Below are 71,830 nucleotides of genomic sequence, written 5' to 3'. Positions count from 1 at the left end.
CACACACACACACACACACACACACACACACACACACGGAGCACATACGTACATACACAGTGCGCGCCGATCTCGCTTTCACACACACACACACACACACACACACAGAGGCACAGTCGCGCACATCCGAACTACAAATACGTACGTTTGCTTTCTTTTTGTTTTCAAACCCAAAAAAAGTGGATTTAAAGAAAAAAAAAAAAAAAAGACGAAGAAACCTTTTTTTTTTTTTAAATAAAATTTTTAAAAAAAGCGCAAACAACCGGGTTAATCCCGCGTGTTTCTCCCGGAGGAGGAAGAGGAAGAGCAATTCAAACAATTCTGGGATTTTTTTTTCTTTTTCTTTTCCTTTAAAAAAAAAAAAAAAAAAAAACCCGCGGCGAAAGAAATATTTTTGTTTTGTTTTGTTGTTTTTTTTTTCCCCCCCCAACCCCCCCCACCTTCCTCCCCTCTTCTCCCGTGGATGTATATATGTATGTATATATACATATATATTTATATTAAAAAAAAAAGTGCGGGCGTCGAGGCGGCGGCGGATGGATAGTTAGTCGGATAAAGGCGAGATGCGGCTGAAAGTAAAGACTCGGTACTTACGGGAGAGGCGGCGAGGAGATTAATGACACGACACGTCATGATTACGTTTCACTTGAATTAAATACATTACGAGTTGGGTAAAAAAAAAATGGAAATCAGGGTTGTATACAAGCATACGCCGTTTCCCCCTCCCTCCTCCCTCCGTTTGCTCTCTCTCTCTCTCTCTCTTCCCTCCCTCTCCTCCTCCATCTCCCTTTTCTTTTCACTCTCCCTTTCTCTCCTTGCATTCCCACCCCACCTCCACCTCCACCTCATCTCCACACACACACACACATTTGTTGTACAGGAGTGAGTGAATAGTTGGGAGCGGTGAGGAGAAAGTGGGAGGGGAAGGAGGTGGGAAATGTTAATTATGATCTCAGCACGGGGGCCATTTTACGCCGCTGTCATCCCCCCTTCACGTCCGGATCCTAAATATGGCATCCGGGGTGTCTGGCGGTGGGTTGGTGGGTCCTGGAGAAGAAGGAGAAGAAGGGTGGAGGAAGTATGGATGCATGCAAGTGTTGGAAAAGTGCACGTCAAAGCGTGGAGACCCCCAGTCCGTCTCCATAAAAGCGCCGTTTGAAGCTCTTTGTAATGACGATGTCATTATGTTTTATTTATCAAACATGTAGTCTTGATGAGGGGTTGCACGGCGTGCGTGCGCACGTGCACGCCGACGGGAGGACATTATGTTCGCTGAGGGGGTTCGGCGTTCCCCGGGTTTGGTTCGGTTTTTGCAGGATTCAGGGTCACGTGGGTTCGGTATTCCCCGCTTCGTTGTCTGCAGGGTTCCACGTTCCCTAAGTTTACTGTTCCGCGGGTTCGCTATTCCCCGATTCACGTCCCCAAGGTTCGTCCATCACCCGATCCAAGGTTACCGGGTTCATGGTCCCCAGGACTCGGCACTCAGTTTTAGGGGGTCCACAGGTTCAGTTTTTGCAGGATTCAGGGTCACGTGGGTTCGGTATTCCCCGCTTCGTTGTCTGCAGGGTTCCACGTTCCCTAAGTTTACTGTTCCGCGGGTTCGCTATTCCCCGATTCACGTCCCCAAGGTTCGTCCATCACCTGATCCAAGGTTACCAAGTTCATGGTCCCCAGGGTTCGGCGCTCAGTTTTAGGGGGTCCACAGGTTCAGTTTTTGCAGGATTCATGGTCACATGGGTTCGGTATTCCCCGCTTCGTTGTCTGCAGGGTTCCACGTTCCCTAAGTTTACTGTTCCGCGGGTTCGCTATTCCCCGATTCACGTCCCCAAGGTTCGGCGTTCACCCGATCCAAGGTTACCAAGTTCATGGTCCCCAGGGTTCGGCGCTCAGTTTTAGGGGGTCCACAGGTTCAGTTTTTGCAGGATTCAGGGTCACGTGGGTTCGGTATTCCCCGCTTCGTTGTCTGCAGGGTTCCACGTTCCCTAAGTTTACTGTTCCGCGGGTTCGCTATTCCCCGATTCACGTCCCCAAGGTTCGGCGTTCACCCGATCCAAGGTTACCAAGTTCATGGTCCCCAGGGTTCGGCGCTCAGTTTTAGGGGGTCCACAGGTTCAGTTTTTGCAGGATTCAGGGTCACGTGGGTTCGGTATTCCCCGCTTCTTTGTCTGCAGGGTTCCACGTTCCCTAAGTTTACTGTTCCGCGGGTTCGCTATTCCCCGATTCACGTCCCCAAGGTTCGTCCATCACCCGATCCAAGGTTACCGGGTTCATGGTCCCCAGGACTCGGCACTCAGTTTTAGGGGGTCCACAGGTTCAGTTTTTGCAGGATTCAGGGTCACGTGGGTTCGGTGTTCCCCGCTTCTTTGTCTGCAGGGTTCCACGTTCCCTAAGTTTACTGTTCCACGGGTTCGCTATTCCCCGATTCACGTCCCTAAGGTTCGTCCATCACCCAATCTAAGGTTTCCAGGTTCATCGTCCGCAGGGCTCCTCAGATTTAGGGGGTCCAGAGGTTCGGCGTCCCACCAGGTGTTTGGAGGGTTGGGTGTACCCCAGCTTTGGTGCTCCTCAGGTTCAGGGCTTCCAGGGTTCAGTTTTTGCAGGATTCACCGTTCCATGGGTTCAGTATTCCCCGCTTCACGTCCCCAAGGTTCGGCGTTTGCCGGATCCAAGGTTTCCGGGTTCATGATCCCCAGGGTTCGGCGCTTAGTTTTAGGGGGTCCACGGGTTCAGTTTTTGCAGGATTCATGGTTTCCCCGATTTGATATCTCGAGGGTTTGGTGTTCCCCAGATTCAGTTTCCCAAGGGTTCAGTATTCCCTGCTTGAATGTTCCCAGGATTCAGTGTGCCCTAAGGTCAGTGTCCCATGGGTTCAGTATCCCCCGATTCACGTCCCCAAGGTTCGGCCATCACCCGATCTAAGGTTTCCAGGTTCATCGTCCGCAGGGCTCCTCAGATTTAGGGGTTCCACGGGTTTGGCGTCCCACCATGTCGAGGCTTCGGTGTTTGGAGGATTGGGTGTACCCCAGCTTTGGTGCTCCTCAGGTTCAGGGCTTCCAGGGTTCAGTTTTTGCAGGATCCACCGTTCCGTGGGTTCGGTATTCCCCGCTTCGTGGTCTCCAGGGCTCGATGTTCCCTAAGTTTACTGTTCCGCGGTTTCAGTATTCCCCGCTTCACGTTCCCAAGGTTCAGCGTTCACCCTATCCAAGGTTTCCGGGTTCATGATCCCCAGGGTTCGGCGCTCTTTAGTTTTAGGGGGTCCACGGGTTCAGTTTTTGCAGGATTCATGGTTTCCCCGATTTGATACCTCAAGGATTTGGTGTTCCCCAGATTCAGTTTCCCAAGGGTTCAGTATTCCCTGCTTGAATATTCCCAGGATTCAGTGTTCCCTAAGTTCAGCGTGCCATGGGTTCAGTATGCCCCGCATCGTTTTCCTCAGGGTTCAGCGTTCCCCAGATTCACTTTTCCAGGGTTGGTATGTCTCCAGGTTTAGTGTACCCCGTATTCAGAGCTCCCCAGGTCGAGTTTCAGGTCTGGTGTTTCCCAGATCCAGGCTTTTCCAGGGTTCACCTTCAGCTCAGTGTTCCATGGGTTCAGTATTCCCTGCTTCACTTTCCTCAGGGTTTGGTGTCCCCGAGGTGAAGTGTTTGGAGAATCCAGTATTCACGGGTTCTTGTTTCTAGGGTCTGGCGCTCCCCAGGTTCAGCGTCTCCGACCCAGTCTTCCCCAGATTCAGGGTTTCCAGGTTTTAGCGTTCCAGGGGTTCAGGGTTTCCCCGTGTTGCTATTTCTATTAGCGTCTATTAGCGTCTATTAGCAGCCTTTAGCTCGAGCCAGAGATCAACCCGGCAGCTCTGACCTTGGGGGACTCTGGAACCTCACCACGGTCCGGGGGAAACATAACATCGGGTTCTAAAATGATGTGTGTGTCCATGTATGAACACACACACACACACACACATATATATATATAAATATGCACACAAAAACTCAGACGCAGAAAAGCAAGTAAACTCTTGCAGAAGTGTGTCAATACATCTATTTGTTCATGTGTGCACGTGGATGGTTGCATACCTGGATATCAGTGTGTGTGTGTGTGTGTGTGTGTGTGTGTGTGTGTGTGTGTGTCAGATACAGCTCTCACATGTAGCATTTATGAAAAGACAGCATTGGTTTTTATCCTCGAATCAATAAAACAGCAAACAAACGTGAAAATAAATAAGATACAAGTGCAAACACACACACGCAAACACGAATGAGGACACTCCTGCATACCTACACATACACTCACACACACACACACACACACACACACACACACGGAAGTAATGAAGTAATTGTTCGGTCGGAATTAATTTTTTCAGACGGGTGTTGAGTTCAATGTCGGCGTGTGAAAGAACGACTCGCGTTGTGAGTCAGAGGCTTTCATGCCGTAAAGTCTGCGATTATTGGTCACCGTCTTTGTGGACATTGCGGCAGCCTGGGTGTGTGTGTGTGTGTGTGTGTGTGTGTGTGTGTGTGAGGCGGTCGATGGCAGATGCACAATCCTTCTCCGTCAATTTCTTTTTTTAAATCGCATGAACGGATGAGTGAAATTTACCTTTCTTTCGGATGCACCGTTCTTCGATGCTGTTCGGCGCAAAGCGGCCCATTAGCACGCTAGCACTAGCATGCTAATCGCGCAAACCGTCGAAATGGTCTTTGCTGTTCTTGACAAAACATAATGGGAAAAGTTGAATCTGAACGTTTGTCTTCTTTTAGCTAGGCTAAAACAGCTAACATGAAGGGGGGCGGAAAACCTGGTGCACGTTTGCATGGTCGTTACGGTTGTTCCGCTAATGTTGCATCATATTGTGCATTTTTAAGGAATTTTCAGAAAATAAACAGGTAAATGTATCAAGCGATTAGCACAATAACATGCTTATTCGCGCAAAATGTTTAATTTCTTGTTCTTTCCCCGATGTGCCCTCAGTCCTGTTTGGTCGGCCATTTTTCTTTTGGTCGGCAGCGGCTTCGGTTTCGGCAGGCGTAACTTAGTATCACAGTTTCTTTTTGAATCGTGCAAATGCGCGAGTGAATGAGCGACATTTGTCTTTCTTTCGGATGCACCGTTCCTTCGCCGCCTGTCCGTCACTGAGCATGCTAGCATGCTAATTGACAAACCATCAAAATGGTCCAAACATAGTGGAAAAGTTAAATCTCAATGTTTCTAGCTGATGCTTTTAGCTAGGCTCATACAGCTAGCATGAAAGGGGACGGAAAACTTGGTGCACGTTTGCATGGTTGTTATGTAACATCAGTTGTTCCGCTAATGTAGCATCGTGTTGTACATTTCTAAGGAATTTTCAGAAAAAAAAGTTTGTAAAACTGTAAACATATCAAGTCATGATTAGCACAATGACATGCTAACTAGCGCTAGGTGTTTCCTTTGCTTGTCCTTTCCTGCAAAGCCTGTCCCGTTCCGTCGGCCATTTTTCTTTTGGTCATCGTCGGCTTCGGTTTCAGCAGGCGTACCTGTTAGCATCTTTCTTAATGTCAGCTCAAATTTTAGCCACCACTGTTTCCCCATAGTACCACACACACACACAAAGACACACACACACACACACACTTAGCTTGTGCATTTGACTGCGTTTTATTTTTATCACCGCTTTATTTATAGCTCTTCATGTTTTCATACATGCAAAATAGGACTCCTGACAAAGGAGGCATTTAGATGTAAGGGGAAACATAAGGACATGTTTTACTTTACTTTAGAGAATCTACTCTTTTAGTTATGAATGATATAACTAATTAAGTAGAAATATATATTTCAATGCATTTACTGCATATTGTGTTTAAGCTGTTTATGCAGATGATGTGATTGTTCCAAATCGTGCACCTTATTCCATCACAAAGTGACATTTGTTGGTTATTATCATGTTATTATGGTGTTATTACACAAATGTGTATCTTAGAGCGACATTAAACAGATTTAATCATGTTATTATAGTTTTATAACTACACATATATATGTTGATCCAGGCCGTCCGACGTGGGATTTTATGACACAACGCGATCAGCGCTACATTAGCTTACCTCGCTAACATTAGCGACGGTTCACAGCGCCTCACGCGAGCGCCGATCAGATGATATCGCCGTTATTGATTATTGAATTCCGCGTTCCCTATCACGTTCTCCGGGACGTCTTCTCTCCCCCGCTGTGATGTCACAGGGGGGGTTATGATGTCACAAAGTCCGAACAGCTACTTTTTTTTTTTTTTTTTTCCAACAGCCTCGCCAGCAGCCGAGTCTCCGCGTTCCGTCGTCACGGCGACAGTTGACCGGGCGCCTCTAAATCTACCCCTCTTTTTCTTCTCCGCCGCCGTTTCACCTTCTCTTCCGGATGTGGGCGGAGCCAAACGGATGATTGACAGACGTGGCCGCCGACGCCGATCCCAAACCACCAGATTTTATTTTCGATGCTGTAATCCACCTTCGCTTCTCGTTTTCAAAACCGTACGACACGAGACGAGCGCTAAAGCGGCGAGGTCGTCTTCATCAGAAGACGGTCCAAACAAACAAACAAAAAACGAAGGTGGCGAAAAACGAACGCCGCTTTTGTTTACCTCGCCGGCTCGCTTCGATTCCGCCCCCTTCCGACAAAAGCTCGCGGCCCGAGCCGTCGACGCTCCCTCGCTCTTTCCCCTTTTCCGTCCTTCCCGTTTTACCGAAAACGAGGCCGCGGGTTCTCGGCACAAGGGTTCGCCGTGCCCAACGTGCGGCTTGCAGGTAAAGCGTCTGGCTGGGGGGGAAATTCAAACGTCCCTGCTGACGCAGAGCATATCTCCTGGATCAGCCATTGTAAGCCCGCTATTGTGTATCTGAGAGTGACGGGCTAAGTCGGTGGCATATGCGCGGCGCATGCTTGTCTCGGGTGTGTGTACACAGTAAATCAGTGTGTGTGTGTGTGTGTGTGTGTGTGTGTGTGTGGGTTTCACATGTCAGCTCCTTATATACAAGTGTATGTATGTGGTCTGTCGGTTGATGCGTGAGTGTGAGTGCTTGGTTGAGCTTTTGTGTGCATGCATGTGTGTGTGTGTGTGTGTGTACATGTGTGTGTGTGTGTTCACCCTCACATACGTGTCTGCGGCTGCCACAATGGCATCATCACCCGCCCCTGATGCTTTGATTGTTTTCTCCGCCGCAGCAGAAATGCACCAATTAATATGCAGAGAGTGAGTGAGACACACACACACACACACACACACACACTCTGACACACACAAAACAACAAAAAAACAGCCATGAGGGAGGGGAGACGAGGAGGGAGGTGTGATGGAAAGAGGAGAGGGGCAGAAGAGATGGCACAGCGAGGGAAAGAATAGGTGGGATGAAATGAAAGATGAGGGGGGAAAAGTGTGTGTGTGGAGGAGAGGAAACCATGTGTGTGTGTGTGTGTGTGTGTGTGGAGGGGGGGGGTGAAGATGTAGTGAGATAAGGGGGCGGCGGCGGCGGCGGCGGCGGCGGTGGCGGGGTGGGGTAGACGGAGGGGATGAAATCTGATAGATGTTTGAGTGAAAACAAGAGGAGGGGGAGCGAGGGATGAGGAAGAGGAGGAGGAGGAGGAAGAGGGCGATCAATATGTACATATTCAGTGAGATATGGCGGGAAATCAATCGCAAAAGGAGGGGAGGGGGGGGGGGAGGGATTGATCGGCGGGAGGCGGCGGGGGGGCGCAGAGGTGGAGTGATATGTGGCTTCGGCTGCTGTCCTTTTTGTCGCAGTGTCAGGGTATTGATACTGTAATACACTCCAAACCTCACCCCCACCCCGGCTGACACACACACACACACACACATACACACACACACACACGTGCACGTGCATGCACACACCCCTCACAATGCTGCCGTGACAACGGCTGTTGCGGCGACGCCTACCGGCACAATGCAGCCACAATACTGAGGGCACTGAAGCATCACACACACTCAGAGACGAACAGAGAGAAGACGAGGCCGAGAGAGAGAGAGAGAGAGAGAGAGAGAGAGAGAAAGAAAGAAAGGAGGGAGAGAAAAGAGAGGTGGAGTTTAAGAGGGAGGATGAAGATGGAGATGAAGATTGATGGAGAGACAGGAAGGAAGGAAGGAAGGAAGGAAGGATGGAAGGATGGATGGAGGACAAGAGATATGGCGGGATAATGTTACATGTGTAAAACGCCAGAGGGTGTGTGTGTGTGTGTGTGTGTGTGTGCGCCCATAGAAACATGTTTAATGGCTTTTGTGATTGGAGGGAAGGTTGGGTGAGGTGTGTGTGTGTGTGTTTGACAGTGATGTATCCACTTGCATGTGAGCAAACAACAAGATCTTTATGATGTAATGCGAAGCCACGGACGGCAAACAAACAATTAATAATGAATAAAAAATTTTAATTTATAAATAAACATATTTTTATATTCATGTTTATATATAAATAATAATAAAGAAAACACTAAATTAAATATTAACATCCTGTGTGTTTTATTTGGACACAGAGTGCACGGTTGTCAATTTACATTTAAAAAATAAAATGAAATAAAAAGAAGTCAAATCTGGAAAAAAAAAGGGACTTTATTTGATGTTATATATTTTTCTTAATCGTATTTTTATGTTAAAAAAAACAAAAAACAATCGATCCGTTTTCTTCCTGCAAGAACCGAGGAAACGAGCGCGTGACCGTGCACGTCGGATCGACTCCCAATCAATCACCTGCCGTATCACAAGCGTGCACGTGCATCAGAAAAAACAATTAATTCCCCCTCTTTTTTTTTTCCCTTTTTCAAAAATTTTATCACAACTTGAATCCAAACCGAGGGGACACACACACACACACACACACACACACACACACACACACACTCTTGCCAAAATGTCTGCGTATTACTGTATCTCCCCCCAACACACACTCTTCATTTACAAAAGGGGACGCTTGGCTGGCTGCCTATAAGTCAGTTTATCCGCGTGAGATGACCAACACACACCCCAACCCTCCACCATACAGTGTGTGTGTGTGTGTGTGTGTATGATCTATAGTTCCCTCCCCTTTTTTTCCCCCCTCCCTCCCTCACCCTAACCCTTCTTAATATGATGTAAAAAGCTAATCGCATGCAAATGTCTGTTGTCCCGGTAACCAGGCCTGAAAAATCCTTTTGATGTTTCCCCCGACTCATTCTCTTCACGTTCTCTTTGTTTGCCACAGTCTTGCTGCTTTGTCAACATCCCTCCCTCTCCTCCACCACCACCATCCCCCTCCTCCTCCTCCTCCTCCTCCTCCTTCTTCTTCTTCTCTCCATCCATTCTGCACTCCCTCCATTAGAAGGAGGAGAAAAAAAAAAAAAAAAAAAGTTCAAACTCCACTTTGTGTCTCGGTCTTTCTCTAAGCCCCTCTCGCTCTATTCTTCTTCCTCCTCCTCCCGTTCTCCCCTTGACTGTGCCTCTCTGTCTGTCTGCCCCTTCGCCCTCGCTCATTTCCCATCATTCCCACCTACTGTCTCCTGTCCCCTCGCCGCCGCCGCCGCCGCCGCCGTCCTCCCCCCCCTCCTCCCAGTTCTGCCCCTTCCTGTCGCCCCCCCCCCTTTATCTCTCGTTCCTCCCCTCGCTCGCACAGATGGACTCCCTCCTTTTCCCCTTTCCTTTTCCCTCCCGGAGAATTTGATCCCGGGAACTATTTGATACGGCGTAGTAGTTATCTAATCGAGGCTGAGGTGGCGGCGGCGGCGCAGCTGGAAGCGCCTTCCTCCTCCTCCTCCTCCTCCTCCTCCTGCTTGTGACGGCCCCCGGGTTCTTTTATTTATTTTTTATTTTTATTTTTTTTTAGGAGGGGCCTCGACGTTTTTATTTTTATTTTTAAAATCTCCTTAAAAAGCCCCGAGGCATTGTTATTATCATCGTCGTTGTTGTCATAAAATTGATGATTATTATTGTAATTGGTATTTTGATCATCATTAGTTGTAGCACTACTACTAGTTGTAGTTGTATATTTTGGACTATAATTACTGTACTTATTATTATTATTATTATCATAATATTGATTCTTATCTTAACATCAGTAGTAGCAGCAGTATATTTATTATTATTGCTATTATTGCTATTATTACTACTGATTTCATTATCAGAATATCTATAATTATTATAAATTGATATATTTTATGCACATATATATATCTAATATGTATATAATATTTATGTAATAAATAAATATTTTTATGGAATACATATTATGATAATGACAAAAGTAATATAATAATAAAAATAATAATTTTGTCATCATAATATGTATTCTATAATAGTAATAATAATAAGTATTATTATTGAAAACATTATTATTATTATTATTATTATTATCACCTGTAGTAGTATTTGTATTAATTGTATATTTATTATATGAATATATTTATTGTATTAAAATATAAGTATTATATCTTAATTATTTTAATCATAATTGTTAATGTCTTCATTATGAATGTGTCGTTATTATTGTTTATTTAATTATGCATGTAATCTTTTACTTTTGTCATTGTTAGTATAACAGTTATTGTAAATATAATTATTATATCTTAATTATTTCAATCATTACCGTTAATGTCGTCATTATTGTTCATTTTAATTATGTATGTAATTTTTTACTTTTGTTATTGTTAGTATTATCGTATTTTCAACAACCACAAAAACAATATTAATAGTAATTATATGACTTCTACTGCTATAATAATAATATTAATAATTTTCCCATCGCTAACCTGATTAAAAAGAGTAAAGTTGCACCTACAGCCGCTTCATTACTAGTACTACTACTAGTACTACTACTAGTCAAACTACTGCCATTACTACTTGAGTTGCTTCGTGCACGTACGTCACATAAATACCGCCAAAAATCCAAGTGTCATTTTCGTTCCAGTTTTAATTACACACACAAAGAAGTACAAAACAGTAAAAAGTACACGCTGTACTGCATCATTGGCGTAACATGTATTTCCCACGTTTCCACACGTCTTGTATTCTATATATATATATATATATTTATATATTTACTTATATAAAATGTAAACATCAGGCAAAGTGTCGGCCATGATCCCTTCCCGCCGCCGGCCCGTGAATATGACAATTTATGCGGTTGGCGGGATGAAAGATGGCGTCCATTACTCCGCCGCCATCGGAGCGGCGTGCAGCAAACAGCTGACGGCGCCGGCTGCTCCCGCAAATTACATATTGATTCCGAGGGTGCGGCTCGATAACCATTTGCAATTTTTTTTTTTTTCAAAATCGGGGGGGGGGGGGGGATGCAGATTGGAGAAACGGCGGCGGCGGGCGGTAACCTCGGCAACCTGGCGTGGCGTCCAGACCCTTATTTCCTGGATCCTCGCCGTCATCCAATAGGATGTCAGGATATTCGGGTGTAAAAAAAACAAAAAAGTCTCGTCCCGTTTTTCGTGATTTTTCTCGACGATTTACCAATTTTCCCCCGGTTACCATGGAAACCAATCGGCGACCACCTCGTCTTCGTACGAAAACGCCAAATTTTAATTTCCCGCACCTTTCAGTGCATTTGAAAATAAATAAACCAAAAAACACAGATTATCGCCTCCTGACCTTTGACCTGGAATCGCTTCTTTTTTTTTTTTTTTTTTTTTTTTTTTTTTATTTCTTTATCTAGTGAATAAAAACCTTTGTCAACATTTTGAACATGAAAAGAAAAAAAAAAAATCACGCTTCTATAGAGAGCAGCTTCTCAGCTGTTGTTTCAGCACTTGAGACGTCTCGCGCTGTTTTCCACCCGCCGCCGCCGCCGCCAGCTTGGTGTGTGTGTGTGTGTGTGTGTGTGTGTGTGTGTGTGTGTGTGAGAAAGCTGGACCACATCGCGAGCAGTAAAGCCTCTCCGGTGATCCCCCCTGGCAAGGATTTGGCTCCGCCCCCCTGCCGACGTTTGGAATTTCCCACCAAACTGGGATTATAATCCGGGCGCCGGGGGCGGAGCCAGACGTTCAAGGATTATCAGTCCCGGGAGGGGAAGATGTTTTCCAACGTCCCGACACGTCCCGTCACGCCGCGCCGGGAGTCTCCCGTGTTTGTTTTCCCTCCCCGACCGCCGCACATCGGCGCCCGTTGTGATGTCACAACCTCCAGGCCCCGCCTCCTGGAACCCAAAATTTTAAATTTTTTAAATAAATCCCCAAAACATTCCTATTAAATTTGACGGATTAATTTTTTTTTTTTTTTTTTTTAATCTTATTTATTCGTCTCTTTCCGCCACCAAGAAAATAGTACCTTTGCGAATTTTTTTTTTTTTTCAAACACGCTAAATATATTATTTCACAACACACACATTTCTTTTGTTTTTTTTTGTTTTTTTTTCAATTTAAACATTTTTATCAGGGTTCAGAGGAGGCAAAGCTTCCTGCAGGAAGTCGCTGGAAACCCTGTCTGTCGATTTGAACCAGCCTCTCGAACAGTGTGTGTGTGTGTGTGTGTGTGTATGAGAGTGAACAGTGCTCCTCTGTCTCCTAACAATAAGAGTGACTGCATGTGTCGGAGGGGAGATGAGTGTGTGTGTGTGTGTGTGTGTGCTCACGCAACCTTCATTTGCATAGATGCAATCACACCTGGCCTATAGCACGCATTTTTACACAGGCGGCGGCGGCGGCGGCGGCGGCGGGGAAGGGGTGGGTGCAGGGGTGTAAAAAAAAAAAAAAAAAAACCCTTCGTTCCATTCAGCGTTGTAAAAAAAAGCACATTTGAAATCTGCAAAATCCGCCGCTGGATTCACTTCCCCGCGCATCACTTCCTGTTTGCCGGGGGAAGCATGTGACGCCGCGCGGTCAGCCGGCCAGGCAGTCAGTGGTTCAGACCGAGTGGTTTGGGCGAGTGGCGAGGGGGGGGGAAGGGGGGGAAGGGGGGTTCGGGGAGGGGGTTCGAGGGAGGGGGGGGGGGGCGGACAATGGTCGCACTGTGTGGCTCTCAAGTGCCTTTCGGTGTCAGCGACTGCCAGCAGCCGGGGCTGGCAGATCCAAAATGGCGGCGCGCGGGGAGCCCTCGCGCCCCCAGCTTCCCCCCCTCCGGTGCCTGTCATGGTGTTAAACAGGGCACTTTGGGTACTTTTTCGGGGGCAAGAGGGGGGTAGCTGCATGTGTGTGTGTGTTAGTGTGTGTGTGTGTGTGTGTGTGTGTGTGTGTGGGGGGAAGGGGTGGAAGTTCACAGCTGCCCCGGCTAATCTGCTAGTACTTTTTTTTGTTGTTGTTGTTGTTGTTTATAGGAAGGGGTGAATTGGAAAGAGGAAAGAGGGCAAGTGCGTAGCAGCTTTTGCTTCTTCTTCTTCTTCTTCTTCTTCTTCCTCTTTCCTCCCCCCTTCTTGTCCAGTTCGAACCCCCTCCTCCAGCCCAGCGAAGAGATGTTTCGCATCTCGGTCCAGTTTCTGATAAATAAAGACAAAAACAAATAGGAATATTGAAAGTTTTCCAAATCAAACCCCCAGGATGAAGCTGAACAGGCCCCGAAAAATTAGAATAAATTGTTCCCTCTTCTCGCGTTTTTTTTTTAAATCTCTCCTGATTTTTTTTTTTTTAGGGGCTTCGGGGTTTTATTTTAAAAAATAAACAAACAAAAAACAAAAAAAAAAAAACAGGAAGTGGACTTACTGGTCGGCGGTCAGACAGCGGTGGAGGGCGACTGGCTCTGCGGACGGAAGAACAGGCACTGGTTTCATTCGGCGTCAAAGTGCGCAGCGAGGCCGGGCATCCACTCGCTGCCGGGGAATATGTGCACGTGTGTGTGTGTGTGTGTGTGTGTGTGTGTTTGCCTGTCTGCTCGGGCCGCATGCGTCCGTCTGTCTGTCAATCTGTTTTCCAGCCGCGATCTGTTTGCCAATCTGTCATTTTATGTTTGCTCGATGAGGAGATTGGAGGAGTGTGTGTGTGTGTGTGTGTGTGTGTGTGTGTGTGTGTGTGTGCAGGACACATTCATTAAACCGCTAAGGTTTGCACAGATGCATCTGTTCTTCGGATGTATGGAAGTCAGAAGATGTTTGCAGGCTAATCTTTTCCAGAATTGAAACTTTATGAAAACTTTTCAGAAACTGTTTGTATTTTTTATCCTTTTAAGATTTTATTTCCTTTTTGACCGCCGACTTCTTAAAGCTGTTTCGATGTATCGTCTTTTTTAAGCGTCCACTAGAGGGCACAGTAGAGTCAAACGGAGCAACAAATAACACGACAACAATTATTGCATTTTTTATGAGCATTATTTTCATTACAAATTATTATTAGATGTTGTTGTTGTTGCTCATAATAGTATTATCATTTTATTACTATATGTGACATATATTATTATTGTTCTCACATGTGATATTGTTTTTGTGATTGTTAGACATTATTACTATTATTTTTATTGTAGTTGTTATATATTATCATCATTATTGTTAGACCTATTTTTATTATTAGTATATGTGAAATTTATCATTATTTTCTTATCACATTAAATATTTATTGTTGTTATTTTCATGCATTATTATTAGTATTCTTATCATTTGTATCATTATTATTATCATTATTGTTAGACACAATTTTTATTATTAGTATGGGAAATGTATTTATGATTGTTCTAATTACATGCAATATTTATTGTTGCTGTTATTCTTATGTATTAGATATTATTATTATTATTATTATGTGATTATAATTATTATTATTTTCATTATCATCATCATCACGCGTTGTTCATCCAGGGTTAAAGGGTTTCCTCCATTTAAAAATAAATACTTTAATTGTTTTCATCGCGATGGCTAATAACATTTATCACCAGCTAATTGGTTCATTTTTCTGGTTACCCGGGAAACGAAAATCTGGGACTAAAAAAAAAAAGAAAACAAAACGCTCTTTACAGTGAGTTTACTATTACTGTCAAAGTACTGTGTTATTACTACTTTATGAATGTTTGATATTTAATGCAAAGAGAAACGGGGCGGGGGGGAGGGTTAAAAATATCTTGCGTGAAGATTTAATCCAATCAGATCACAGTAAAATGCCTGCGGGGATGAATGTCTCTGAAAAGCCATAAAAATATGATAATAATAATCAAAAATAATTAAATAGAAGAAACTCCCTCGTGGGTTAATTGAAAAATAGACCAACAAGGCAGAATGGGTTCATTTTAACTTTTTAAATCCAAATCGACATGGGAGACAAGACGGGACATAAAAAGCAAATTAAAAGTAAAAAAAAGGATAAAACAAAAATTTGACAAATTATGAATTTAAGAACGTCATCATAAAAGGTATTGAAATATTTAATTTGTAATTATTTGTTTCTTTTTTTTTTTTTTTTTTTTTCCCTCAGATCCGCGCGCGCCTGTTCGCAAAGGTCAAAGGTCAGAGGTCAGAGGTCAGAGGTCACCGAACGCATCACGGCGTCGTCGGCGAAGCCCACCTGCGATGGACCCGTGGATCCGGAGCTCCTGCGGGGGTCGCGGCCCGGCGCCGGCGACCCGCCTTCCTTCTGGCTGCCCACGGACGACGAGTCGGAGCAGCTGCTGTGCACTGAGGGGCGAGACACGGAGAGCGCGTGAGTGTGTGTGAGCGCGTGCATGTGCACGTGCACGCGCGTGCAATATGAAGAATCCATCCAGTGGGTGTCAGGGTGAAGAAGAAAGGGGCGGGGGGGGTTTGGAATAATGAGAGCAGTCTATATTGGATGGTTGTAGGAATTTACACTGTGTGTGTGTGTGTGTGTGTGTGCGTCTTGGTTGAAAAAATGGGGATGGGGTGAAGGAGGGAGGGGTGAGAGACAAAGACGGAGAGAGTGAGAAGGCATCTTTTCATCCGGTGCAATGAATTTCTAACACGTTTTAGAGGATGGGGTGTCGCTCCGTGCGCCCCCTGGTGGTCAGAAGCGGTACTGCAGGTTCCACCGCCGGTTTTACCGCAAAATTAATAAAGTTTCCACCTTTCGATTTTTTTCTTTTAAGATTAAATTAACAACCAGGTTTTTAGTGTTAAAACCCGTCCACCCTGAGATAACAGGGTGACTCAAGTATGTGTGTGTGGGTGTGTGTGGGTGGGGTTCGAACCGCATCAAACATACAAATATACATATTTTGTACTTTTTTTTGTGCAAACTGTGTCCTACCTCTGTCGCTCAAGCTGCAGATGGAGTCCAGCTCGGACGCCGGCGTCCCCGTGGCGTCCAGCAGCAGTTTGCTGGAGACCCCCATGCAGAGCGACTCCTTCAGACACAACTCTGGGAAAAATTAACCCACAGGGTAAAAATGAGTGGAAAAAAACATGGCGACTCCTTCAGACACAACGCTGGGAAAAATTAACCCACAAGGTAAAAATGAGAGAGAAAAAAACATGGCAACTCCTTCAGACACAACTCTGGGAAAAATTAACCCACAAGGTAAAAATTTGTGAAAAAAAAACATGGCGACTCCTTCAGACACAACTCTGGGAAAAATTAACCCAAAAAGGTAAAAATGAGAGAAAAAACCATGTCAACTCCTTCAGACACAACTCCGGGAAAAATTAACCCACAAGGTAAAAATAAGAGAAAATGGTTTTTCGTAGCGGCGAGGGATTGTGGCGGCGTACCCGTGTTGTTGATGGCGTGCGTCCACAGCAGCTGTGCGACGTCGTGCGCCCACGCCTGCCTGTCCTCGCGGTCGCGCGCCTGCAGCGTGATGCAGTCCCGGCTCCGCGGCGCCTGGCGGACCCACACCTCGAACCTCAGGCCCTCCTCGCCAACGCTCTGGGTCAGGCCCATCTCCGTCGTCTAGCGAATTGAAATTGAAATCGGCGCCAAAAAAAGGGGGCGTGGCCTCTGAGTGTGTGTGTGTGTGTGTGTGTGTGGAACCTTGATGCTGTGCTTGTAGCTGTAGGCGACGCGTCCCGGGCCGCCGCTCTTCTGCTTGGTGAAGACGATGGCGTGCTGGTAGAGGAAGACGTTCCTGACGCCCGCACGCTTCCGCCGAGCGCCGCCGCACACCGTGAGCTCGCCGTGCCGCACCAGCTCGCCGCGCTCCGCCACGGGCATCTGCAAGGAGCGCACGCATCGTCAGCGGGCGCCGTCACGGACGCCATCTTGGATGTTGAATTGTTATTTTCAGTTATTCACTCCCAAAACAAAGATGGATTCATTTATTCAGGTGGAGAAGATGAGAAACCAGGAAGTGGCGAGCGCAGTCCACTTCCTGTTGTGCTGCGCTCTGATTGGCCGGCTCTGGATCGACAGCAGTGGCACAAGCGGCTGTATTTTTAAACCCCAGGAGGACGTGTGAGTGATGCTTCACAAACAGTTACGAAACGCCACTCGATCACACACACACACACACTCTCACACACACACGGGTGTTTTATCGACACACACACACTATTGCTCTGGTTGGTCATTTCACCTGAAGAGCTTTTGCAGTGTGATTTTGAAGTAGTTCGCAGGGAGTGTTTGTGCTGCTGCCATCTTTCCCTCTGCGCTCATGAGTGGGAAGAGAAGTGTGTGTGTGTGTGTGTGTGTGTGTGTGTGTGTGTGTGTGTGTGTGTGTGTGAGTAATCAACTCCAATGGTGGTCAACCTCAGAAGTACTCTTATACTCAGTGCTCATCTTTTATATGCATACATACACGCTGCATTTATAGATAGATGATGTCTGTGTGTATGTGTGTGTGTGTTTGTGTGTGTGTGTGTGTGTGTGTGTGTGTGTGTGCGTGTGTGTGTAGGTGGGTGGGTGTGTTTGTGTGACCGGAGTTTGACTATTTAAACATTTGAAAATTTAAAAAGAAATGAAAATGGAACATTTTAAAATATTAAGTTGTCAAAACTTACACTTTGAAAATTTCTCTATATTGAAAATTTAAAGGTTGTTGTTTTTTTTTTTTGTCATTTTAGAACGTTTTAGTGAGTGAAAATTCCTATATTCAAATTTTTTTAAATTCGAGATTTGAAATTTGAAATTGTGAGATAAAATTTGTAAAAATAAAAAAAAATGTTGAGTTTTCAAACATATATTATAAGTTTGAAATCTTAAATTTTTGAGCATGGAAAACTGTAAAAAAATGATTTTTTGAGACTGTTGAATTTAAAAATCATTAAAAATAAATGAAAATGTGACCTTAAAATTTTGTAAGATCAAAACCTTAAGTTTGAACATATTTCAAAAATAAAGAAAATAAAAGAATAATGAAGGGAAAATTGAATTTTGTAATCTTTGAAAGTTTTCAAAATTAAAAGGTTGATATGATAAATAATTGAAAACTTCTATATTTTAAAGTTGCAATCTTATAAAAATTGTATTGTTGGAAAATTCCAAATTGAAGATTTGAATTTTGAAAACCTGAGAAACGAAAATAAAATGGTGAAAAATTATATGGCAGAAAGAAAATGGGGAAAAGGTGAAAGTTTAATTTTGTAATTTTAGGGTTTGTGTGTTTGTGCGTGCGTGCGTGCATGTGTGTGTGTGTGTGTGTGTGTGTGTGTGTGTGTGCATAAGTAATCAACTCCAACGGTCAACCTCAGCTCACGTACATACACACTGCATATATATATTGATATTTAACATTTAATAAAATAATGTTACAATAATGTTTCAATAAAATGTGACACTTAAAACTACATATTTAATTTTGAGAAATATTCAAAATGAAAGTTTTGACTTTTTATTTTATTTCCAAACTTTGCTTGAAAATTTCACAAAATTGAAAATTTGAAGTTTGAAAATGTAAAAGTTCATAAATAAAAATAGAATAATGGATTTCAATATTTTTTAGTTTGTCGATTGCAATATAAACATTTTTAATTGAAGATTTGAAGGTTGAAAATGCGAGAAGTGAAAAATAAATAGTTAAAAATTATTGAAAGGATGACAATAAAAAAATCATTTTTTTAATTTTTTTCAAACATAAATTTAGTTTGAAGTCTTAAAAATGTGAACATTAAAAACTACAAAATACAAATTTTAGGAGTTTCAAATAAGTTTGAAAATGTATCAAAATTGAACATTTTTAAGTTGTTACAAAGTTAAAAATAAAGAAAGTTAAATATATGCTGTGCACACTGCATATATATATATATATATATATATATATATATATATATATATATAACATTAAATTAAAAAAAAGGAACAATTGAAATTTTGTAATTTTAGGAAGTTGTAAGAATTCTAAGAATTTGCTTTGTGTGCATGTGTGCATGTGTGTGTATCAAAAAGAATAAAAACCATTAAATTAAAAAAACAAAAAAAAAAAAAAAGGAAAAATTGAAATTTTGTCATTTTAAGGAGTGGTAAGAATTTTAAGAATTTGTTTTGTGTGCATGTGTGTGTACCAAAAAGAAGAAAAACCATTAACGTCTATGACGGGAAGAAAGGTCAGGTCAAGTGACTCAAATTGTGACCCCTGTGATTGACAGGTGAGGTTAAGCCCCGCCCCTTATCGTCCGAAAAGATCCAGAATCTGGAACGCCGGGGATTTTACCGGACATCCGACAATGAGGTCGCTGGCGCGGAGGTCCTCGCCGTGGCGCTGGGCGTGCCTGAGGATGGAGAGGGCGGAGTCGGAGGCGGGGTTTATCCCGCCCATCTCCTCCAGGGCCTCGCAGTATTGCTCCAGCCGCTGGGTCGGGGCCTGCAAGCAGGCCGGGAACGACAAGGGCGACAGCGGGGAGGCGGCCGGGAGCTTGGACTGCGGGAGGAAGAGGAGGCGGAGAAAGAAAGCAAACATTAGCGTCATCGCCGTCGTCATCTGCGTTGTTATTGGCGCCCCCTTGTGGTGGAGTCTGGAAGCGCATCTGCTTCCTGCTTCTTACTAGTTTATGTGGTTCAGAGTTGCGATTCAGATTTTATTTTATTTGTTTAAATGTTTTTAATTGTTAATGACTTTGATTTACTTTGTGATATTTTATTATTCTGAAGTGTCCTGGTTATTATTTATTCTATTTTTCAAATCGTCAGCCTCTTGAAATAATCGCCAAAGTCATTTTTTCTGATTTTTTTTCTGATTTTCTGATTTTTCTGATTCTGATTTTTTCTGATTTTTCAGGAAAAAACTGAAGAATTTTACACAATCTTGACGTAGGCAATTCTACTAAAGGGGTAGAATGGCACAATCTGTTTATCCGAGGATTTGGTCAGGAGATGATTTAGGAAAAAAAAAAAAATTGTAAAAAAAAGGAATTAGGCGATTATTTAAGAGGATGATGAAATGATATATCATATTACATATATATATGAACATATATTTGAATAGTATATATGTGTATATTTATACAAACTATATATATAAATGTTTATATATAAATATGTACACACACAAAGATTTCATTTTCAATTTTTTTTTAAAACATATATGAATTTTTCAGCTTTTAAAAATATTTTTAATCTAATGGGGAGTTTAATAAATTGTCATTTTGTAAATTAAAAAGGTTGTAGATTTAGCATTTTAAAATGTAGTTTGAAAATGCAACATTGTATTGTCAATGTTTGAGATTGATATTATGCATTTTGAAAATGTTCATGTGTTAACATTATTTGATTTGCTCTGAATATCTGAATTGCTCTGTTTTCAAAATGTAAATTACAAAATATTTCAATCTGCAGTCATTTAGAGGTAGAACTTTTTAATATTTTTAAAAAGTTAGAATTTTAGAATTTAAATTTTGAAAATTGAAGTGTTGAAAATAAATGTTTAGGAAATTCAAGATGGCTGTTACATTTTTCTTTGAAATGATAAAAGATTGAAAATTGGAATGAAAGTTTAAAGTTTGAATAAATATTTGAATAAATTTCAAGTTTATTGTTTGTAATGTAAATGTAGAACTTCAGAAATTTTGAAATGTAAGAATATTTTTTTTAAATACAAATTTTTTTTTTTCAAATTTTAAAGATTGGCATTTGAAAAAAATAAAAATATTGTGAAAATTTAGTTTGAACAGAAATGAGTTTAAAATCTTGTACAACTTTTGAAAAGTTATTTTCTTATTTAACTTATTATTTAACTTTAAATATCAAAATATGAATTTTTTTTGGAATTTTGAAAACTCAAAGTTTGAAAACATAGAGTTCAAAATTGACATTTTTTGATTTCTTTACTTTAATTTAAAAGAATCAAAATTGAAAACTTTTGAATTTAAAATGTTTAAAATTTTGAAAGTTAGGCAATTGAAAAACGTGAATATAAAGTTTAAAATCAGTTTTGAATAGTGTTGAAAGTTCCATATTTTGAACAATATAAATTTTACTGTTAACATTTTTGAAGGTTAACCTAAGTTAAATGTTGAATTTGAACATGAAAAATTTACGAAATCTAGGAATGATTATTTTTATTTTTAGTAAATCTTTAAGTGTGAAAAAACAATCTAAATTTAAAATAGTTTTTCACAATTTAAAAATTGTGTGTCAAACTGTGTTTGGATGTAAAAATACAAACATGTCAAAATAAACTTTAAGTTAGTTTAAGAGTTTGAGTTCTAAAAATGTTGAAAATTCTACATTTTCAAAATTCAAAGATTAAAAATGGAATTACTTCAATTTTTTTTTGTGAAAAATGATTTAAGCTAAATTTGGAACTTTAAACATTTGAAAATCAAACTGTATATTAAATTATACAATTTCTAAAATTACGAATTTCGTACAAAATCTAAGAATGACATCTTTTTTTAATCTTGAAGTTTGAAAAATGGAAAGGGAAAAAATGTAAACATACAAGAGTTTTTTGATATTCAAAAACTATGACAAAAATGTTTGGAATGTGGAAAGTTTAAACACTCAAAAAACTTGTAAATAAAAAGTTCAATATCTAAGAAATTTTTTAGAAATTTTGAATTTCCAATTTCAAAAGAAAACTCGAAAAGATACCGCAATACCAACTTGACAAACGTAAACGTCTTGTTCAAAAATCAACATTTTTAAAAAAGGTAAAAGTAAAAAAAAAAATTTGAATTTGAAAAAGATTTTTTTTTATTAAAAAAAGAACTATATACCTTCAAGTTTGATATATCTAAAATGGTTGAAGTTTTGAATCAAAATTATTTTAGCTGAAAGGTTGGATTAGAAAAATCCAACCCCTTTTAATCACAAAATGTGAAAATTTGTGTTTTTACACATTTTTGTGAGTTTCAAATATGTCATAATTTTTATGTTGAATTGAGAAAAAAAAAGTTTCAAATCTAAAATAAGCATCACATGTTTGAAAATGTAAAGAATTGAAAATTTTGAATTTCCAATTTCAAAAGAAAACAAGAAAACATACCGCGATACCAATATGACAAACGTAAACGTCTTGTTCAAAAAGCAATATTTTTTAAAAAGTTAAAAGTAAAAAAAAAAAATCATTTTGAATTTTACAAAGAATTTTTTTAATTAAAAAAAGAATTGTATACCTACAAGTTTGAAAGATCTGAAATGGTTGAAGTTTTGAATCAAAATTATTTTAGCTAAAAGTTTGGATTAGAAAAATCCAACCCCTTTTAATCACAAAAATTTGAAAATTTGTGTTTTTACATATTTTTGCGAGTTTCACATATGTAATAATTTTTATGTTGAATTGAGAAAAAAAAACATTACAAATCTAGAAAATGTCAACTATCCCAAATATGTCAAACATCACATTTCTGTAAAGAATTGAAAATTTTGAATTTCCAATTTCAAAAGAAAACTCAAAAAGATACTGTGATACCAACCTGACAAACGTAAATATCTCGTTCAAAATCAACATTTTTAAAAAAGTTAGAAGTAAAACAAAAAACATTTTGAATTTTAGAAAGAATTTTTTAATAAAAAAAAAAAAGAATTGTATACCAACAAGTTTGAAAGATCTAAAATGGTTGAAAATCGAAATTTCTGAAAATTCCAAATTTCAATCAAAATTGTTTAAGTTAAAAGATTGGAGAAGAAAAATCCAACCCCTTTTAATCACAAAAATGGGAGAATTTGTGTTTTTACACATTTTTGCAAGTTTCACATATGTCATAATTTTTATGTTGAATTGAGAAAAAAAAGTGTCAAATCCAAAAAATGTCAAATCTCCAAAATTTGTCAAACATCACATTATTGAAAATTCAAAGAATTGAAAATTTCGAATTTCAAAAGAAAACTCGAAAAGATACCGCGATACCAACATGAAAAACTTAAACATCTTGTTCAAAAATCAACATTTTTTAAAAAAGTTAGAAGTAAAAAAAAAACATTTTGAATTTTAGAAAGAATTTCTTAATAAAAAAAAAAAAGAATTGAATACCTACAAGTTTGAAAGATCTAAAATGGTTGAAAACCGAAATTTCTGAAAATTCCAAATTTCAATCAAAATTGTTTAAGTTAAAAGATTGGATAAGAAAAATCCAACCCCTTTTAATCACAAAAATGTGAAAATTTGAGTTTTTCACATTTTTGTGAGTTTCAAATATGTAATAATTTTTATGTTGAATTGAGAAAAAAAAAAGTTTCTAATCCAAAAAATGTCAAATCTCCAAAATTTGTCAAACATCACATTTTTGAAAAGACAAAAACTCAAAAAGATACTGCGATACCAACGTGACAAACGTAAACATCCCGTTCATTTCCGAGAACCCTTCCGTCACCACGGCGCCTCACGGAAGCCTCACCTTGAAGAAGTCGGCGGCCTGGGTGACCAGCGGTGAGTCCGGTTCCGGCCTGTTCCGGATGTAGTGCGAGTACTGGAGGAACTGTTCCCGCTGGGAGGGGAGGAAGTAAAAAAAAAAAAAAAAAAAAAAAAAAAAAGGGCGTGACGTCATTTCGGGCGTTCGGGGAATAAAACGTCCGACGACGACGGCTCACACTGACGTATTTCCCGAAGCAGTCCTGCTGCAGGAGGCTCTGCACCAGAGCGCCCTCCATGGCCGGGAGGAGGCACTGCGAGTGGAAGCCGCTCAGGTCGGCCCAGCCGGGGAACAGGAGGTCGGCCTTCCCCCGGACGGCGGGCGGGGCGTCCTGGAGCTCCAGCAGCGGCAGGTAGGTTTCCTCCACGCCCCTCAGGACGGCGGCGTACTGCCTCTCCGAGCTCAGCACGCGGCACCACAGCAGGTAGATCTTGCTGCTGCGGCGGCACGAGCGGGTTCGAGCCGGAGGCGGGAGGACGGCGACTTCCTCCCGCCTCCGGCCCGCGACGGTCACTCACCTCTGGGCGGTGGATCCGGCCCGGTCCGTCCCCGTTTCCCTTTCCGTCCTGCTCAGCAGCACGTGTTGCCGCGGAGATCCGGTGTGGTCCACCACCTCCTTGCTGCTGACCTCCACCCCTCTGATCAGCACGCCGCCGCCCGAGCCGCCCCAGCCCGGGGCGGCGGCGGCCATGCCGGTGGCCACCACGGGGTCGGCGGCGGCCCGGCGGCCCAGCCAGGACATCGGGGAGCTTCGGCTGCCGCCCGAAACCGCCGGGGGGTCGGCTGGTTTGGCGACGGCGGCGCCGCGGCGAGGAGCCAGGAGGGCCTGGAGGTCGAAGCTGGGGTGTCTTTTTCTGGGAGGCTTCGGGGGGAGCGGGGCTTCGGTGGGCTGAGGAGGACGACGTGATCAGAAAACTTTAAAAGTGTTTCACGGTGGTGAGGAATCACGATAGAGCTCTATATAAAAGTGAAAAATAGACATCATATTCATACTATATATCAGACCCGGACATTTTACGGCCCGCTTTATTAACTGGCCCGCCAAACAATTTCCTTGAATATTTCAAAAAGTATTTTCAATAAATATTGAATTGAGAAACTCCTTATTTTATATATTTATTTTTTTATCTTTATTTTTTTCTATTTTTTTCCTTTTGTTTAATTCAATTTAATTTTATTTTTTATCTATATTTTTATTTTTTTTTCTCTTTGTTAAATGCAATTTAATTTTATTTTTTATCATGATTTTTCCAATTTTTTTCATATTGTTAAGGTTCATTTATTTATTTTTAAGCTTTATTTCTTTCTATTTTTTTCCTTTTGTTTCATTAAATCTAATTTTATTTTTTTGTCTTTATTTTTATCTATTTTTCTCTTTGTTAAATCTAATTTAATTTTATTTTTTATCTTGATTTTTTCAATTTTTTTCATATTGTTTAGGTCAATTTATTTATTTTTAATCTTTATTCTTTTCTACTTTTTCCATTTGTTTAATTTAATTGAATTTTATCTTTTAATCTTTATTTTATCTATTTTTTTATATACTTTACGTTTATTTATTTATTTTTAATCTTTATTTTTTTCTATTTGTTTCCTTTTGTAAAGTTTGAAATCTAAAAATGTATAAATTAAAGTTTCGCATTAAATTTAAAATTGAATTCAGCTAAAATGCCCACGGTTCAAAAGTATTAAATTTTGAACATTTTAAATTTTGGAAAACTAGCTTTGAATAACATTGTTTTTCAAATATTCATATTTGAACATTTTAGGCAAAAAAAATCTCAAAGTAAAAAAAAAAGTTTAACTTTTTTAAAGTGTCCTAATTTAGATAGACATCATGGGGGGGAATAAAGAAAAATTCAGCTAAAAAAATAAAAATAAGAATTAGAGTCAAGCTATTAGTAAGTACGATAATTTAGTAAGTAAAAAAATGAAATTAAATTTGTAGTTTAACATAATAAAAGTGTCCCAACTTAGATAGAAATTGTGTGTGTGGGGGGGGGTTAAGAAAAATTCAGTTAAAAAAAAACAAAAATAAGAATTAAAGTCAAGCTATTATTAAGTATGATAATGTAATAGTGTGTATTACGGTGTAATAACAATGTAATAACTCTGTAATATCAATGTAATAGCATAACACGATATACTTTAAAAGTGTCCACTTTAAAACACCTTAAAAGTGTCCCAATTTAGACAAAAATCGTGGGTGGAAAAAAAAAGAAGTAAAGAAAACTTCAGTTAAAAAATAAAAATAGGAATTAGGGTCAAGCTATTATTACGTACGACGATGTCAATGTAATAGAGTGTATTACGATGTAATAACAATGTAATAACTCTGTAATATCACTGTAATAACATAAGAAGACACTAAACTCACGCTCTTCTTCCCCGGATTCAGGAGGTTCTGCAGGAACTTGCCTCCTCCGGCGCCGCCGCCCCCGACTCCCGCCGCCGCCGCCTCCCTCCTGCCCCCCCTGTCCTCGCCGATCTTCAGCGTGGAGCAGGTCTGGGGCCTGAACAGCGACGCCAGGGACCCCCAGGACTGCAGCCCGCCCTCCCCTCCGCCGCCGGCCGGCCCCCAATCGCCGCCGTCCACCTCGGGGGCCATCAGGTCCCACAGGCTTCCGGCGGCGGCGGCGGGCGTCCTGGCCTTCCCCTGTCCCGCCGCCCCGGCTCGCTCGGACTGCAGGAGCCGAGGCTTCACCTGGGCCACGGTGCGCTGGTAGCGCTCCACCGTCTGGGTCCAGAGCTCCAGCAGGGCGCCGCCGCCGAGCTCCATGGCCAGGGAGCGGGCGTCCTGGAAACGGGACGGGGGGATCGGGGGGAGGGAGGCCAGGGGGCAGGAGGTCGAGGAAGAGGAGGCGGAGCTTGAAGAGGAAGTGGAGGTCGACGACACGGCGTCGCACCACTGGGTCGCCTGGAGGAGGAACGGAAGGGAATCCATGTTTTTGTTGAAAATCAATTTCCAGGAGAAAAGTTGATTGAAATTTTTTTTTTTATGCTAAAAAAAAAAAAAAAAAAGGTTCAATCTCCTGAAAATGTTCTACCTAAAATGAAATTTTTCAGGAGATTGAATTTGATTTTTTTTTTTTTTTTACAACAAAAAATTTTGAATGGAATTTTCTAAAATGACATTAAAGTAACTCATAATAATAATCATGAAAAATAATAAAATAATAAAAAATAATAATTCAATTTAGTTGTAATTCAGATCAGATCAGAAATATGTAAATTGAATGTTTCCATGCAATTATTGAGATTACATAATAATAAGGACTTAATAACAATTATAATTTAAGTAATTACAATGTCACTTCTTTGAATATTAATTTAACTTCATCTTATAAATCTTAACAAATGTAAATTCATGAAAACATGCCAATGTTTATGTTTATTGAGTAACCCAAAATGCCAATTAGATAAGATCAAATAATACTTTATTGATCCCCATTGGGGAATTTTGTTGTCACAGCAGCGCAACAATAACCGTATCAATAAATATGAATATAAATATAAAATACAAGACACAAGAGACAACAACAACAGCAAGGATAAAAATAAATAACAGAATGAAAACAAAAACCCAAAGGGAAAAATTGGATAAGCAGGGTGAGAATGGAGTGAGAATGGCATTCTAGCTTGAAAATACAATGACAATTATATAATAATAATAATAATAATAATACATGTTATATTAAATTATAATGTAAAATGTCAAGAAAATGTTTTGAAATTTAAAAATGTGGCAGGAGCTGAGAAGACTCGTTTGTCTGCAGGAAGGCTCTTGAAAATTAAAAAAAAAAAAAAAAAAGGGACAGTTTGAGAATTGTGAATTTAAATTTTGAAATAAAAAATGTTTGAAATTGAAAGTTTTAAAAATATCAAAATTGTCCGTTGAAGGAACAGGAATACTCCCGGCAAACGTTTGACGGATAAGAAATTTGGAAATTCAAAGCTTTGAAATAGTTTTAAAAAGTTAGAATTTAAAATTTGAGAATCAAAGTGTTGAAAATGAGAGTTTCAGAAAATCAAGATGGCCGATATATTTATCTTTGAAATTATATAAGATTGAAAATTTGTTTGAAATTTTAAAGTTCGAATAATTATTTGAATACATTTCAAGTTTATGGCATGAACATGTAGAGTTTTAGAAACTTAGAATGTAAGATCATTTTTTTCAAATACAAATTTAAAGTTTCATAATGGAAATGATTGACATTTGAAAGAAATGTAAAATTATTTTGAAAATTAAAAGTTTGAAAATAAATAAGTTTAAAATTTGATACAACTTTTCAAAAGTTATTATCCAAACTTTGGCTATATAAGTTCGATTTTATATATATATATATGTATATGTATATATATATATATATATATATATAAATCTTAGAGTTTGAAAAGTTAAAAGTGAAAAAATGTCAATGTCAAAGAGTTTTTCACATTAAAAAACTGTGGAATGTAAAATGTTAAAAATTCAAATAGCGGCTCTGAAGTTTGAAATCAATAAAAAATTAAGGATTATAAATTTTGAAAATATAGAAGTTCAATGAGATAAACTTTATTGATCCCCAAAAGAGAAATTCCTGCCACAGCGACGCAACAGCTGAATCAGAAATAAAATAAAAAAATAATAAAATAAAAAGAATAAAAAGCAAAATAAAGATGAATATAAATAAAACACATGTAGAGCTTTAGAAACTTAGGAATGTAAGATCATTTTTTTCAAAAACAAATTTAAAGTTTCATAACGGAAATGATTGACATTCGAAAAAAATGTAAAATTATTTTGAAATTTTAAGTTTGAAAATAAATAAGTTTAATATTTATACTTTCCAAACTTTGGCTATCTAAGTTCGAATTTTTTTATCTTAGAGTTTGAAATATCAAAAGTGAAATAATGTCAATGTCCAAACATTTTTCACATTTAAAAATTGTGGAATGTAAAATGTTAAAAATTCAAATTGTTGCTCTAAAGTTTGAAATAAAAAAAATGAAGGGATTCTAAATTTCAAAAATTTCAATTTCAATTTCAATTTTCCAAGTTCTATAAGATAAACTTTATTGATCCCTAAACGATAAACTCCTGTCACAGCGACACAACAGTTGAATCAGAAATGAAAATAAAATAAAAACGAAAAAAATACATCAATAAAAAAAGTAAAATAAATAAATAAAAATAAAATAATATAAATAAATATGAATATAGATATAAAAAGAGAGACAAAAGACATTTTCTTTTCATTTGAATTTAAAAGTATGTACATTTTATAACGTTTGAACTGAAAATGTTTGAAATGTGTTAGCCAATCCCTGCGCGGTGTTACCTCGGTCAGCGTGGACAGGAGCCTCTGGGTGTTGTCCAAGGTGGTCCAGCAGTCCGACAGGCAGTGGCTCATGTCCCTGAGACGCTCGCGGACCGGCGGCAACCTCACCTGGACCCGGCCGAGTCCGGCCCAGTCCAGCTCGCTCCAGCCCTCCAGGTCGCCCAGCACCGCCAGCGTCTCGCCGTGCAGCTCCTACAGAGGGTCGCCATGAAAAAACAAAACAAAAGGGTTTGGTTTACAGGTTCCGGGAAGAAAACCAGCTTGATTTAGGAGGGTTGGATAAAATATCATCCAACCCTCAAATTCAGTGGACCCTCGCTGCTTTGTGGATTTATATTTTGTCATCCAGTTCTCCGAATTTATTGTTCTTTGGGGTTTTTCTTGCGGTATTTTTTTTTTCTTGATGACATAGCCAGCCAAAGACGAAAAAAACGATAAAAAATAGAGTCAAATTTAATTTTTTTATTTAATAAATAAAATACAAGATCTCCTTTGCAAAGATACCCAGCATTGCAAACTCTCGCTCTTGTTATTGGCCGATTGAGCATGTTGTTCCGTTCCTTAATGTTGATTGGTTCACGGAGGGAAGGTCGCGCCGAGCATACATGTCCTGGTCCACTTAGTTTGTTGTCATACCCCACGCCCTACGACGCCCAGCATCTACCCAAAAGTCTGGTTTAGACCCCAAGCGTAGCAGGAAGATGCTAACTATTGCTAAAAGATGTTAAAAGATAAAACTTCTTGATATGTCAAAGGAAGGCAGAAGTTTTGTTGAAGTTGGCCGTCGTTATGGCATTAACGAACTTACAGTTCGTCACATTAAGAAAGACCATGCTGAAATTTGGAAGACAGTGAGCTTGAGCTTCAGTAAAACGGCAAAACGGGTGATGACAAAACCAAATAAATGAATATTAAAAATGGAAAATGCTTTAGCTCTCAGGGATTGCAGGAAGAGACATGTGTCGTTAGACTCCGACATCAGAAGGAAGACATTGAGGAATTTCTACGATACTATTGCAGTAAAGCCAACCACGACCGGGAACATCGAGCAGCAAAAGACTACATCCCGAAGAAACTCAATTGAATTTATTCATTTACTGTACGCTTTGGTTTGTATTTCGATGTTTATTCTATGTTACAATTACCCAAAAGTGTTTAGTGTACTGTATAAGAGTGTGGGACGTGATAAAAATACTGTTCTTATTATTGTTATTATTGCTCTTCACTTGATGTTGACATAGCTTGCTAGCTTCGTGGCTAACAGGGGCAGTTAGCGCATCCAATCCAAATGCTAATGTTACAAATGTTACTTGCATTTTTATACTACTTTAGACATGACAGAGGACAAGTCAGGGTTTGAAATAAATAGATAAATAAATATATCAAGAATAAATGTACAATATGCAGTACGCAAGTATTGAAATACAAGAAATTAATTCATTATGATTATGATTATTACTATGATTATTTTATAGCCTCAACAACACCCAGTTTCTCTACAGCAGGCTCCTTGAAATCACTTATTTATGACTCATCACACACACACACACACACACACACACAGGCAAATTTCACTTTTCCCTGTAGTACCTCTTTTCACCACTAGATGGCGCCAAAGAGAACATGATAAAGTTTCTGTTGGAGATCTGTTGCATGTATCGGAGCCCAACCAACACACACACACACACACACACACACACACACACACTCACGTTGGCCGTTTCCCTGAAGGTCTTGAACTTCTGCTGTTTGAGCGAGAGCCGGCTGAGGGACAGAGGGGGGTCCTTGTAGTCCTCCAGCTGGGCCTGGACCTCTTCAATCTCCTTATCGCACTGGGGAGTGGAAGCATGGAAGGAGGACCGAGATGAGGTAAATGAGCCAAACAGGAAATGAGGAGGAGGAGGAGGAGGTTTTTGTTTTTGTCCTTAACTTGGACAAAAATCAGGCCCCGTAAACATTTAACATGGGAGAGAATCCATCACTTCCATTGCACGTGACTATTAATCTAGATTTGGGCTCTTTTTTGATATATATAAATGCAAAAATGTTTTTTTCCCATGAATTTAAGTCACTCAATCTTTACATATATAATGTACATATAATATATAGATATAGAAACATCATCTAATGTTATATTATTATTATCTAGAATTCCATTCTTTAGGTACATTTTAAAGCGAGAATAACAATAACAGCAACAACAATAATAACAATAACATTATATACAATCATAATAATAAATAGAATAACACTAAAATATAATAATAATAATAACAATATATATGATAGTGATAATAATACTAACAAAAACTATAATGTCATAATAATGATAATAACAACAATTAGTCATAGAATAATACAAAATAAATAATGAAAATTATATTAATAATATATAATAATGATAATAATGATAATAACAAAATTACAATGTTCATAGCAACAATATTAATAACAATGATAATGAATAGAATAATTCCAAAAAATAAAGTAATAAATATAATAAAAACAAAAATAAATAATATTATAGGGAATCTCAAAATCTTTGTACTTAAGACCTTAAGACACTTTATAGCCTTTACTTGTTACTAAGACACTTCATAGTTTTATTTGTATTTCTTTTTCTCCCTCCTTTTTTTATACTGTTTATACAATTGTATACATTTGTATATACAATGTTTTACTTGAAACTCTGGCACAACAATTTCCCCCGGGATAAATAAAGTTGTTCTTATTCTTATTCTTATTCTTATTCTTAATGATAACAAAATTATACTAGTCATAACAACAATAATAATAACAATAATAATAAATAGAATGATACTAAAAAAAATTTAAAATTAGTATTAATAATATATGATATTATATAATTATCATTATAATTGCAATAATATATGATGATAATGATAATGATGATAATAATAATAAAATTCACAGTGGTTGCGTTGTCATGTGACTCCTGGCTGCAGTTTGCAAACAACCAAAGTATCTGTGTGTCTCCTGCCTTCTGCTTTACATCTGCAAGCAATAAAGTAATGTTTCAAGAGCGTTGGCTAACCTTCTCTAGCCGGCCCACCAGCCCCGCCAGCCGGCCCAGGGCCTCCAGGTCTCGCCCTCTCTGATTGGACACTCGGACCAGGCGGTGGAGGGCGTCGTCCACGCCGTCGTACAGCTTGGAGGTCGCAGCCAGAGCCGCCCTAAAATAAAAAATACAATATCAGCTGTTATTTCAATATAACAGATTTCAAAGTAAAAGCTGATTTTGGAAAAAAAAAAGTCTGAAACATCTGGATCTTTTTTAAATGCATATGAAAATATATTCTAAATATATATTTTTTGTCCTACTATGAAAAAAGGCTTGTAATAAATTCTTTTAGTCTTACAAAATATTACATTACATTATGTCATGTCATTTTTACATTTTTATATAATATAACAAAATATAATGTTATGTTATGTTATGTTATGTTATGTTATGTTATGTTATGTTATGTTATGTTATGTTATGTTATGTTGAGCAACTAAATTATTCTTATTTTAAATAGAATTTCCTTTATTGAATACATGACATATAAAAATAAAGATTGAAACAAATAAATGTTTGTTGTGTTATGATAAACACGGAAATTAGCATTATTTTGAATTGCATTCCTTTTTTCAAATAAATCATATATAAAAACATATACAAATTGTAATATGTTATATTTGGTTATGTTATGAGGAACATGGAAATAAGCATTATTTTAAATAGAATGTCCTTTATTTTAAATAAATGATATTTTTAAATATAAATATATAAAAAATGTTATGTTATGTTATGTTATGTTATGTTATGTTATGTTATGTTATGTTATGTTATGTTACGTTATGTTATGTTATGTTATGTTATGTTATGATGAACATGGAAATTAGGATTACTTTAAATAACATTTCGTTTCGATTTTAAATGAATGATATTTAAACAATGAATATATATAAAAATGTTATGTTATGTTATGTTGAACATGGAAATTAGCATTGTTTTGAATAGCATTTCCTTTTTTCAATATATGGTATATAAAAAAAATGATATTGATAAAATAAATGTTATGTTATGTTATGTTATGTTATGTTATGTTATGTTATGTTATGTTATGTTATGTTATGTTATGTTGAACATGGAAATTACCATTATTTTGAATACCATTTCTTTTTTATTTTGAGACATAAAGATCAATAAAAATTCAATGATATGTTATATTATGATGAACATGGAAATTACCTTTTTTTTAAATAGCATTTCCCTTTTTTTTTGAAAAAAACACATGGTATTTAAAGAAGTCCCAGCTCGCACCTGCAGTCCGGCGACTTCTGTGCCAGTCCCGAGGCGCTATTGGTCAGCCCGGCCAGCCAGGCTCCGCCCCTCTGCTGCAGCTCGGTGAGGCGCTGGTCGGCCAGCACGCTCGCCATCAGCTGCCGGTGCTTGTCGATGCTAAGGGGAACGGCCTGGGGAGGAGATGCACGTGACTTTTGCATTTTCCTGCTCGATTTGTTTACTTTTTTTACCAATTCAGAGACGTTAGCATCATTGACCTAGCCTTAGCTTTAGCGACCATCCAGGCAGCGAATACATCAATCATGCTAGACTTTATTTATCAAAATTAGCTTGAAAAAAGCCTAGCGCCCAGATGCTAGCACGTCACTCCGGCCACCGAGTGTCCTGGAAACTCCATGTCGGCGTCCTCGCACCTGGATGTTATCGGGCATCGGCTCGGCGTCCATCGACCGCAGCGCCTCGTCCAGCAGGCAGAGGGCGCTCTCGCATCGTTCCGTCAGACTCTCCAAACTCTGAGGGTTAACGGGACAAAAGACGAGGAAATTATTGATCTGGAATTACAAATTTGACCCTGCTGAATGTTTTTGGGCTGTCGGAGGAACCGGTGACGAAAATCCATGCAGAACGTGGACATTCCAGCCTGTATGTGATTTTCATGTCTGTTCAGTATTCAAAAATGCCAATATTCATGTCTATCAAAATTTCTATTGATATTTACATGTTTAAAAATGTTGAGGAGGAGGAGGGTGAAGAAGTGGAGGACACGGAAATTAAAGGTAACCAGTAATTCAACCACATACTGTTCCAAAATCCAATTCAAGAAGAAAAGTTCAGTTAAAAATTCATTGATGAAATTCATTGAAAAAAATCTGATTCAATGTTCAATGAAAATGTCAATTTTCTTCCTAAATAGAAATGAAAATAAATTTAAAGTAATTGAAATTCAGATGTGGAAATATCTATTTGAGATGCAATTGTGATTCTATAATTCAATATTAGAGATTTAATAATGATAATGATGATAAGAAATCCTCTTATTCAGTCATATCTTTAAATTTTAATTGAACAACTTCTAAATCTCTATAAATGAAATTTAAATTCATGAAAACATGGCAATTTGTCTGTTAAATATGCAAAAATGCCAATTAGATAAGATCGTACGTTATTGATCCCAAAAACCATATCAATAAATATGAATATAAATATAAAATAGAAGAGACATATCAATAGAAGAAACAAGTGCAAGGATGAAAACAGATAACAGAATGAAAAAAAAAAAAAGGATTAAAAACAAAAAAAGATAAGAGAATATTCATGTCTATTCCAATGTCTATTGAATATTAGATGGTTTATTTAATTAGATAGAATATTAAAAAAGCTTGATAAAATTGATTTCCTTATATGTCAGTTTAAACATTTATTTAGTTATAATTCTAACATTGAAAATACAATGAAAAAATTCTTATTATATTGAAAAAAATGTGTGTCTCAGGCCAGAAAATCAATATTTACATAATCAAATAAGAATATGAATTAACTCCCAAGAAAATAGATAAAATATCAACTAAATGTCAGGAAAAAAAAAAATTGAATTATTTTAAATGATGAAAATATCTACTTAGGGGGGAAACAAAGACGATTTGTTTACCCATAAATTTAAAAATGGCTAAAAACCCTTTGGCTAAAAACGGGGTCATGGGTTCAATGAGTTCGAGTCGGAGAAACTCCGGAAGCATCTTGATGTGTTTGGATAAAGGAATATAAACTAGCCAGGAAAAAGCCATTAAGGGTGCTTAAGAGCCATCTATGATTTCCCCTCCCCATCACGCCTCGCATTCTTTCACATCTCCACGCTTCCTCTCTCGTTAGCATCCAGGAAACTCCCGCAGGCTAACGTTAGCATCGCTTCCAGCGCTGCGTTGTTTTAGCTCTTCTCACGCTCGCTGGTTAAAATCCTGCAGAAACGGAGGGAGTCGTCGTTTTTTGTGACTTATTTCCCCGCGCGGGACGCGGTGCTAGCATCGCTAACAGAGCCGCCTAGCCTCGCTAGCTAACGTCGCTAGCTGGAATTAGCCGTGGTTGAATCGGCGGTTGGTTTAATGTGAAGCGAATGGGAGTTTTGAGGTTTTTTCTGGCCGGCGGTGACCTCACCAGCCTGAAGGCCAGCCAGTCGGCGTGGCAGTGGGCGAACTCGCCGTCCATCTCCGTGGGAAGCTGCTGCTTGTCCACGTACTGCTGCAGGACCGTCGTCCCGCGCACCACGTGCAGCTGGAAAAACAACAACGACGGAAATTTAAAACAGACTGCATGGAGGAGGACGTTCCCTGACGACCGTCTTCAATGTCATCTGGTGGCTTCAGAGTAATAATAACATTTTTCAAAATACAAATAATAATATTTATTATGGAAAAATATATGAAATATATAAACATAGCAAAAATATTAATAGTATTAGTATTAGAATGATTATGAAAATGTATTCAACATATATGAATGTAACCATATTATTATTATTATAATGATTATTGCTATAACTACTAGTAGTATTATTATGATTAGACTTATTGTGAAAATATATATAAACATATACAGTTGTGTTATTATTATTACTATTGATATAATTATAATTAATCTGAAAATATATACAAAATACACAAATATTACTCTATTCTTCTTCTTCTTCCTCCTCTTCTCATTATTATTATCATTATTATTATTATCATTATTATTATTATTATTATTATTATTATTATTATTATTATTATTAATATAACTACAAATAGTATTATTATGATTAGGCTTATTATGAAAAATATTTGCAAAAATATATCAATATAACCATATTATTACTGGTTGTATTATTATTGTTATTATAATTATTACTATTGATAAAATTATAATTAACATGAAAATATATACAAAATACACAAATATAACCATTATTATCATTATTATTGTGGTTGTTGTTGTTGTTAGCATTATGAAAACATATGTACATCTAACAATAAAAATTGTAATATTATTATTATTATTCAAAGTGTTTATTGTTATGTGCACAGTGTGGAAAGTTGTTTCACTATACAATGAAATTCTTACTTTGCCGTCCGCAATGTATTTAGATAATAGTTGCATTATTGTTGTTGTCATTCAAAGATTTGTCCTCACAGAAGAAGAAACACCTGGTTCGGCTGGTTCTTCCACGGTGCCTTGAATGCAAATTGCGAAGAGTGTGTGTGTGTGTGTGTGTGTGTGTGTGTGTGTGTGTGTAAAATTCTGAAAAGTGCCAAAACCGTCACTCATTAGCATGTAAACAGCAAAACTGGACTAGAAGCTGCATCTGTAGTGCAGGTTTACACCTGAGGAACCCCTGAAAGCTCTTCTTCCTCCCGACGAGAAACGTCCATCGGATTCGACGTCGGAGGAAAACAAGCCTTTTTTATTTTTTCCATTTTTCCATGTTCCCTGTTAAATCTGTCGGAATTTCCTTTTACACGTCCGCCTCCGACGCTGCCAGGTTGGAAACTGGATCCACATGGCGGCGCGGCGGGAAACCGCCGATCAACAGTTGGAGCTGCGACCGACCGGGTGTTACGTAACTGGATTTCCTGTTTGCGTCGTTTTTCTTTTGTTTTGTTATTTTTTTGGGGGAAAAAAAAAAAAAAAACGGGGTCACCTCTGCTCCCTCCAGTTCGTGCGGCGGCGGTTCCTGCTGCTCCTCCACCAGGACCAGCACCGACCCCAGGCCGCCTGGGACCAGCAGCTGCAGCCGAGGGGAACATGCATGAGTGTGTGTGTGTGTGTGTGTGTGTGTGTGTGTGTGAAACAACTGGCTGCACGTTTGAACCTCACCTGGAATAGCTTAAGCGCGGAGAAGCAGGGGGCGGACGGCGGGCGGCGTCTGCAGTCCAGCAGCGCCGTGAGACCCTTCTCTTTGGCGGCGGGCCTTGGCGAGGAAGGAGCGAGCGTAATAAAAATACAAAAAAATCAAAAATAAAAAATTTTGAATTATTTCTCCATTTTCTGTCATTTCCGGGTGTCACCTCGGAATGGTACGACCCGTATCTGACTCCGCCCCCCTGCCAGGAGAAGTAAGTGGGTCATGCTTGATGTATTTTAGGAGCGCGGGTCTAATTTCATCAGGAACATATGGAAATGTGTGTGTGTGTGTGTGTGTGTGTGTGTGGGGTCGGATTTAACGGTGGGGGATTTTCCCTGACTCAGCAGCGGTACGGGTCCCCGTAACCACGGCGACAGACGTCTCACCGGGTGATCTTGTGGTAGCACGCCAGGACGCGGGCCATCTCCTCCTCGCCGCCCTCGTCGCCGCCGCCGTCGTTGCCGGGGGCCGCCGTCTCCATGACGACCAGCGCCCGTGACAACCGGTCCACGGTGCCTGCGGGGGGCGTACGATGTTTCCCAACCTCACGATACATCCCATAATACTCGGTATGTTTCTCCGTCTGGACTCACCCGTCAACTTCAACCTCCCCGTCTGGAGGAAGTCGGCGTCCAGCTCCCTGAGCAGGGGCGGCTCCTTGGACGCCACGCCGTTGAGCTTCTCCGCTTCCTCTGGCTCCGCCCCCGCGTAGGAGCGGCTAAACAAGGCGGCGCCGTTACAAAGGGGCGGAGCTTCGGGTTCGGCCTCACCTGGCGGGGGGAGAACGGCGTTTAAAAAGGGATTCGAAAGCGGCGTGGGAGCGTCGGTTCCCGTCCTTACCGCCGTCGTCCGACGTGCCGGCGGCTTCGGCGTGCTCCGCCGGGTTCTCCTTCGGGACGGGCGGCTGCGCGGCGGGACTCGCATGGGCGGCTCTGCTCGCAGCTTTTGTACCTCGCTGCTGCGGGCGAGCGGCGGACCGGGCCCTCCCCTTGGCCCCGCGCCCCCTCCGCTTCCTCCTTGGGACCCAAAAAACGCGAGAATTCGAGGAAAAAAAAAAAAAAAAAAACGGAGAAACGTTCGCGACGGGAAGCGAGTCTCACCTCGGCGCCCGGAACCCCGTCGTCTTGGCGTCCTTCCCTCGGGGATTCTCTTTGCTCTCGCCGCCGCCCGTTCCCGACTCGGATCCGTTCGCCTCCGGCGCCTCGGACGTCGGCGCGGTGGCGTCGCTGTCTCCGCTCGCCGTTTTGTCCTCGAAGACCGAGTCGGAGTGCGAGCCGTGATCCGACTGTCCTTCCGCCACGTGTCCGGCTTGCGGGGTCAAATCCGAAATCCCGACCGGGTCTTTCTGCTCGCCGCTCTCCCCCTCGCCGCCCACGCCGGGCCTCCTCTCCTTGTCCGAGAAGACCCGGCGGTTCTCGGCGCCTTCCGATCCCCGGCTGGTTCTGCCGCCGTCGTCCGAGTCGTGGACGGAGGAGGAGTAAGTCCGCCCGCCGCCGCCGCCGCCGCCGCCCTGGACGACCTCCGCCGGGCCCCTCGGCGCCGCCTCCCCCCGCCTGACGCCCCGGAAGCTCCCGAATCCGTCGGCCCTCCCGTAACCCCACCCTTTCCCGCGCCGGATCCTGACGGCTTTCCCCCTCTTGCACAGCGGCAGGGTTTTGGTCTTGCAGATCCCGTGCATCTCCAGGTACCTCTGCCTGGGATCCACGCCGCCGTCCGGCCCCCCGCGAGGTTCCAGCAGCTCCACGTAGTCGCCGTCCAGCTGGGGCCGGCGGGCGGTGCGTCCCAGCCCGTCCTCGCTGCGCCGGCGCCGTCCCAAACCGCCCGGCGACGGCGCCGCCTCCTCGTCCTCCTCGTCCCAGGACCAGGAGTCCAGCTCCCCGGAGGAGGAGCCTCCCCAGCCGCCGGCGCTGTCCCCGCCTTCGCTGGGGAGCCGGCCGGACACGTAGCCGTCGCCGTCCGGCATCAGGTCCTCCGACGGGTCATGGATGAACTTCGGGTAGACCACCTCCTTCCACGGGAGTCGCGCCACTCCGTCGCAGGTGCTCACCAGGCAGGTATCCAGACCTCCTCCCACTGGAACGACACAGGAGGCGCTCAAAACCGGACGTCGGCGAGACGACGGACCCGTCCCGAGTCGTCCTCACCCTCCCGCTTGTGGCCGCGCTCCTTGTTGACGCTGTGCAGCCACTCGCTGGTGAACACCAGCGGGTGCTGGGACTCCGGGACCAGGACCTCCTGGACGGTGCGCCCGCCGGGGGCCAGGCACTTGAGGGCCAGCCGTGGGCAGCGGGTGGAGAAGGGCACCACCTGCAGGTAGAAGTCGTTGGCGCGCAGGAGGCGCCAGTCCAGCGTGGAAAGCTGCACCACCACCTTCTCGCCGAGACACAGCGGCCAGCCGGAGTGCAAGAAGAGGCAGCCGAGGTACTGGGACTGGAGGGCGAGAAGCGGGGAGTAACGCTTTAAAAGCCTTTAAATCGATATAAAAAACATTCGTATCGATAGAATCGCGACGATTTAGCATCACGTGCTAAAAGCGCTAACGCTAAAAGCCTGAAGCCCACGCAGCGGGGCACGCTACGCCCACGTGGAACCTTCCGCCGCGTTCCCGGCTAATCCCGCTCGCTGTTCTGGAGCGCCGGTCGCGGCGGGTTTTCACAAAACTGCCATGTGACCCGCAAAGTGCTTAGTGGACAGGGAGCGTCCCCCCCCCCCTCACACACACACACACACACACACACATAGGCATAAATGATGACCAGCGCCTGGCAACAAAGCGGCCTCTGACAAAACATCCTGCAGAGTCATGGCCGGAAAAAAAAAAAAAAAAAAAAACACGGCGAACCACAGGCGCCGAATTCCAGGAGATATTTTTTAAAAACATATTCGTTCATTCATCGTCGAGTCACGCGCGCGTCCGAAGAGACGTCACGTGACTTCCTGGACGCCGAAAAGGAAGGCGGCGAAGCTGCGTTTCCTGGATGTTTTCCCTGACGCAGGAGGAAGGAGGGGATGCGGGACAAAATATAAAATATCGCACAGAATTCCAAGAATTATTAAAAAATAATTTAACAAGCTGAGATCGCAGGGGGTTTGATATTTTTAAAAATGACAAATAAAATAAACACAAGGGAGCGCAACGATAGCAAGCACGGTTTCATTTAAATGAACGCGCCGGTAAGTTCTTATAATTCTTATGCACATGCATGCTCTAGCTCACACACACACACACACACTCCTGCATTGGACGGGTGTGTGTGACTTCTCCTCTGCCGGACCTTGTTTGTTTTGCAACATTCTGTCTCCACCTCCTTCCCCCTTCGGCTGCTTCCCCCTCAATGCGCCCCAGTGTTTGCTCCTTCGCCGCCTCCACCTTTTTTTTTTTCTTTTTTTTCTTTTTTTTTTTTAACCGCTTCTCAATAAACCCACTATGGCGAGAAGCTCCCAGCGCCGGACGCACTGAATGAAATCCATGTTCATTCTCTTCTCGCAGCGGCGACTCACATATGGAAGGAATTAATGTCATGACTCATGGTCTGACTCCCGTCCCGAGCAGCTCCGCCAAGCGACAATGAAAACATAGTTTGCTCACAATGCCGGTGCATGTCAGTGTGTGTGTGTGTGTGTGTGTGTGTGTGTGTGTGTGGGTGGGTCCGCGGGAAACTGAACAGGGGTAATATGAGACAAATCTTCGCTTCTGAGCTTTGTGTGTCGTTGAACTCAACGTGTGTGTGTGTGTGTCGGAAAGTGAATTAAAAAGGAATGCGGCTCGGTGTGTAAACCGCTGGGCTTTGATTTACGTTCTGCTCGTTTGTTTGGCTGTGTGTGTGTGAGGTAAAAGTGTGTGTGTGTGTGTGTGTGTGTGTGTGTCCTCGAGACAATCCCATGCGTGTCATTTCGTGCACAAGGGTTGTGTTGAAAATCGCAACCGGCGCATGTAGTACCAAGTACACAGTTGTACACAAAGTACACTGATGTTGTCACGTTAGTACTAGTTAATACTAGTTAGTACTAGTTAGTACTAGCTAGTACTAGAACCCCGAGTCTGGAAAAAGGTACTTCACTCGTCATCTGACCAGCAACGTGCAGAACTAGCCATCTGTGATTATTTAGAGTGCTGGGACTGAAAGGGCTAAATATTAGCTAGCCACATGCTAAGAGAGGCTCCTCCTCTGGAAACATCAGCTCCTCAGATCCCGAGTCACATTTTCCTCCAATGGGATCGCTTCGCTGTCTCCGCCGTGCGCCAACGATCCGATCGGCCTTTGGGAAACCTTCCGGGTGTCGGTTGTCATGGTTACCAAGCACGAAAAGCCGTCAAAAGTGCTGACGATGTGGCTGAAGATCATTCGGGAAGTGGAGCTCCTATGTTCGCCCATCTGCTGTTAAGCTTAGCTTAACTTAGCTTAGCATAGCTTTGCTATACATTAGCTGTTCATTTCGCATCATCAGACTTGCATGATGTGATAAAAACAATCTGATTGGGTCACGTGATCACATCACATCATCTTGTGACACTAATGCTACTGGTACTTGCTAGCATCCAAGGAACTGTTAGCATCAGGGAATCCTTCCCCATGTTGGTTGCCTTGGTAACAAAGCGGCGACAAGCCACAACAAGTGCAGATGATGTGGCTGAAGGAAGTGTAACTCCTATGATGTCCATCGGCTTTTTAGCTTAGCTTAGCTTAGCTTAGCTATGCATGAGCCACTAAGATGCACCTGGCTCACTCCATTAGACTGATGTGACTAATGAAAACAATCTAATTGGGTCATGTGGTGACATCACATCATCTCATGATGCTAATGCTGCTAATACTTGCTATTAGCATCATGGAATCCCTCCACATATTGGTTGCCATGGTCACGAAGCAGCGACAAGCCACAAAAGTGCTGACGATGTGACGGAAAATCATTCTGTAAGTGGTTCTCCTATGACTGTCCATGTGTTGCGAAGCTTAGCTTAGCTTAGCGTTACCACACATCAGCCGTTCAGATGCACCTCTCATTCCATCAGACTAGCATGAAATAAAATAATAACAGGATCAATCAGGGAGTGGAACCCCAAATCGTTGTTCATCTGCTGATAAGCTAAGCTTAGCAGGATACTTGCTAGCATTCGAGGAACTGCTAGCATCTAAGTTGCTGCATGGTTTAAGGCTCTGAGCTGGAAGTTGGGGTGCAGGTTTCTGGGAAAGGGTGGCGGGTCACTTTTGGGAGAGTTAGATTTCGCAGAGATGGTCTGGGAGGACGCCAACAACCCGCTAGGCGGCTAAACGCCATGCTAGGATAAAAAGCAGAAACCTCTGGTTTTCCAGACCAGAACATCTCAGAACATCTTGAAAACCCGCAAGGCTTGGAGAACATGACTGAACTCGCTCTCAGCTTTGGCCGACGCCACACTTGGACCGGCCTCAAAGGACTCGGTCGGACCTTAAAATCGAATTACGCCGTTTTGACGGGACGTCAAACCGGGAACGTTAAAAGAAAATTAAATTTAAAAAAAAAAAAAAAAAAAAAAAGACCACCAGCCAATAAAAACAGGCGAAAATTTAACTTTTCTAAAAATGCTTCTCATAAAATTCCATCTTCGACCGCCGTGTGTGTGTGTGTGTGTGTGTGTGTGTGTGTGTTAGCGCCCTCGGGGAACTCACGCAGGCGTGCTGCTGGAGTTTGTGAAGGAGGTGCTTGGCCGGGACGAAGTAGTCCAGGAGGTAGCGGAGGCTGTCGTGCTGGTAGGTCGACTCCAGGACGGAAAAGACCTGCGGAAAAAGGAGGCGAGTACTCGATTACTTTCGTGGGCGTTGCCGCCGCCGAACGAAACCTCCAAAACGCGAAGAAGCTCCAGAGAAGCTAGCTCGCTAAAGGCGTCAGAGAAGAAAATCGAGCTTCGTCGCCGCCGTCAACCGCAAAAATGCTAACGCCGAGTTTGCTCCAATGCTGCTAACGGGAAAGTTCGGTTCGGATTTTCAAAATAAGAGCTCCTTGAAGCGAAGCTAGCCAGCTACGACCAGACGTTGTGAGGCATCCGACGGGTATCTGAACTTGTATGCTCGACGAGTGGCCGCGAGCGCATCGGGCTTCTCAGAAAAGCGAAGGGAATCCGGAAAGAAGGCGATCCGAAGCTAATCCGGCGCTAATTCCATCCGGCGTCCTCGCATCGTGTCTCTGAGGACGCTAACGCTAACGTGCCGGTTTCTGGGCTTAAATCAGCAGCGTCCCTCTGGGCTTAATCTGATTGAAGTATAATTCGTTTAGGGGCCGCCGTCCGCTGTGGCGAGGGCGTATCCGGAGGGCAGCCTTGTGATGCTGTGCAAAAAAATATATCATAAAATCCATGTATTTTGCTAAATTCAATGCGTTCATCTTGCTAAATCGTGTTTTGTCGCCTGGTCAATTTAATGGCGACCCTGTAATCTCAGATTATCGTTTCGGGTTTGATAGTAATTTCTCTTCTCTTGGATTTGACTCTAAAATCTCATCCTTTCTCTCATTGGTAGATTTGTTCATTTAAGATCTCATAATTTCTCATCTCAGATTTGTTGCCTTTTAATCTCATCATTTCTCTTCTAGTCAATTTGCTGCTTTATAATCTCCTAATTTCGTTTTCTTGTAGATTTCCGGATTCTTAGACTCATCATTTCTCTTCTCCTAGATTTGACTTTATAATCTAATTTTTCTCGCAGATTTGCCACTTTTTAATCTCATCGTTTCTCTTCTCGGAGATATGCTGCTTTATAATCTCTTAATTTCTCATTTTGTAGATTTTCCAATTCTTAATCTCCCAATTTCTCTTCTCATAGATTTGCCTCTTTATAATTTCATTTTTCTCATCGACTTACAACTTCATAATCTCATCGTTTCTCTTTTCGTAGATTTGCTGCTGCTGCTCTTTTAATCTCATGATTTATCATCCTGTAGATTTTCTCATTCTTAATCTCATAATTTCTCTTCTTGTAAAATGGCTTCTCATTTTTCTTTCGCAGATTTAAGAAGATCTTAAATTATAGCGAATTATAATCTGACTTCATAGCGCGTTTAGCATCAATGCTAACATTTGGACAGTAATCCCGGATTTTGACCTTTTACCAATCAGTCGTCCAATTTTTGTTATTATCTTTGTATCTTGTTCTCCACACACCGTCCCCAGAGGACGACCAATGGCGGCGTAATCTGCCGTAATCTTGGATCAACCGACCAATCAGAAGGAGCGGCGTCACTTCCTGTTCCAGAGGAACAACGTTCTGCAGGATGTCGGGTCACGCCGAGTCTCCGGGTGCGGAACATGGCCTCGTTATAATCGACCAATCGGCGACATTTGTTTGGGCAGTGTATTGCACGCACACACACACACACACACACACACACACACACACACACACACACACTCTGCATACCCACATGCTTCCATACAACATCCTTATCATTTAATTGAATCTGCATTATTCATATCCACGTGTTTATTTCTCAGAGATGTAAACTTGAGTGTGTGTGGGCGTGCGCGTGTGTGTGTGTGTGTGTGTGTGTGTGTGTGTGTGTGTGTGCTACCTGGGAAAGGAGGGGTGGCGCAGTGCTTTCAAAGGGGGGGTAAAGAGAGGAAAGCGCCCCCTGAACACAGTCCTCCATCGCTTCTGAACCCTGAGAGAGAGAGACCAAGAAAGGGTTAATGCATAAATGAGCACACACACACACACACACACACACACACACACACACACACACACACGCACGCACACACACTACTTTGAGTTTCCTGTTGTACGGTCTGGGGAGTGTCGAACATTTCCTCCGAGGCCCGGTGAATGTTGGAACCCCCCAGAACAAAAGATCCAAATTGCAAACACACACACACACACACACACACACACACACACAGACAGATGCATAACACACACGCGTGCACGACACACACACACACACACATTATAATACCCCGTCGAGGTGGAGGGTGACAGAGCATAGCACGCGATGCATGACTGTTTATTTATTTATTTTTTTTGGATCCATGGGTGGTTGTCACGGCAACCAGCAACTGTTTTTTTTTCTTTTTTTTTTTTTTTTTTTTAATTTTTTTTTCATCTTTTTTTCCCTCCCTCTCTTTCCTAACTTTCTCTCCCTCCGGACACTCGCTCTCCCCCTCAGTTTCTGTCCTTTTTTTTTTTTTTTTTTCTTTTTTTTTTTTTTTCCTACAGGCCTCCTCTCCTCCCTCACCTATGTTTCTCTTCGGTTGTTTATTTTACCCATCTCTCTTTCTCCATCTCTCTTTCTATCTTTCTATCTTTCTATCTTTCTCTCTCTCTTCGCTTCACCTCCGACCGTCATCTGACAACAATTATGCCGAGTTTTTTCTCCCCAACAGTCGGAACATTGTGCCGAGCCGAAGCTCCACCGGGGGAACGAGAGGCGAGAACCCGGGGAAACGGGAGAACAGCCTGTTCGGAAAATGTGTGTGTGCATGTGTGTGTGTGTGTGTGTGTGTGTGTGTGTGTGTGTTGGTGGGGCAGGAGAGAATGAGTTGGTGGAGGGGAAATATGGAAGAAGGCATGGGTTCAGCACCGTTTCAAAATTTGTTTTCTGGGTTTTGTTCTGTGAACAGAGGTGTGTGTGTGTGTGTGTGTGTGTGTGTGTGTGTGTGTGTGTGGGCGGCCGCAAACTAGGGTAAAGTGACTCGCAAAATCTCGAATCTGAAATCAACTTTATAATCTTTTTTTTTTCTCTTTTTAACGAGAAGAACACGTTACGTAACCCTGGTCGGAATAAATGCGTTTATTTCACCTTTACGTGACGGGAAAGATTTTCTTTTTCTTTTTTTTTCTTCCAATAACCGTATTTTCCGAGGCTGTTTAACCAGAAACGAATGACAGAATGAAAGGATTTAAATGTTTATCCCGCAGAAACTAAGGCGACCTTTTTTTTTTATTTCTGGGAAATATTAAGGTCATTTTGTCACGTTTGTCCCTTTTTTGATTTTTATTTTTTTTTCACATAATAAAAATGATAATATTAAAATTTAGTGATCATACTAAACAACTTTTTCATATTTAATTTATTCAGTTAATTTTTGGTATCCTAAGTTATCCGTTTATTAATTTGGTTATGTGGTAATTTATCTTTTGAATATTGATCAATATCAATATTTCTTGACCATTTTTAATGTTTTGTTCATATTTTATTTGCGTATTCATTCATTAGCTATTTATTTGTATATTTAATTGTTTGTTGTTTGATGATTTATTTCTGATTTATTTTTTTAAACATATTTATTATTTAATAATTCATCATTATATGTTTATTTCTGGACAATTTTTCATGAATTTCTCATGTTTTTTATTTATTCATGAGTTTGTTATTTGCATTTTAATGGTTTTTGTTTGATTTTTTTATTTATTCATTTACTAATATCGAAATGATTTGAAATATTTTTATAGATCATTCATGTCTTATTTATCTATTCATTTATTCTTACATTTTGTGAATTGTTTTGTTCATTTATGCATTTGATTATGTATTTATCGATTGGTTATTCATTCTTTTTTTTTACCTATTTCTTTATTTTGACTTTCTTCCTAATTTTAGTCCTTTTTTTTAATTTTCTTTTGCTTTTCTAACAGAATTTCCTACATAATTAAAATAAATCTGAAAAAAAAACCAACGTTCGGGGCCGATCAGACAAGGGTTGATTGAATCAGATTAAACGATTAAAACGAAAAAAGAAGAAAAAGAGAAAGAAGAAGAAAAGATACAGTAAAAGCTTGAACGGCATCCAGTTCAAAATCCGTGGCGGCCTGTTTGGGTTTGTGTAAACAAAACCGCCGGAGTCCACAAACCGCGCATTGAGGAACACACACACACACACACACACACAGATCCACTGTTATATGTTATGTTACATTAAATCAACAGTGGGCGTGGCTATTTGGGGAACGTTAGCGTCGCTAGTTGTAAACAGTGAGTTTTGCTAGCTGGGGAAAGTGGTTGTGGCTAGTTGGGAACCATGAGTTTTGCTAGTTGGAGGAACTGGGCATGCCTGGTTGAAGATAGCTGGCGTGGCTAATTGTTAGCTGTGAGTATGGCTAGTTGGGGAAAGTACATGTGAACAGAGGGCGTGGCTAGTAGACAATATTGGGCATGGCTAGTTAGGGGCAACAAGCGTCGCTAGTCGTGAGCAGTGAGCATTCATAGTAAGGGAAAGGAGGTTTAGCAAGATGCTAAGAGTGGGTAGGGCTAGTAGACGACAATGTTCGTGGGCAAGTGGGTGTGGCTAATTGTGAGCGGTGAGCATGGCTAGCTGTAGAAAGTAGATCCAGCCAGATGGGAACATTGGGCATGGCTAGTTGCGGGGCACTGGATGTGCTTAGCCCGGGACTTTGGATGTCGCTAGTCGTGAGCATTAAGCATTGATAGCTGAGGAAAGAAGGTTAAGCTAGATGCTAAGAGTGTGGGTGGCAAATAGACAAAACATTTATGGCTGGTTATCTACACTATACTATACCATACCGGATCGGTCGCGGACCGGGTTAACAACGACCGCCATTGGTACTGATGACCTACAGGGTACTAATGGAAATTGGGCTACTGTGGGTCGAAGAACAAGAGCAAGAAGAAGAGGAGGAGTGTGTGTTCGGAAGCAGAGAGAGAGGAGGAAAGGAAAGAGTCTGGGACTGAGAGTAGGGACTTTGAATGTTGGGACTATGACAGGAAAAGGTAGAGAGTTGGTGGACATGATGCAGAGAAGGAAGGTGGATATACTGTGTGTCCAGGAGACCAGGTGGAAAGGTAGTAAGGCTAGAAGCTTAGGAGCAGGCTTTAAGTTGTACTATTATGGTATTGACAAGAAGAGAAATGGAGTAGGAGTTATCTTGAAGGAGGAGTTTGTTAGGAACGTCCTAGAGGTGAAAAGAATGTCAGATAGACTCATGAGTCTGAAACTGGAAATCAAAGCTGTGATGCTCAGTGTTGTTAGTGGCTATGCCCCGCAGGTGGGATGTGAATCTGAAGAGAAGGAGAAGTCCTGGAATGAGTTAGATGAAGTGATGCAGAATATTCCCAGAAATGAGAGAGTGGTCATTGGTGCAGACTTCAATGGACATGTCGGTGAAGGCAATAGAGGGGATGAAGAAGTGATGGGCAGATTTGGTATCCAGGATAGGAATGCAGAGGGACAGATGGTGGTAGATTTTGCAAAAAGGATGGAAATGGCTGTTGTGAACACCTTTTTCCAGAAAAAACAGGAACATAGGGTAACTTATAAGAGCGGAGGTAGGAGCACGCAGGTAGACTACATCTTGTATAGACGGGGTAAACTGAAAGAGATCAGTGACTGCAAAGTAGTTGTAGGTGAGAGTGTAGCCAGACAGCATAGGATGCTGGTTTGTAGGATGACTCTGGTGACAAAGAAGATGAAGAGGACAAAGGCAGAGCAGAGGACAAAATGGTGGAAGCTGAAAAGGGAGGAGTGTTGCATGGTTTTCAGGGAGGAATTGAGAAAGGGTCTGGGTGGTCAGGGTGAGCTTCCAGATGATTGGACAACAACAGCTAGTGTTATCAGGGAGACAGGTAGAAGAGTACTTGGTGTGTCATCTGGAAGGAAAGTAGATAAGGAGACTTGGTGGTGGAATGAGGAAGTGCAGGAGTGTATACAGAGAAAGCGGTTAGCGAAAAAGAAGTGGGATACTGAGAGGACTGAAGAGAACAGACAGGAGTTCAGGGAGGTGCGGCGAAAGGTAAAGATAGAGGTAGCAAAGGCAAAACAAAGGGCTTATGATGACTTGTATGCTCGGTTGGATAGTAAGGAGGGTGAGAATGATCTATACAGGTTGGCGAAACAGAGAGATAAAGATGGAAAGGATGTACAACAGGTCCGGGTGATAAAGGACAGAGAGGGAAATGTATTGACAGATGCTAGAAGAGTGATGGGAAGATGGAAAGAGTACTTTGAAGAACTGATGAATGTGGAAAATGAAAGAGAGGCAAGGGTAGAAGAGGTGACTATTGTAGACCACAAAGTAGCAAAAATTAGTAAAAGTGAAGTGAGGAAGGCATTGAAGAGGATGAAGAGTGGAAAAGCAGTTGGTCCTGATGATATACCTGTGGAGGTGTGGAAGTGTCTAGGAGAGGCAGCGGTAGATTTTCTGACTAGATTATTCAACAGGATCTTAGAGAGTGAGAAGATGCCTGAAGAATGGAGACAAAGTGTGATGGTGCCTATTTTTAAGAATAAAGGGGATGTGCAGAATTGTGGCAACTACAGAGGGATAAAGTTGATGAGCCATACAATGAAGTTATGGGAAAGAGTAGTGGAAACTAGACTGAGAGCAGAAGTCAGCATTTGTGAACAGCAGTATGGCTTCATGCCTAGGAAGAGTACTACAGATGCAGTATTTGCGTTGAGAATGCTAATAGAAAAGTACAGAGAAGGCCGGAGGGAGTTGCACTGCGTTTTTGTAGACCTAGAAAAAGCATATGACAGGGTGCCAAGAGAGGAGCTCTGGTATTGTATGAGGAAGTCTGGAGTGGCAGAGAAGTATGTTGGACTGGTGCAGGACATGTATGCTAGCTGTGAGACACTGGTACGGTGTGCTGTAGGGGTAACAGAGAAGTTCAAGGTGGAGGTGGGACTCCATCAGGGATCAGCTCTGAGCCCCTTCTTGTTCGCAATGGTGATGGATAGGCTGACAGATGAGGTTAGACAGGAATCCCCATGGACCATGATGTTTGCAGATGACATTGTGATCTGTAGTGAGAGCAGAAAACAGGTAGAGGAAAATCTAGAGAGGTGGAGGTATGCTCTGGAAAGGAGAGGAATGAAAGTTAGTCGCAGCAAGACAGAATATATGTGTGTGAATGAGAGGAACTCGGGTGGAGCAGTGAGGCTACAGGGAGTGGAGATCAAGAAGCTGGAGGATCTCAGGTACTTAGGGTCAACAGTCCAGAGCAACGGAGAGTGTGGAAAAGAGGTGAAGAGACGGGTCCAAGCAGGTTGGAATGGGTGGAGAAAAGTGTCAAATGACGTCAGGAATTAGCGGCACAATTAGCGATGGTAGACGGCGAAACTGGACAACAGAAATGGAGGAAAGATAGCTTCGCTAACAATCGCTAACAACGTTCAACGCGAGCAGCACGGCGCTCCTTTAGCTCAAAATCCGACACAATTGTGATCTTGATGTCTGGAGGGGGCGGAGCTACGCGCCGTTGTAAGCGATTCTGATCAGCGGTTCTAATCTCCTGATTAGATTTTGTAAACTGGGTTAGCTTTAAGTCCTTTAGCTTTAGGGGTGTAAATACATCCCGGATCCTCCTGTTTAGGTGTAATCCAGTTATTCCGCCGTTGCTAGGATACGCAGGAGAAGGCGTCCTCGTTCCCAGGCTCTTCTGGCTCCCGAGCAGGACCTCCTGACCCACGTTTCAGCTAGCGGCTAATCGCTACAAATCGCCAAATCGCTAATGATGTCACTTCCTTGAAGGGCTTCCCCCGAGCATCGCCACGGAAACACGGCGGTTCTGAACGCGGCAGGTCAACCTCTCCACCGACCTCCTCCTCCACCTTCACGTCCTCCACACAGGCGTGGGGGGAGCCAATCACAGATGTTAGAGGCGGAGCTTAACCCGGACCGGTGGCCTGTCAATCACAGGGTCACCTGTCAATCACAGGGTCACCTGTCAATCACAGGGCAACAATCACAGCTGCTTGTGCACTGGAGACAGAAGAACATGGAGAACCAAGGAAGGAGAGCATTGAGAGCCTAAGGAGGAGAACATGGAGAACCCAGGAAGGGGAACATGGAGAACCAAAGGAGGAGAACATGGAGAATCCTGGAAGCAGAACATGGAGAACCAAAGGAGGAGAACATGGAGATCCCAGTCAGGAGAGCATTGAGAATCCAGGAGGGAGAACATGGAGAACCAAGGAAGCTAGAACATGGGGAACCCAAGGAGGAGAATGTGGTTAATCCTGGAAGCAGAACATGGAGAACCAGAGGAGGAGAACATGGAGAACGAAAGGAGGAGAACATGGAGAATCCTGGAAGCGGAACATGGAGAACCAAAGGAGGAGAACATGGAGAACCAGAGAAAGAGAACATGGAGAACCAAAGGAGGAGAACATGGAGAACCAAAGGAGGAGAACATGGAGAACCAGAGAAAGAGAACATGGAGAACCAAAGGAGGAGAACATGGAGAACCAAAGGAGGAGAACATGGAGAACCAAAGGTAGAGAACATGGAGAACCAGAGAAAGAGAACATGGAGAACCAAAGGAGGAAAACATGGAGAACCCAAGGAGGAGAACATGGAGAACCAGAGAAAGAGAACATGGAGAACCCAAGGAGGAGAACATGGAGAACCAAAGGAGGAGAACATGGAGAACCAAAGGAGGAGAACATGGAGAACCCAAGGCAGCTGGAACATGTGAAGAACCCAGAGCGGAGAACATGAAGAACCCGTCCAGAATCCAACCAGTGACCTTCTTGCTGTGAGGCATCGCCCTCCACACACTCTGTCTGGTGCTATATTCAGTGGAGATGAAAACATGTGTGTCTGGTGTGTGTGTGTGTGTGTGTCTGGTGTGTGTGTGTGTGTGTGTGTGTGTGAACACAATGTACAGAACCGGGGCTCGACCTCTCTTTTCTTTTCTTCCCTTTCAGTTTTCTTCTTCACGTCGGGCTTCCTGTTCCCTCCTCGGCCAGAAAGACCAACGCAGAAAGAGAGAAACTCAAAACGCCGGCGAAAAAAAAAGAAAAACCTTCTGAAAAATCTCTCAGGCTTTCCGAGGCAGAAGAACGAAGAACGCTGGGAAAACTAGACGGCGGTGAAAAGAGGAGGAGGAGGAGGTGGAGGTGGAGGGAACGAAGCTCTTGGAGAGATGGATGGGAAAGGAGAGCAGCGGTGACCATGATGGAAACCAGATGTGGAGAAGAAAACTGATAGAGGAGAGAAGAGACGGAGCTCATAGGAGGAGACAGGATGGAGGGATGGAGGAGGAGGGAGAAGAAGAAGAAGAAGAAGAAGAAGAAGAAGAGGAGGAGGAGGAGGAGGAGGAGAAAAAGGAAGAGGTGGAAAAAGATGAAGAAGAGGAAGAGGAGAAAGAAGAAGAGGAAGAAGAAGAAGAGGAAGAAGAAGAAGAAGAAGAAGAAGAAGAAGAAGAAGAAGAAGAAGAAGAAGAAGGAGAAGAAGAAGAAGAGGAGGAGGAGAAAAAGGAAGAGGTGGAAGAAGATGAAGAAGAGGAAGAAGAAAAAGAAGAGGAAGAAGAAGAAGCAGAGGCAGAAGAAGAAGAGGAAGAAGATGAAGAGGAGTCGGATGAAGAAAAGTCGAAAAAGGAAGAAGTAAAAGAGGAAGAAGAAGAAGAAGGAGCAGAAGAAGAAGAGGAGGAGGAGGAGAAAAAGGAAGAGGTTGAAGAAGATGAAGAAGAGGAAGAGGAGAAAGAAGAAGAGGAAGAAGAAGAGGAGGAGGAAAAAAGGGAAGAAGAGGTAGAAGAAGAGGATGAAGATGAAGAGGAAGAAAAGGAAGAAGAAAAAGAAGAGGAAGAGGGTGAAGAAAAGAAGAAAAGGGAAGAAGAAGAAGAAGAAGAAGCAGAGGCAGAAGAAGAAGAGGAAGAAGAAGAGGATGAAGATGAAGAGGAGTCGGATGAAGAAAAGTCGAAAACGGAAGAAGTAAAAGAGCAGAAGGAGCAGAAGAAGAAAAAGAAGAGGAAGAAGAAGAGGAAGAGGAGGAGGAAGAGAAAAAGGAAGAGGAAGAAGAAAACGAAGAAGAAGAAGAAGAAGAGGAGGAGGAAAAAAGGGAAGAAGAGGTAGAAGAAGAGGAGGAAGAAGAAAAAAAGGAAGAAGAAAAAGAAGACGAAGAGGGTGAAGAAAAGAAGAAAAGGGAAGAAGAAGAAGAAGTAAAAGAAGAAGAAGAAGAAGAAGAGGCAGAAGAAGAAGAGGATGAAGATGTAGAGGAGTCGGATGAAGAAAAGTCGAAAAAGGAAGAACAAGAAGAAGAAGAGGAAGAGGAAGAGGAAGTAGAGGAAGAGGGTGAACAAAAGAAGAAAAGGGGAGAAGAAGAAAAAGAAGAGGAATAACAAGAAGAAGAAGAGGAGGAGGAAGAGGATGAAGAAAAGTAGAAAAGGGAAGAAGTAAAAGTGGAAGAAGAAGAAGAAGAAGAAGAAGAAGAAGAAGAAGAAGAAGAAGAAGAAGAAGAAGAAGAAGAAGAGAATGACGAGGAGGAAGAGAAGGGGGAAGAGGAGGAGGACTCTGGATCTATTTTTTCTGTAAGATCTTCAACCAACCCCAGTGGGAGGCTGGCACACGATTCTTCAATCTTGGAAAAAATTATATTTATCAGTGATTTGCACTTCAAACGTATTTTTCATTGAACTTCCCCAGATTTTAGTTTGTTTTTATTCTGGATTTTCACATTTGCTGTTCGAATACCAAAAGGAGACGTGCGGTGAGGCAGCCGACGGTTGAGCCTCTACGAAGATTGCGCATTGACGGCTGACTGCTAGCATGCTATAACGCTAAGATCGGATCGCTGTCGCTATTAAAATGTTTCAACACTTTTGCTAGATGAACTACATTTCCAATTTCGTCAACAACTGTATGTGTGTTACTAGTTTCTTCTGCTGAGCGATCAGAAAACAACTGCCAAGAGCCACTAGGTGAGGCAGGCAGGCCTCCTGCCTCACCTCAGAGGTGAACCTGATTCCGCTTGCAGCTCCTCGGCTACAGAATACAGCAACAGCAGGCTAGAGTTAGCACGGCAAGTTTATTTCTTCCTCTTCTCACTTTCAAAAACAAAATAAGCTGCTTTGTAGAGTTCATTAATTGATGTATATAAAAAAAATATATATACATATAATAGTGTAGTAGTATGTACGTGTATAGCGCAATTTCCAGACTATAAGCTACTTTTTTCCCACGCTTTGAACACTGTAGCTAAAACAACAATGCAGCTAGTTTGTGGATTTTTTTTAGGCTAACAGCTTTAGCCACCAAAACATTTAGCCTCGTCACATCGGACCATTTAAATTAGCCTGAAATTCTGTGGCCAGCGAGCCTAGCACTAGCGATCCTTATGTTATTTATTATCAATAAAAAAAATTAAAAAATTAAAATAAAAAAAAAATGTAAAAACAACAAATTAAAAGATAAAGGAATAAAAATAAATTCTTCAGCCATGTTACAGGCACTGTTCAGAGAAAAAAAGCATTTCCAGTATGTTTTTGTGGATGTTACCAGTATGTATTGAATTAAAAGTTAAATTAAAGTAAACTAAAATAAGTCACTTTGGATAAAAGTGAGAGAGTATTTGCTGCTGTCAGAAGTATTCGAGGGTCATCTGACCTTGAAGTAAGGCAGAAATTTGAATTTCTCCTCAAATAAAATTGGAATAATTCTATAACTTTTAAAGATTACTGAGTTAGAAAACCGTGATTTTGGCAAAAAAAAACCCATCATGGCCGTGAAATCGTTCAGGAAAAAAAGAAAAGAAAAGAAAATGATGAAAGAAAAGAAAAGAAAAGAAAAGAAAAGAAAAGAAAAGAAAAGAAAAATTGAAGTGCTAAATAAGAAAACGTTTACAGGAAATCAAGCCCGAACTAAAATTGGGGCATCGAAAGAGGAAATGAAAGAAAATATAAAAAAACATGTAAGCCTCATAAAGGCTTCCTGAGGCTTCTGCCAGGATATTATTTATTTTTTATTATTAGATTTTTAATAATTATTTATTATTTGTTTTTTTTGTTTGTTTTTTTTAATTATTTTATTATTATTATTTTTTATTTTTGTTTTTTAATAGTTATTATTATCTATTAATTATTTTTTATTATTTTTATTGTATGTTTTTTAATCATTGTTTATTTTTGTTTTTTAATTATCATTTATAATTTATTTTTTCATTATCATTATTATTTGGTTTTTATTATTGTTTATTAACTATTTTTTATAATGATTTATTGTCTGTTTTAATTATTATTATTTATTATTTGTTTTTTAATAACTATTTATTGACTGTTTTATGATAATTTATCAACTGTTTTTTATTATTATTTATTATTTGTTTTAAGTATTATTATTATTTATTATTTGTTTTTTAATAATCATTTATTAACTGTTTTTATTATTATTTATTAACTGTTTTTTATTCGTTTTTTTTTTTTATCATTTGTTTTTTCATTACTATAATTATTATTTTTTTAATGTATTTTGTATTATTTGTTTTTTTGGCGGTCCGGTTGCTATGCTAAGGCCGCCACTTTCCCAAAGCGCGGTAAAAAACACGTTCCTCCAGCTCGCCGTCCATGTGCCTCCTCTCTCCTCTGCCCTCCATCCTTCCTCCTCCTCTTTCTCCTGCTCCCATGTGGAAAATGTGGCATCACAAGAAAATAAAAAACCCGCCGCCGCCGCTCCCGTTGGCGTCCAAGTGTCCCGAAATAAAGAGCGAGTCGTTCCTCCTCTTTTACCTCCTGGCTTCTTCTCTGCTGCTGCCAGAGCTGCTCCACCCTGACCTCGGCTTCCACTGGACGCTGCTAGCTTCTTTTACTGTGTGTGTGTGTGTGTGTGTGTGTGTGTGTGTGTGTGTGTGTGTCACGTGTCAGAACGTCACAGCGGCGTTGTAAACAAAAGCCCGGGAGAGATCCCGGGGCTCCCCTCTTCTTATTCCGCTTTTTCTACCGCTTTTTTTGTCTTCTTCCTCTTTTTGGTCGGGGTTTTTCCTCTTTTTTATTTTCCTCTGGGCTATTTTTAATTTTTTTTTGTTAAATTATGTTTAGTAATGTCTTTATTATTTATTTTTTATAATTTATTATAATTATGTTATTATGTTATTCATTTACATATTCATTTATCTCTGTTTCATTATCTATCTGTATTCTATTTATCCATTCATCATTTTATGTATTTATTCATCTCTCTATTTATTTATCTATGTATTTATGCTTGTTTATTTATTTACCCTTTTATGTACTTATTCATCCATCGGTTTATGTAACTATCTGTTTATTTTGTCAGTTTTATATCTATTTATCCATTAATCCTTTTATGTATTTATTAATCTATCTGTTAATTTATTTATCTATTTATTTTGATTTATGTATTTATTAATTATTTTTTATGTATTTATTTATATGTCTTTTTATTGAACTATTTATCTGTTTATTTTGTGAGTTTTATATTTATCCATTTCTCCTTTTATGTATTTGATTATCTATCTGTTTATTTATTTATGTTTGTTTATCCCATTATGTATTTATTTTTGATTCTTCAAAGAATTTCAATCATTTTTCAAATTAATTGGAAATAATCGCATGACCTGTTTGTTGTCATTTTTATTTTTCTATTTTTTTCAAAGCTATTTCCACGCTCACCGTTTTTGTCTTTGCCAACATCCACATGTTGTTTCTGATTCATTATTTTGATTTATCATTTTAATTTACTATCACATTATACGCCCCTCAACCCGTTCAGGTCATTTCAGTAGAGGGAGAGGGAAAATTAAAATTATTAAATGTAATTTTGTTTCTTTTTTTTTTTCTTTTTGCTCGGTTCGTTAATTAAAAATCATTTTATTTAATTTTTTCCCCCCCAAAAAAACAATCGCACTGTCACAGTGAGGAACTGATGCACGATATGGCGAATATTAAAAATGAGATAAAATAAAAAAAAAAATAATCAGGAAGCGATGCTTTTCCAGCTTCACATCTGGAACCGAACCGCTCAGGATAAATAAAACCATTCAGGAAAGTACATGTCTGGTCTTTCCCAGGAGGGGGGGGGGAGCGGGTGAAAGTTTACTTGATGTTATGTTTATTTTTTTTGAATTATTTCTTTAACTTTAAGCGATAACGGAAACAAAGGGAGGTTGTCGGACTCACCATGATTCCTGCTCAGTCCACTGCTCCTCTCCTGGATTCTCCTCTTCCTCCTCCCAGCATTATCCGGGACAGAGAAACAGAAGAACTTTCCTTCTTCTTCTACTTCTTCTTCTTCTACTTCTTCTTTGTCAGATCCTCCGAGCGCCCTGTGAGATCACCGAGAAGGGAGAGGAGGGAGAAAAAAAAAAGAAAAAAAAAAAAAAAAAAAGAAAAGAAAAAAGTTCTCCCCTTCCCGTCGCCGCTTCGTTTCCCAGCCTGGGAATGTCCCGCTGCCCCCTCCCCCTTCCTCCTCCCTTCAGCCGACAAGAGCTCCACAGTCCCCTCTTTGCGCTCAGACTTTCCATTTTGTTTTGTTTTTTTATTTAAATTTTTTTTTTATTATTATTATTTATTATTAGTAAAAAATATAAAAAAAAAAAAAAAATTATTATGAGTTTTTTTTTTTTAATTATTTAAATTTTTTTTTTTTAAAAACAACCAAAAAATGTGTTTTTCCAACAGACGATTGGATGCTCGTCGTTCATTATCAACTCGTTTTATGGTATTCAGTTTTTTTTTTATTAACTAAAAAAATAAATAAATAAATAACCCTTTTTAGTTTAAAAAAACTGCAATTTTTTTTAGATGGAAAAATGAACCCTCATTTCTTTATTTATTCAATTTTTGTGTTTTTTGTTTTTTTAGTTTACATTTTTTTTCCCACGGAAGAATGGACCCTCATCTCTCATTATCTAATTTTTCATAATTTTTATAATCATTTTTGTGTTGGTATTTTGATTAAGAACACATTTTTTTAATTTTTTTTTTTTTTTTTTTTAATGTTGATGTTCTTTTTAGGTTTTATTTTTTTCAGACAAAAGAATGGCCCCTCGTCTTGGATTATTTTCTCAATATTTGTGTTTTTTGTTTTTTGCTTTAAAAAATACTTTTTTGTTTTTTTTTAATTAAAAAAAAACATTCAGACAGAATAATGGATCCTCATCTTTCATTATCTACTCATTTTTTGTTGCTATTTTTTTAAATAAAAAAATACCCCAAAAAAACATATACGTTTGTTTTTTTAGTTTAAAAAACAGCCGTTTTATTCGGATAGAAGAATGGACTCTCATCCTTCATTATCTATTCATTTTTTGTTGTTTTTGTGTTTTTTTAAATGAAGAAAGTACCTCCAAAAGAACATTTTTTGTTGTTTTTTGATTTTAAAAGAACAATCAAAAATAGTTGTTTTTTTTTATCAGACGGTAGAAAAGACCCTCACCTTTCAATATCTATTCATTATTTGTTGTTTTTTTGAATTTAACTTTTACTAAAAAATCACCAAAAAAAAGATGTTTTTATTTTATTTTATTCAAAAACAACAACAATAAATGAAAGTATAATGAAAGACGAGGGCCCGTTGACCCTGAAATCGTCAAATGACGTTTCGGAGGCTCGACGGCGTCCAGACAGGAAAGGGTTTGCTGGGGAACGACAGAAGGCGGAGGAAAGAAAAAGGGGAGGAGGATCGCAGACGAGTCGGGCTGAGATCGGATTGGATGAGACGGGACGGGTTACGCTGAGATGATCTTGAGAAAGATGGGGAAAGGTCACGACGGGACAAACTATGGTAAGATAAGATAAGTTAGACTTAGGTGAGACAGGATAAGGCAGGCTAGACTGAGATAAACAACGATGAAGCCGGATAAACTAAGCCAGGATAAAGTCAACTGGACTAAGACAGGATAAATTAAAACAGGATTAGGTAAGAGCAGTTAAACCAAGATTAGTTCATTTAAGTTTCGACAGGATAAGCTAGGAAAAGCTAATCAAAGCTGGTCTTAATTGGTGCAAAATAAACTAAGATGAGATGAGATGAAACGGGATAAGCGAAGCTAAGCTAGGCTGAGATGAGTTAAGATGAGTTGAGTTACGTTAAGATAGGATAAGCTGGGTTAAACTAATCAATGCTAATTTAAATGATTCCAAAACAACTAAGATGAAATAAGATGAGATGAAACAGGATAAGTGAAGCAAAGCTGAACTAAGTTAAGTGGAGTTGAGCTAGTTTAAGACATGATAAGCTAGGTAAAGCTAATCAAAGCTAAATTGATCCAAACTAAACTACATTAAGATGAGATAAAACAGGATAAGCCAAGAGAAACTAAGCTGAACAAAGATAAGTTAAGTTACATTAAGAAATGATAAGCTAGGTAAAGCTAATCAAAGCTAAATTGATCCAAACTCAACTAAATTAAGATGAGATAAAACAGGAGAAACTAAGCTAAAAAACTAAACTAAGAGAAACTAAGCTGAACTAAGATAAGTTAAGTTTCATTAAGACAGGATAAGCTAGGTAAAGCTAATCAAAGCTAATTAAAATTATTCTAAAATAAACTAAGATGACATGAGATGAAACAGGATAAGCTAACGGAAGCTATGGTGAACAAAGAAAAGTTAAGCTGAGTTGTGTTAAAACAGGATAAGCTAGGTAAAGCTAATCAACGTTAGTCTGAACTGTTCCAAAATAAACAAAGAGAAGATGCAATGAGACAAAACCAGTTATGCTAAGCGAAGCTAAGCTGAACCAAGATAAGCTAAACTGAGATAAGTTAAAACAGGATAAGAAAAAGCTAATCCAAGCTAATCTAAATTCATCCAAACTAAATTACATTTGATAAGATAAGGGAAGCTAAGATAAACTACAACAAGACGGGCTAAGATTTAATTTAGGGGTTTTCAGCACCCGGAGTTGTGTAATAGTACACATGTGTGTGTGTGTGTGTGTGTGCATGTGAATACGACATAAATGAGAGATTTGGCAGGGACCCCCCCCCCCCCCGCATGCTAACGATGCCAGGCCACGGCGTCGGGGTGATTTCCAGAAACTCCGCCCACCGTCGCATCTGGTAGAATTAAACATCTGTTTTCTCATGCCTCCCCCTCCCAAAACCCCCAAACCCCCCCAGGAGCAAAATGGATCTAATGTGTGAAGTGCGGGGAGGTCCCGCCAGCTGAGGCCGTCGCCAGAAAACAGCCCTTAAATTTAATGGGTTCTTCTAGCGTCTCCGCCCAGTCTCAGGATAATCTGCTTTTTGTTTGTTTTGTTTTTTTTTTTTTTTGTTTTTTTTTTTTTGGAGGGGGTTTATGAGCCCTTGTAATTTTGACAAAACTAAAAGAAAAAAAAGGAAAATTAAAAACCAGATGTCGCTCTTTTGTTTGCTTTTTTTTTCTAATGTTATGTAAATCTAAAAAAAAAAAAAAAAAACAACAACGGTTTCCAAACAACTGTTTTTAGTTTGACGTATTGCACGAGAAATAAAATAAAAAATAAATAAAATTGAATACAAACCATTAAAACCAAACGTTTTCCATTAGTTTATGATCAGATTTAATTTTCATTTGGAAAATTTCTGTTGAGGACTAATTTTAATGGTGGTGGCGTCACAAAACTGGACACCGGAAGTGACGTAAAAAGGAAAAAAAGAATAATAGTTGTAGCTGAGCGCGGGAAGAAGCTGAAGTTTGCATCGCAGCTCAACAGCGACCTCTAGCGGCCGCTTTGCGCTACTACAACCACAGGGGAAATCCATTGACCCTCCAGAAACTTTTTAGCTCAGAGGCCACATTGACTTTTCAAATTTGATAGGCCACAAGATACGATACATATAAAAAAAAATTTAAAAAAAACGCATTTTTAAACGGTACATATGAGACTCGTCTGACATTTACTTTGAAAATAAAACCAGCTTGGTTTTGAAGGCTCTGGCGTTTGCTGGCATTTCATGGACAAACCAGTTTTTCCCTTGTAGCTTCACATCCAGCTCATTCGTGTGTGTGTGTGTGTGTGTGTGTGTTTGTGTGTGTTCACAGTAAAGGCTATTTTCAACCTTTTTTGGCTGCGGCACATTTATTACATTTACAAAATCCTGGGCCACACCACCAACCAAAATGACACGAACACAGTACATGCAATACATATAGTTAATAATATAGTTTTTAATGTATTAATACTCACTTTCTGTGAAACCTGAGGTTGTTTTGATTAACACATAATGGATATCCTGGCAGTGATGGTAGAAAATCACACACGAAGCTCTTGCTCAAGCTTTACAAGTTGGCAGTATTCATGTTTCTGCCCCAGTGTGGGACTTTTTTGATTAAGCTACGAGTTCAGCAACAAGGCAGCTAGCTTCGAGGGCTCTCTCGTTTACCTTTGTGGTTTGTCTCCAAAAAATGGCGCGTTTCTCATTGTTTGTACATAAGCGTTCAAAATAGTCCATCGGCTTGTTTGGAAGGGAAGGGTGTTTGGTTTGGAGGTGGCGTTTAAGCTTGCTTGGCACCGTGGCGCTATTGGATAGCTTCTCAACACACACCGAGCACGGCGGAGTCTGTGCTGTTGCGTCCTCATAACATTACATTCCAGTCATTTGGCAGACGCTTTTATCCAAAGCGACTTACAAAAAGTGCAATTCAGTCACCGAAGTACCAGTCGTCGGAAGTCAGAAGTGACCGCTCAACCAAGTAGCCATCTCAGAATCATATACATATATACCGTAATTTCTGGACGATAAGTTGCGACTTTTTTCACGTAAACAACGCTGCGGCTAATATATGGACATTTTTTGTGGGGGGGGGGCGGCGCTAACGAGCTTCAAGGCGCTAAAACGGTTATCTTCGTCACATCGGACCGATGAAATGACCGAGAAATTCTGAGTCCGTTCAACTTCGACACCGAAGAAGACGACTTTGATGGTTTTAGTGCGCAGGAGGAAGAACGAGATAGCGATCGGCTAGCCGGTGCGGCTTATATTGATGTGCGCTCAATAGTCCAGAAATTACGGTACATTCATTTCATCTTTTTTTTTTTTTTTTTAATTTGTTTTGTTCCGGGGGGGTTGGAGGCTAAGTGCGATCAGAAGGGTAGTGCTTGGTGAAGAGGTATGTTCTCAGCTCATGGCGGAAGATGGGTAGCGACCCCGCTGCTCTGAACTTTTTCGGGAGTTTGGAATGGGTGGAGAAAAGTGTCAGGGGTACGAAGTGATAGAAGACTATCAGCCAGAATGAAAGGAAAGGTGTACAAGACAGTGGTGAGACCAGTGACATGTATGCTCGAGAAAAAGGGACAATGACCAAAAGACAGGAGGCAGAACTAGAGGTTGCAGAGGTGAAGATGTTGAGGTTCTCTTTGGGAGTGACCAGGATGGAGAGGATCAGGAATGAGTCTATCAGAGGAACAGCACATGTTAGATGTTTTGGAGAGAAGGTCAGAGAAGCCAGACTGAGATGGTTGTGTCATGTACAGAGGAGGGATAGAGAATATATTAGTAGACGGATGCTGGAATTGGAGCTGCCAGGCAAGAGGTCTGGAGGAAGACCAAAGACAAGATTTATGGACGTAGTGAGAGAAGATATGAAGGTAGTTGGTGTGAGAGAGGAGGATCCAGAGAATAGGGTTAGATGGAGAAAGTTGACTCGCTGTGGCGACACCTGACGGGAAAAGCCGAAAGAAGAAGAAGAAGTTCCACCACTGAGGAGCCGAGACCGGTTGGATCGGCAGCCGGGGGCTCGGAGTGATGGGGTGGACGGTCGCCCAGAGGTGGCAGATCAGAGGGACGGTAAGGGACATGTAGCTCTACCATACCCTGGAGATAAGACCGGGCTGTCGCATTCACCACCTGGTAGTCGAGCACCAGGGTCTTGGACTTGATGCGGGAGGCTACCGGGAGCTTGCGTCGGGCCATAAGAAGGGGAGTGTATGGAAGAATTTGGGACGGTTGAACACCAGGCGGGCTGCCGCTTTCTGAAGAAGCTCCAGAAGCCTGATGGTCACCGCTGGGGCACCGGCAAGGAGGGAGTTGCGGTAGTCCAGACGAGAGATGACTAGCGCCTGGATGAGTATCTGCGCTGTATCCTCCGCGAGGAATCTGTGGATCTTCTTGATGATGTAGAGGAGGAATCTGCAGGAACATGCAACCGCTGCGACGTTTGCCGAGAACGACAGTTGGTTGTCTTGGACGGCACCCAGGTTTCTCACAGTTGTGGTCGGCCTTACCGAGGTGTTGTCGATGGTGACGGCCAGGTCTCTGCGGTGAAAGTTTCCCGGTGGAAGTGAACCCAAATTCACCTCGAGCTCACCGTCTTTTCTTTTTTCTTTTGTGCATCTGCGTCACTGTCACTCACTCGTCTTGCTGCGATTCCAAACAGCCGCTGTCGCGCAGCGCTAACGCTAACATTGACCTCTACGTCATCGCGCCAAAGACGTGACACTCAACGATTTCTCACGGCACACCGGTTGAAAATCACCGCTCCAAAAATGAAATAATCTCCTGTTTGAGCTCCAAAGTTCATTGACCGGCGGGCAGGAAGTGGCCCGCGGGCCGAGGTTTGCTCGCTCCTTCTCCAGAACCTGATTTTGTTTTGATAAGGGGAAGTTTTGGGGGCAAGAAGAGATAATAAAAGGCTCTGAATGAACCCACTGGAGAGTGTCTTTATCTCGTTTCACGAAACATGAAAAACAATGCGTCGGTCGAGCGACGGAAATTCGTCGATGCTGAAGGGCACAAGTGATTCAGCCAGCCTGAAGGAGAAGAACCAAGTGCATGCACATGCATGAACACACACACTAACACACCCAGAACCACACATTCATTGTTTCATCTATTAATCTTTGCGGTCTTGCTTTCAACTTCTGGCGCAGTCACAGATTTTCATTGCCTTTCGCTCTTCCGCTTCTCCTTAAAGAACTACAGCTATTAATAGTAGAAGATCGTGGAACATCTCGCATTCTGAGGACTTGTATCATGCCGGATCCGGGTCCTGGGATCAGCTTTTAGGACTCCGACACAACGGCGTAACTAGCAAGAGACACGAAATCCCCAAGGACCTGAGGGGAAAAGAAGAGGCTAAGGAAGAGGAGATATCCACTGAGTGTTCCTTGAGAATTCGATCATGTGTTTCACATCGAGGATTCGACCGTGAATCTAGCGGGCTTTCAGTTGGTGCGAGGGGACGGGAGTTGCAGCTACAGCGGTAAGAAAAAGGGAAGTGGAGTCACTGTTTACATTAACAACAAGCAGTGCGACCCTGGAACCGTTACGGTGAAATAGCGACACGGACATCGAACTGTTAGCGGTTACTGTTAGCATCCATATTTCTTTCCCAGAGAGTTTTCCCAGGCCATCGTTGTTGTTGTTTACATTCCTCTCATGGCTGATGTGATACAACGGACTCTGCAGCCCATTCCCCATGTAGCGATCACTGGAGACTTCAACCAGATTGGTATGCTTATGCTAATGCTAACGATATGCTAATTAGCATAACGACCCCCCCCCGCTTACACCTCTCCCATTGGTGAAGGAGCCCACATAACCTGGACCTGCCAAAAACCCTGGCAGTTACATTTGGAAACTTTCCATGGGTCACTAGAACTGAAGAAGCCTCTCAGGTGACGGGTGAAACATCTTCAAGTGAAGAAATTCAAGTCCAGTTGCCAAAACAAGGAGAGAACCAACCCTTCACAATTTTAACTGCTTTGTAGTCTTTAAGACCAGAGGGGATAAAACCCTTGATCTGCTGTATGCTAACATCCAAGAAGCATACAGCTCCATAGCTCCCCCTGCCTGGCCAGGACAGATCACAACCTGGTCCACCTGAAGCCTCTCTATATTCCTGCTGTCCAGAAGCAACCTGTGACCACCAGATTGGTACGAATGTGGTCACAGGAGGCTGAGGAGGCCCAACAGAGCTGCTTTGGGGTGACATTTTCCACGATGCACATGGAGAGGACATAGATGGACTTACAGATTGCATAACTGACTACATTAACTTCTGTAAAGATAGTGTACTCCCCACAGAAAAACATTTGTTGCTTCCCCAACGATAAACCATGCGTGACAAAGGACATAAAGGCAAAACTGAACAGGAAAAATTTGGCATTTGGGAAAAGTGACAAAAAGATGGTGCTAATCGAACTGCAGGAACAGATTGCTGTGTGTAAGGAATCGTGCAGGAGGTGCTGGAAGAGCAAACTCCAACAAAATAACATGAGGGAGGTGTGGAGTGGTCTAGGAACCATCAGTGGCCATGAAAAAAGAGGGGCCAGGGAATGGAAGGAGACCTACAGGAGGTCAGTCACCTTCATCCAGGAAAGCCTGCAAGAGCCGACAGCCTCGTCCCTTGAGTGCTCAGAGGAGGTGCTACACAACTGTGTGGTGTTTTTCAGTATTTATTCACCCTGGTCAGGTGGGTGGATGCTCCACCAGTGGCCTGGATTGCTGACCACCTCACAGGCCTCCCACTGTATTTGAGGCTGCAGAAGATCGTGTCTGAAACCATCATGAGCAGCAAGATGGCACCACAGGGGACAGTCCTTGCTCCTTTCCTGTTCACACTCCACATCTTTGACTTCAGCTTCTGCTCATGATCCTGCCATCTGCAGAAGTTCTGACACGGCTCCGCCACCGTGGGCTGTATCCCTGGAGGCCAGGAGGCTGAGTACAAGAGTGTGGTGGACAGGTTTGTGGAGCGATCTGGACTAAACCACCTTCAACTCAACGTAACAAAGACGAAAGAGCCGGTGGTGGACTTTAGGAAACGGAGGACCGGTCCAAACCCCATGTCCATCAATGGGATTGATGTGGACATGATGGGTAAGTGCAAGTACCTGGGTGTCCATAGAGACAATAAACTAGACTGGATTAAAAACACAGATACTGTGTTTACAAGAAAGGTCAGACCCACCTGCTCTTTCTCAGAGACTCGGGACTTTCAACGTCTGCAGAGCAATGCTGATGTTTTCTCACACGGTGGTGTCCGGCGTCATCTTCTACTCTGTAGTGTGCTGGGCCGGTAGCCTGAAGGCAGCCGATGCTTACTGTCAATAAGCTCATCAGGAAGGCTGCTGTCTTCCTGGGAGTGAATTGCACTTGTTTGTTGGAGGTGTCTGAGAGGAGAATGCTGAAGAAGCTGTTCGGTATCAGGGACAACGCCTTTCACCCCTTGCATGCTATACTGAAGTCTTACCAAAGCACCTTCAGCCATAGACTGAGACCACAGAGGAGCACCACAGAACGCCACAGAAGGTCTTTCTTACCCATGGCCATCAAACTTTATCACTCCTTCCCTTTCTGCAAGAAGGAAACCTGACAGAAATAACATCAATATCATGTATCAAGTGAATGAATGTAATGTTGGAGCCTTCCAGCAAAAATAATTTCCTTCTAGATTAATTAATTTCTATTCCATTCTGTTCTATTCTATTCTATGTGTTCGTGCTCATCTGGTTATTGAGCATTGGTTACGGGCCATGCCCCGAGGCCAGGGTGCCGCCTGAGTCACCGCTGAACCTGCACTCAGAGTCACAGGGTCACCCGCTGTCATTGGAGAAGAGGCGGAGTTTGCCCTGGAGCAGCCACATAGCTACATATGGAGACATGCAATTATTGCCTTCTCCTTCATACGTCTCATAGAGACATACAACTACTGCCCCTATCCTTCACAAGTCACATAAAGGCATACAACTATTGCCCCTCTCCTTCACAAGTCACATAAAGGCATACAACTATTGCCCCTCTCCTTACAAGCCACATAGAGGCATACAACTATTGTCCCTCTCCTTACAAGCCACATAGAGGCATACAACTATTGCCCCTCTCCTTCACAAGTCACATAGAGGCATACAACTATTTTCCCTCTCATTTAAGTATTCACCCATTGACGCTCACATTGGAAGAGATCAGATTCAGGCACCGTGTCTGTTCAGTTTCCCTCCACAGAACCTGAGTCAGAGTTTATTTGATTATTATCATTAAAGTAAGCATAACAATAAAGATAAGTCTCAACAGGGCATAAACTGCGGCCGTCACCTGTCAATCACAGAGGTTTCGGGGAATCGAATGTACATATTTTGAGAAGATCCTTAAAAAACCGCAGCTGACTATGCGCACTTAAAATGCCTCCACGCCCTTGCTTCCTTTGAAAGCTGACAATCCTTTCATTCCAACCGTTCACATCTTCAACGAAAGGCTGCGGCGGTTACTTTAGATGGTAAGATTATCAAGCTGCATTGTAACCATTTGTAACGCTCCGTTTCTTTCAGTATCAACTATCACTAGACAGTTAATACACCGTAATAACATGGATACAGTAGAACATCGGCTCACGAATTTTATTAGTTCTTTGACTCCGTTAGCAAATTTAATCAATTAAAATCAATGTAAAACCCATTCATCCGTTCTCCAGACCCAAAATAGGGACTGCTTCCTTTTGAAACTTTTTATGGATTTATTTATGGCAAGAATACCGAAAGGAATCAAAGATAACCTTAATTATTCCTGTCTTTCTGGTGTTCTGTCTCTTCTTGCCAGCACTTGTACCTCGTTGATGCTAACGCTATCTCCACCTAGCTGTCTTTAATTCATTCAAGCTAACAGTCACTTTTCTACTTCTTCCAAAACTTGAGACATGTGCTTCGCTAACGTGGTCGCCCCTTTAGCCACGAAAGATGGTTTATTTAGCTATGTCATAGCGCTTGGCAACCCTACAACACCTTTAGCGATTATTTCCTTCTTCCTTCAGGTCGACTATAATCCTTAACTTCTTCTTAACACCACTGACACAAGCACTTTGGAATTTTTTCAGAGCCATAATGAGGGCAAGCGTACATAAAAAATATTTTAAAAGTAGAACACAACGATAAATGATGCAAACAACGCGACCACGCACATCTGCCGCTACGCTACATTGCGACGTTACATTCGAAAACTCCGTATTTGTTCGCGATTAGGGGCGTCATTAGGGGCTCTCACTGAGGATCATGACCTTTTGGTCATATGACCAAATGAAAACGGAGTTGACCTTCACCTTTGACCTCGAAGGTCAACTCCGTTTTATTTTCCAAGGCTAACCTCGCTAACCGGCCCGCAACTTTTGGCTGCCTGTCAGCGCAATGCTAACACAAACTAAGCCCAGAGCAAACAAGCAAATCCTTTCCTCTCAAACGCTCCGACTGTTTTCTTTGTTTCTCATCAGGAACAGAAAACCGTTAAATAACTTTGTTTGGCACGGGGTAATATATTTTTATAGCCATGTATTTAAGCTACTAATGACACCTCGGAAGTTGGCTGTGCTGTCGAAAACGGGTGTGTGTGCGCGTCTGTGTCGAAACCGAAAGCTTCATGTTGAGACAACAGTCTTCTGCGTTTGCGTTTTGTTTTGTTTTTTTACAATATACTGGCCCCTGAGGCGCTAACAAATGTGACTATCTAGCAAACATCCAGTTGTATTCGCATTAGCGCGGCGCGCTAATGCACAGGCGAAGAAAGTAGCAAATCCCGAAAAAAAAAAAGGCGTGTGTTCGCCAATGTGCCAAACATTTATTTAAAAGAAAAAGAGCAGATTAATCAAATCAACATCTCTAAATACATAGTGCAAAATAATAATAATAACAAAAATAATAACAACAATCATCAGAGGTCTATGAACTGATGGTTCATTTAATTGCATTTCTGACTAGCTCACACACACAATCAAGTCTCAGACACTCACCTGAGGATATCAGCCAGCGATGGCTTCATTGTAAGTGCACACACACACACACACACACACCCATTCATTCCCTGCACCATTTCAACATGGTCTTTCCTAAATTAAGAGTAGTCCAACCTGGCCGCTTTCATCGCTTACAACTCCGGGATAATCCGGGCTTAACTGTTCGACGGGCGTCTAGTGGCCATTTTCGTCACCAGGAGCAACAACAATAACAGGCACATTCAATTAAAACGTCTTCATTGTTCACTTCTTTTCAAACCCTTTGCCCCCACCCTGTGGTTTCCCCTCACTTCGGAATGTGCCGCGCCTCTAATTTCATCGTAGCGACGACAGACCCAGCGCCGCCATGGCGATCAGGATGGCTGGAGAAAGGGACAGAAGACGACGGGGGGGTTAAATGAATAACGGCTTGTTCAATTGTCATCCTGGCATCACATGGCGGAACCAGAAAATAAAAGTGGGGGCGATGGCTTACCCAGGGTTGTTGCCCGATGTGAAGAGATGGATGGAGCCGCCGAGGTTGTTGGCGGCAGGGTACTCAGGGTTGTCTGCATCGTGACAATTGTTTCCTCAGTGACATTCTCATCTGATACCGGGGGGGTACCTTCCTCTGGAGTCGGGGTACCTTCCTCTGGAGTCGGGGTACCTTCCTCTGGAGTAACAAAAATGTCGTTTGTGACCATTTCAGTCATCTCTGACATTAGCCCCGTGAAGTCGGTCGAAGGCGATGTCTGGGCAACGATGCCAACACACATCCAGGTCATCAAGAGAAAGAACGTGATCAGGACTGGGGTTCCAGCTGTAACATCTGCAGGGTGAAGGTAGGGGAGAGAAGAGGAACAGGAATGTCAGGCTCAGTAATGTCAGGCAGAACATCAGAACCAGCCAACACCCTTGGCGAGAACCAGCAAGAAGGCTGAACCATTAAAGGGTGTGTGTGTGTGTGTGTGATATGTTACCACACACCTCCCCTTTATTGTGTTATTAGCATTTTACAAATTATCGGAGTTTGGCCGGGCAGATAAATTAGAAAAAGAAAAAAAAAAATCGTGATTGTCTTTAAATCCATTTTTCTGTAAATGATTTAAGAGAAAATCAACTATATTGATCCCCATCGGGGAAATTCTTTTGTCACAGCAGCGTGACAGTTATAGTATCAATAAATACGAATATAAATAAAAGATTTATTCTTCAAATTAAATTCAACATAAAAGATTACACTCGGTCTTGGACTTGAATCGTTAATCTTCAAGGTCATAACCTTAACAGTAGCACAGTAAATGACTCGAGTATAACAAAGAAAATAAAGAAAAAAAGCCTTATATGTGAGATGAAAATCCAAAAAACCAACAGGTTCAAGCATAAATAGCGTCCGTTCACCCTACCTTTGAATCCGCCCATCTTTCTTTCAACTTGTCGTTCCTCTGCAGGCTTCTGAAGGCTTCTGAGCAGGTCCTTCTGTGCATGTCTGAATATCAAGCAGTGGTAAAAGGGAGAGGTGGGAGGTGGGAGGAGCCAGGTGATGAAGGGATGAGGAATGAGTGAAAAAAAACCAACAGCTCTGACGTCACGGCAGGTGGTTTTCTGAAGGGATGTTGTGCACATTTTGGGCCTCGGTTTGGGCACATCGACTTCCCGGAGCCCCGAGACTGATAGGAAGCCCACTTTTTCTTCCAGGATGCTTCCACCGCCAGTTGCAAACTGTTTTTTTTTTTTTTTTAAATGAATCAATCTGAAAAGTGACAGGAGCTCTGATTTTTTTTGGGTTTTTTTTTTAACTAGCATCTCTATTAGCTTGATCGGGAACGTCAGACGCCTTGGCCCACCCAGATACCGCTCGCCGCTACTGGCCCCGTTCCGTTGGCTACGAACGGATATCTTGACAAACAGCGAAGCAGCCAAACCGGTCGGGAAATCAGACGGGGGAACCGGTTTGTCAGTGTTGCCGCGCGACAATTTACCCATTGTCTTGTTGTGTTTCCAAACAATTTCCCCTGACTAGAAACCAGCGTAGCTGCACAGAGGATGCAACATGCAGGTGAATCTCAGATCCCGATCAAAAACAAAGCAACATCATTCAGAGCTTGATTTCGCTGTGTTGATGAAGTTGCCACGTCGACGGCCTCCTCGTCCTCGGAGGAGGACGCGGCAGAAGGTCGCACTCACCGATGGTCGCCAGAGCCAGGACGCGATGTTAGCACAACAGTTGTCGTCGGCTTATTTACAGGGATCTCCATGGATCACGGTGTTTGCAGACCACATTGTGATCTGCAGTGAGTGCAGGGAACAGGTTGAGGAACATCTAGAGAGGTGGAGGTATGCTCTGGAAAGAAGAGGAATGAAGGTTAGTTCCAGCAAGACAGAATATATGTGGGTGAGTGAAAGGAACCCAGGTGGAACGGTGAGGCTACAGGGAGTGGAGATCAAGAAGTTTGAGGATTTCAAGTACTTAGGGTCAACAGTCCAGAGCGTAGGAGAGTGTGGAAAAGAGGTGAAGAGACGGGTCCAAGCAGGTTGGAATGGGTGGAGAAAAGTGTCTGGGGGTACGAAGGGTTAAAAGACTTTCAGCCAGAATGAAGGGAAAGGTGGACAAGACAGTGGTGAGACCAGTGACATGTATGCTCTAGAAAAAGGGACAATGACCAAAAGACAGGAGGCAGAACTAGAGGTTGCAGAGATGAAGATGTTGAGGTTCTCTTTGGGAGTGACCAGGATGGAGAGGATCAGGAATGAGTCTTTCAGAGGACCAGCACATGTTAGATGTTTTGGAGAGAAGGTCAGAGAAGCCAGACTGAGATGGTTGGGTCATGTACAGAGGAAGGATAGTGAGTATATTGGCAGACGGATGCTGGCATTGGACCGAAGAGAAGATTCATGGAGATATAATAGAAAAGTACAGAGAAGGCCAGAGGGAGTTGCATTGCGTTTTCGTAGACCTAGAAAAAGCATATGACAGGGTGCCAAGAGAGGAGCTCTGGTATTGTATGAGGAAGTCTGGAGTGGCAGAGAAGTATGTTAGACTGGTGCAGGACATGTATGCTAGCTGTGAGACACTGGTACGGTGTGCTGTAGGGGTAACAGAGAAGTTCAAGGTGGAGGTGGGACTCCATCAGGGATCAGCTCTGAGCCCCTTCTTGTTCGCAATGGTGATGGATAGGCTGACAGATGAGGTTAGACAGGAATCCCCATGGACCATGATGTTTGCAGATGACATTGTGATCTGTAGTGAGAGCAGACAACAGGTAGAGGAAAATCTAGAGAGGTGGAGGTATGCTCTGGAAAGGAGAGGAATGAAAGTTAGTCGCAGCAAGACAGAATATATGTGTGTGAACGAGAGGAACTTGGG

General features: G+C 41.6%; 2 protein-coding genes and 1 long non-coding RNA gene across 6 annotated transcripts in view; all 3 read right to left on the bottom strand.

Moving 5' to 3' along the window:
- Positions 1-734, bottom strand: part of znf219 (zinc finger protein 219) — an 18,205-nt gene extending 17,471 nt beyond the window's left edge. Inside the window, exon 1 of the mRNA XM_086165646.1 lies at positions 595-734. The gene's annotated coding sequence lies outside the window, so the exon portion shown is untranslated. The remainder of the gene's footprint in view (positions 1-594) is intronic.
- A 12,588-nt stretch (positions 735-13,322) lies between these two features.
- On the bottom strand, positions 13,323-57,184 carry arhgef40 (Rho guanine nucleotide exchange factor (GEF) 40). 4 transcript variants are annotated; one of them, XM_086165643.1, is made up of 27 exons: positions 56,959-57,184; positions 44,662-44,751; positions 42,768-42,875; positions 39,261-39,546; positions 38,217-39,189; positions 37,957-38,132; positions 37,710-37,886; positions 37,503-37,632; positions 37,089-37,182; positions 36,913-36,999; positions 35,391-35,507; positions 33,653-33,751; positions 33,258-33,409; positions 31,983-32,121; positions 30,640-30,759; positions 28,928-29,119; positions 25,981-26,520; positions 24,122-24,492; positions 23,788-24,040; positions 23,589-23,678; positions 19,466-19,672; positions 16,852-17,031; positions 16,590-16,770; positions 16,129-16,239; positions 15,430-15,539; positions 13,645-13,681; positions 13,323-13,421 (listed from the first exon to the last, which is right to left on the bottom strand). In XM_086165643.1, exons 1-26 carry the CDS (start codon positions 56,959-56,961, stop codon positions 13,655-13,657), a joined length of 5,013 nt encoding a protein of 1,670 aa, XP_086021769.1. In that variant the 5' UTR covers positions 56,962-57,184; the 3' UTR covers positions 13,323-13,421; positions 13,645-13,654. The 4 variants fall into 4 exon arrangements, with proteins under 4 accessions (XP_086021769.1, XP_086021771.1, XP_086021768.1 ...); XM_086165645.1 differs by having other exon boundaries at positions 23,788-24,037; XM_086165642.1 differs by lacking the exons at positions 13,323-13,421; positions 13,645-13,681 and having other exon boundaries at positions 14,743-15,539.
- An 11,105-nt stretch (positions 57,185-68,289) lies between these two features.
- Positions 68,290-69,968, bottom strand: LOC147223395 (uncharacterized). The gene is made up of 3 exons (XR_015107566.1): positions 69,870-69,968; positions 68,960-69,292; positions 68,290-68,846 (listed from the first exon to the last, which is right to left on the bottom strand). It is a non-coding gene; the product is annotated as an uncharacterized LOC147223395 (long non-coding RNA).
- Positions 69,969-71,830: the final 1,862 nt, after the last annotated feature.

Source organism: Fistularia commersonii, chromosome 19 (assembly GCF_037954325.1).
Source record: "Fistularia commersonii isolate RoL2024-O1a breed Wild chromosome 19, RoL_Fcom_v1.0, whole genome shotgun sequence".
Classification (NCBI taxonomy): domain Eukaryota; kingdom Metazoa; phylum Chordata; class Actinopteri; order Syngnathiformes; family Fistulariidae; genus Fistularia; species Fistularia commersonii.
Note: the sequence above shows the minus strand (reverse complement) of the source record. Positions and strands in the feature narration are given on the sequence as shown.

Excerpts from the sequence above, each read along its gene's own strand:
- arhgef40 (XM_086165642.1), bottom strand. Across the intron at positions 23,679-23,787 it reads AGGACTGCTTCGGGAAATAC|CGGGAACAGTTCCTCCAGTA; the intron begins GTCAGTGTGAGC and ends CTCCCCTCCCAG. Across the intron at positions 19,673-23,588 it reads AGGCCGCCGACTTCTTCAAG|TCCAAGCTCCCGGCCGCCTC; the intron begins GTGAGGCTTCCG and ends TTCCTCCCGCAG.